General features: G+C 39.1%; 7 protein-coding genes and 1 pseudogene across 7 annotated transcripts; 7 read left to right on the forward strand and 1 right to left on the reverse strand.

Annotated features, from left to right (window-relative positions):
• Window positions 1–873: 873 nt before the first annotated feature.
• On the reverse strand, window positions 874–4,845 carry LOC113165168 (extracellular calcium-sensing receptor-like). The gene is given in 9 exon segments (XM_033326292.1): window positions 874–1,793; window positions 1,876–1,999; window positions 2,087–2,308; window positions 2,438–2,483; window positions 2,485–2,644; window positions 3,214–3,509; window positions 3,788–4,077; window positions 4,176–4,470; window positions 4,802–4,845. Coding segments are annotated over 9 exon segments (2,382 nt in total). The 5' UTR covers window positions 4,831–4,845.
• Window positions 4,846–5,179: 334 nt separating this feature from the next.
• On the forward strand, window positions 5,180–13,343 carry LOC113165180 (extracellular calcium-sensing receptor-like). Its single transcript, XM_026364537.1, has 11 exons — window positions 5,180–5,187; window positions 5,403–5,430; window positions 8,554–8,732; window positions 8,960–9,254; window positions 9,416–9,502; window positions 9,711–9,980; window positions 10,382–10,585; window positions 10,678–10,953; window positions 11,704–11,928; window positions 12,018–12,141; window positions 12,430–13,343. Exons 1-11 carry the CDS (start codon window positions 5,180–5,182, stop codon window positions 13,341–13,343), a joined length of 2,610 nt encoding a protein of 869 aa, XP_026220322.1.
• A 1,293-nt stretch (window positions 13,344–14,636) lies between these two features.
• Window positions 14,637–19,036, forward strand: LOC113165189 (extracellular calcium-sensing receptor-like). The gene is made up of 10 exons (XM_026364549.1): window positions 14,637–14,664; window positions 14,879–15,044; window positions 15,143–15,437; window positions 15,632–15,718; window positions 15,976–16,245; window positions 16,476–16,682; window positions 16,766–17,041; window positions 17,377–17,604; window positions 17,765–17,888; window positions 18,150–19,036. Exons 1-10 carry the CDS (start codon window positions 14,637–14,639, stop codon window positions 19,034–19,036), a joined length of 2,568 nt encoding a protein of 855 aa, XP_026220334.1.
• A 1,276-nt stretch (window positions 19,037–20,312) lies between these two features.
• On the forward strand, window positions 20,313–26,390 carry LOC113172222 (extracellular calcium-sensing receptor-like). The gene is made up of 9 exons (XM_026375094.1): window positions 20,313–20,449; window positions 20,522–20,816; window positions 20,914–21,000; window positions 21,171–21,440; window positions 21,728–21,937; window positions 22,026–22,304; window positions 24,809–25,036; window positions 25,132–25,255; window positions 25,477–26,390. The coding sequence occupies exons 1-9, from the start codon at window positions 20,340–20,342 to the stop codon at window positions 26,388–26,390; spliced, it is 2,517 nt and encodes an 838-aa protein (XP_026230879.1). The 5' UTR covers window positions 20,313–20,339.
• A 3,884-nt stretch (window positions 26,391–30,274) lies between these two features.
• LOC113165198 (extracellular calcium-sensing receptor-like) lies at window positions 30,275–34,111 on the forward strand. Its single transcript, XM_026364561.1, has 9 exons — window positions 30,275–30,399; window positions 30,631–30,925; window positions 31,066–31,152; window positions 31,334–31,603; window positions 31,770–31,973; window positions 32,062–32,331; window positions 32,672–32,899; window positions 32,988–33,111; window positions 33,201–34,111. The coding sequence occupies exons 1-9, from the start codon at window positions 30,290–30,292 to the stop codon at window positions 34,109–34,111; spliced, it is 2,499 nt and encodes an 832-aa protein (XP_026220346.1). The 5' UTR covers window positions 30,275–30,289.
• A 5,429-nt stretch (window positions 34,112–39,540) lies between these two features.
• On the forward strand, window positions 39,541–42,895 carry LOC113174534 (annotated as a pseudogene).
• A 904-nt stretch (window positions 42,896–43,799) lies between these two features.
• LOC113165207 (extracellular calcium-sensing receptor-like) lies at window positions 43,800–47,672 on the forward strand. The gene is made up of 9 exons (XM_026364573.1): window positions 43,800–43,924; window positions 44,166–44,460; window positions 44,619–44,705; window positions 44,897–45,166; window positions 45,333–45,536; window positions 45,625–45,894; window positions 46,235–46,462; window positions 46,550–46,673; window positions 46,762–47,672. Exons 1-9 carry the CDS (start codon window positions 43,815–43,817, stop codon window positions 47,670–47,672), a joined length of 2,499 nt encoding a protein of 832 aa, XP_026220358.1. The 5' UTR covers window positions 43,800–43,814.
• Window positions 47,673–48,028: 356 nt separating this feature from the next.
• On the forward strand, window positions 48,029–55,106 carry LOC113165216 (extracellular calcium-sensing receptor-like). The gene is made up of 11 exons (XM_026364584.1): window positions 48,029–48,204; window positions 48,336–48,547; window positions 50,060–50,225; window positions 50,512–50,806; window positions 50,956–51,042; window positions 51,340–51,609; window positions 52,144–52,344; window positions 52,445–52,714; window positions 52,948–53,175; window positions 53,286–53,409; window positions 54,193–55,106. The coding sequence occupies exons 1-11, from the start codon at window positions 48,029–48,031 to the stop codon at window positions 55,104–55,106; spliced, it is 2,943 nt and encodes a 980-aa protein (XP_026220369.1).
• The last annotated feature ends 1,535 nt before the right edge of the window (window positions 55,107–56,641 follow it).

Genomic DNA, 56,641 nt, shown 5'->3' on the forward strand with positions numbered 1-56,641 from the left:
GGACAAAATGCTCCTAATTTTAGCAATATTCCTCAGGTGGAAAAAGGCAGTTCTAGATACTCCGATATTTCCTTGTGCAGGGATTGCAGATCAAGGGATCAAAGCCCTAGATCCTAGCAGGGGCTTTAAGCCTCCTGGTGTTTCATATACGTATATAAAAAAAAAAAAAAATTCCCCACTCACTCCTTCCATGGAGCGATCTTAAGCCTGGGAGGCTTGAGGGTCCTGTGCAGTATCTTAGCTGTTCCAAGGACTGGGGACTGGTGTCCATCTTAGCCATGATCTTCAATCTTAGGTCAGCTGCTCTTGCATTAAGCTCTATTATGAGGGCTTGGAACCCAATCTCTGATTGTGGGGAGGATGATTGTAATAGCTTCCCGCTGCTGGAGAGTGGCTCGAGCAGATCCCAGGAACAACATCTGAGATCCCTGTCGAAGAAGAGTGCAGAAGAGTGCATGTAACTATGCATGGTACACGTCAGTAAATGCTACACTGTAGTACTGTTTTTTTAATATGTTTTACTAATACTTAATCTTTACTATTGCTTTACTTTATTTGTTATTTTGACAGTATAGTTGATAGAAATGTTCTTTCTTATATATAATAATATATGATATACTGTTACTCCCAAAACAAAAGAACTCGTATTCAGATAACACTTTAATTTACATGAAAAGAATCCACACTTTTTGTTATGAATTTATTTACTCTTATTTTTAGCACACAAAATTCTTGTAAATTAAGACAATAACATTTTTAAAAGGGCATTTACAAAATCATATAAAAATCAAATGTTAAATTTTAGGAAAAATAATGCTGCCTACTAAATGAGTACAATATAATCTCTAACATAATGCATTGTTACCACCTTAACTATATACATTGATCCTTGGATTGCATTTTATTTAGCAAGTGTTTCTTAGTGTTCTTTTCTGGCTTAAACAATATGATAAAACACTTTGGAGAAAATATACACAGCATTAGCCCAAAACTAGAGGCTAGAATGGCAAATATTTCCACAGCCACAGTAAATTTCCCAGGAGAGCTGACATAAGCTGGAATAAAAGTGATCCAGACTGCACAGAAGATCAACATGCTGAAGGTGATGAATTTGGCTTCATTAAAATTATCAGGTAGTTTCCGAGCTAGGACAGCTAACACAAAGCAGAACACAGCTAACAGGCCTATGTACCCAAGAACAGTCCAGAAAGCAATAGCTGAGCCTAATGCACACTCCAGGATGATTTTCTCTTTGTATGTTGTTAGGTTTTTCATTGGAAAAGGAGGACTAAGAACCAACCAAACAGTACATATTAAAACTTGTATGAATGTAAAAGACACTACAGTCATTCTCTGCTGTGGAGGACCAAACCATTTCATGACATTACTACCTGGAAGTGTAGCTTTGAAGGCCATTAACACCACTATAGTTTTCCCAAGAACACAAGAGATACAGAGGACAAAGGTGATCCCAAACGCTGTGTGACGCAGCATACAGGACCACTCAGAGGGTGCTCCAATGAACGTTAATGAACATAAGAAACACAGAGTCAAAGAGAAGAGCAGCAGGAAGCTCAGCTCAGAGTTGTTGGCCCTGACAATCGGGGATGTTCTGTGCCGGAAGAATACAGTCGCTGTTATAACAGCCAGACAGGCACCACCAATGGAGAATGCAGCCAGGATGATTCCTAGGACCTCACTGAAGGAAAGAAACTCTACAGGCTTTGGGAAACAGGTGTCTCTCTCTGTGTTAGGCCAGAACTCTTTGGGGCAGGGGAAACAGTCAGTGGAATCTGAAAGAATTAAATGGAAAAAAACATTTAGCAGTCATGTATTACCTATGGTAGATTTCAATGAGGAATATTCTTATTTTACCTGTAGCATTACTGATCTCTCCCTCAGGACATGGTATACAGTCATAACAGCAGATGGGTTTTCCTTTCTGCAGCACTTTATGAGTTCCTGGAGGACAGCTGTCAGAGCACACTGATACAGGCACCTGCCACATACAGCATATACAGGCAAAGCCACACAGATATGACCTTTTGCTATACAACTGTTATGATCTTAAATTGTTGGTCCTCACTTTTGTCCTGCCCTCCATCCAGGTTAAGTTCCTGTAGATATGGAACTCTTGGCCCACTGGCAGTGATGCATCATAGTACCCTACTGTCACCAACTCAATGCTGCTACTGCTACTTTTCTGCCAGTTAACCAGCTCATACATGGCCACAGGATCCCCGTTAGCATCAAATGACACATGATAACCATTTTGGGAAAAGTTTACTTTCTTCAGCTGAGTGAGAATCTGTCAAAATTAAGTAAAGTGGTTAATTAGGGAGAGACAGGAAATAAATAATGTAAAATATGTAGTTATTGAAGTTGAATGAATATAATACAAATAAAAAGAAATGTTTATCAATTAGTTTTAGATAACCTGTTTGGAGTCTATTTTGGTGAGTTTGTCACACTGAGTTGTAGAATTTGTCTTCCTGACACACAGCATTGTGAATGGCATGAGCTATTGCATAAACAGCTTTGTACACCATGTTAGTGATGCGGAGCTGAGATGTGTCAGTGTACGGGCTTTCCAGAGTTTTTATGTCTTCACTTCCATCACACACACTCTTGTCTGTGGTAGCATCTAAAAACATGAAAAATAGACATAGCATAAGATTTACATTATAACTAATTGTTATTGGTAATAATATTATTGTTACTATAATTTTAATTGTTGTTATTGCTGTTCTTCTCTTACATAATGTATTATTGGCTTAGTAAATCAGCAATTTGGTGATATATTCTTATTGTCTTCCTTCATTTGTAATACATTACTTATTTACCTTGAGTCTGATTTGCTTTTTTTAGAGCATATTTCAAGTACTGTTACAATGACTTAACGTAACTTTTCTTTAATATTCCATGATGACAACATCAATTTAATATGTTTATATTAAATAAAGAATGTGAAATAATTAATCTAATAATATATTTACTGCACATGTTACAACTCAAACATCATAGTAAGATTTTTTAATGTTGGTGCCCTATACTTTCTATATATTGTGCCTGTGTTCAGGACTTCATTGCTCAAAATAGAAATAATAGTAAATAAATCCTTGCTTTGATCTTGACATCGCTGTTGACATTTTTACATGGGAAGTTTCACTCAGTAAACAAAATAGCATAACTAAACAAAATAAACTTTCTTACTTTTTTTCAAACTGCAGTTGAATGCATCCTCCCAAAACTCAGTAAGTACTTGGGAGGCTGCCACTTTAGTGGGAGAGAGATCCAGCAGAAAGTCTCTCAGACCTGGGATGACAGATTGTGGAATACCAAATCCCATGGCTCCGACACAGAAGGTGAACTTCAGCATGTCTGGGTCAGTTACCCATGCCTCACTGCCTATCCACTGACGAGGTGGAGAAGGCTCACGAGACAACTCCTCCAGCAAAATCTTCAAATCACCAGAGGCTGCAAATGCCACAACTACCATAGCTGTTGACCTGAAGAAACATCAAATTACAAATCATTTTGATGCAATAACATTGCAGTATATTACAACGAAACTCAAAAGGGACTTCACACTGGTTCACAGTTTTAAAAGTTTGAAGTGACATTTTTAATAAATGTGTGCGCAATAAATACAATGGGAAAAAAATCACTTCTCAGTTTGCCAACAAGATAATGAAATGGGCATTGTTCTAATCTCCTCTCTGACTAAATACTTTTACTTTTTTGTGCAAAAATTTGTGTCACCAGCAATATTGAGTGATTTAGAAACCTGCGGACAACATCAGCCACTCTCTTTATCCTGCTGCGTGGGTGGGTACGATAAAATGATTCAGAGTATTCAACACAGATCCCTTCTTTGTGTGCTGCATCCAGGAAAGCTGCCATGCCATTATTTCCATAGTCTGAATCTGAGCGGACAGCACCTATCCACGTCCAGCCAAATTGTTTTACCAGTTTTGCAAGCGCGTCAGCCTGAAAGTGGTCACTGGGAATTGTTCTGAAGAAACTGGGATACTGCTGCTTATTGGACAAGCATGCACAAGTAGCAAAGTGGCTCACCTAAAGGGAAACGACACAATATATTTCTTTAATGGCACGGTTAAAGACCAGCATTAGCATATTAAAAATAACTTTTTCCAAAAATTAAAGATATGTACTTGAGGAATGTTAAAGGACCCAATGACACGAGACATGCTGATGGATGGCGTGGACCCAGACTCGCCAACAATAGCCATGACCATACCAGACTGTGAGCAATTGTTGCCTGTGTAAAACACTGGATCCAGGCCATTTGAAAGCTGGAATGCCACTTCAACTGCGATGGGAACTGAGGCACATGAGTCATGGATCTGATAACCGAGTCTAATGCCTGGAAGCAGCTTTGTAGTGTTGTTAATTTCTTCAATTGCAAAGATCATTGCACGTGAGATGGACAGTTCACGGCTGTCAATTCTGTGCACAAACACTTAGTGTTGAATTGTGTACATGATTAATACTGTACACAATTTTGAAAGTAAGCACACATTAAAGAAGAATTGCAATTTATAGTAATAACAATAGCTGCAATAGCTGCACTGCATTTGTCAGACAAATATATACCTATAATATTTTGTACATACCTGTATGTAAACATAACCACATATGCAACAGCTGGACAATATGTTTGGAAGCAGAAAAAAAAATGCACAATGCCCCTTTTATGACAGCAAAGTGTGAGCACAATACATTATACTAACTTAAACAAATCTATCCACACAATAAAACATTTCTTATTTTTACTAACCTCCCGGTGCACATTAGAGGCTCAGGCATGATAGTGTAGTTATGATTCACTATGTGCACGTAGTGGTGTATGGAAAAAACACCCCCAATTATGTAGTCACCGTCCACTGAGAATGTAGGAAGACGAGCAGCACCCTGCAGTTTACATTTTATAGTTGAAGCCCCAGTTCCATCTGCCCTGGCCTCTGTGTAGCCAGCACTTAGTTTCATAGTATTTCTTGAATCATTCAAGACAAGAGCTGAGTTCATCTCAAACAAACTCAGAGCTAGTCTCAGACAAATAAAGAGGTATGGGAGGTCCATCATTCAGGTGTATGTATGTGTGCTTAAGTGATTTTCTACTGGTTTAAGTAGCTTTGAGAAAAAACCATACACCTGCATGGTACAGTATGTACGTCATCTTACAATACATGAGAGAGAGGGGGCCTTCAACCAATGATCTTTTTTTATAACTTTTAGTTCCTTTTTAGTTCTTTAGGCTACATGTACTGTATAACTTCCTTGTTTGTTTATGCTTTTGCATTACTTTGTAATTTTATTTTGTCCTACCCGGTTTTTGTTTGGTTTTATTCACATTAAAGTTAAGCCTACCGGTACACTAGATGTATTTATTTCACTATGATAACTTTAATATGTTATCTAGGAAAAACCTGTTATACTGTTATGATAACACTGTCCTTTGTTTCCCAACTGGTGTTTTATAAATTGATCATACCCTCTACAGACATCCATTACAGCAGACAGCTACGACATTACTGTGGAAGCTAACAAGGTAACGTGGCTGCCAAAGTACCGCTGAAGTATCAGTCATTGTTTGTTGTAGCTGCCCATTTGTATGTGTTAAGTCAATAACAATGTTTTTCCCAAGTAAAAAGGCAAGAACACTGATCTTCCAGCATTTGGCCACTGGCCAATGGCAAAGAAGATGCTGATATTTTGCTGATAACAAATTGTAACACTTTTGTATAGGTGTACCGACACTCTTGCATAGTATAATTGTAACTTTACTCTACTCTTTTTAAAAATCTTTTCATATGTATGTGGCTGCATCATAGCTGCAGACCACTCAGAATGACCATGCTAGACACTGAGTGGTGGTATTGAAGTATGGTATTGAAGTAGTAACAGTAAAGTAAAAAGTAAAAAGAGTCAGATACCTGGTTTTGGTACTACTGATTGGCATCAGTAAATCCCTAATCAGAGCAATCCAACATATGTTATGACAATATCAGTCATTCGTCCATTTTCTGCTGTAGGTCAGGTCAACATGGTAGTAGACTTCCCAAGGCCTTCCCAGTATATCCTTTTCTCAAGCAATGCTTTCCAGGTCCTCTTGAAGCTTTTCCTAAACGTATAGAAAATCCTTCTCCATAAATACATTCATAGCATTCGTCTCAGTGATTTTAAGTGGTCCTCTGGTTCTTCATGAACACAGCAGCGCACAGTTGGGAGCTTATGTAGTTTCTTCACACCTATGGCAGGCCATTTTAACATTTGAGAGTTAATATCCATATCCTTAATATCCATGATCACATTTTATGTCTCTAACATGGCATTTTGAATGAAAATATAATGCGAATAGGCAAAATTTATAATTTAAGATATCTGCAATTGCATTCTGAACAGTAAGAATGACCTTTTAAAATATCTACACTCCCATTTTTACTAGCCAAAATTCCTGTGCAGAGATCAGACATGACGTCATCAATGCCATTGAGCCGATCAATGAGCAATTTTTGGGCCGAAAGAGTTCACATTACAATTGAAATTGTGACTAGTCAAAATCCAGTCAAACTAGCCAAGCTAGTCAAAGTCTGCTCTGGGGGTGGAGCTGGACCCTCTATATGTTGTAGCTGAGAGGAAGATGCTGTCTAAACTCCTCTCAATCTTGGACAATCCCTCCCACCCGCTGCACAGTGTGTTGGCTGGACAGAGGAGCACGTTCAACCAAAGACTTATTAACATTAAATGCTCCACAGAGCGCCACAGGAGATCCTTTCTAACTGTGGCCATCAATCTGTACAATTCCTCCCCCCTCTTTAAGTGGTGCAGGAAGTGATAGTCGTGTCATATACTTGCTGTCAATCCACATAGGCTATAAATGTCGATCCAATTTCATTAATCTATTTCACATATTTTACATATTCTGTATATATATTGAGTTTTTCTGTATTGTATGTTATTGGTTATGTGTATTTATGTTGGTGTTGGATCTTTTCTGGTTGTGGTTTCTTTTCTATCTGCGTTGAGAACAACTGTATTGAGGCAAAACAATTTCCCTCAGGGATTAATAAAGTTTTTTGAATCTTGAATCTTGAAAATGTCATTATTGAACTCTGTAATTGGAATTTTGACTAGTCAAAATGTAATAAAAGATATTCGGGATTTACTTTACAAATAGGCAAAACTGAATTGTCGATATCTTTAATTAGTTTTCCCATTCAAGTCAATGAGCCATTCTGATTAATCCAAATGTAATTACAGATATCTTTAATTTGAATTGTAACTAGTCAAAATGTAGTTGCTGATATACATACAATTAGATCCAATTGCAGTTTTGACTAGTCAGAAATACATTACAGATATATGTAATGTGAATCCTCTTTACCTTGTATATGTTAAATCCGCTTGCCATACACACCTGCATTGGTGACCTTGTCCTAGCCTGTGAAGCCAGGCATTAGCACACCTAGGTTCCAGACCTATGCCATAGCACGAAACTTCAGATCCCTGGTTCCACAGGGTTGGCTGCTCAATGCAGCTCTTTTGGGCTGTAGTCAAAGGCCCCATGGCCTGGCTACTAGATATTCACCAGCAAGGCCCACTTGAATAAGGTCCAGTTATTATGCAGAGTAGTGTGTTCACACAGGCAGTTGTGTGCTGTGTAAGTGAATGTATGACTATGTATGTATATAAACCTAGTTTCATTAATGAGAGAAGCGCAACACAACAGCAGATAGCATGGGTTATGTTTCATTTCTGGTGTTGCGCTGAGCAGATTGAATGAAGGGTAAAGACCAGGTTATCTCCAAGCTGACCTTGACAGCTGATTCTGACATTTGTGTCCTTACTTGCAGCCCACCTGGGTAAATGTTAGAGATGTTATATATGTGGATAGTTATGGTTGGTGGTTAGTTGTCTAATTAACCCAAGTTGAGAAGACATTGAGTGCCCATTTACCAAAACTTTGGAATAGTTTGCTTTCGCCATTAGATGGTATTAGTATGGTATTAAGTAAAAATAAAAACTCAATTATATTTAGTCAAATGTTATTGTATTATCTTGTTTCTGTCTTTTTTATTTATTTCCCCTCCATTATTAGTGAGAAATGCAGCAAACATCCCATTAACCAAACAGATTATAATTGGTAATAATATTTATTGGGTTAAGTTACTTTCAAAACATTTACAAAACAAGTTATACAGTACATCTTTCTAGAACATTTATTAAAGTTGTGTACACATTTTATATTCAAATATTATTACAGTATTAAATATTGGCACTCTCAAACTGACATTGCACAATCTGAACTATGTCCTGCCCACGGTACTGGCTATCCCCTGATGGGTGGTGTGACAAGATGTGAAAAACAATGATACCTAGGACACAAAGACTAGGATACAACCTATATATTAAATTGTGTTAGCTTGCATCAAGTTCATTACCAGGATTAAAGTGATGAGGGCAGTTATGGGGGATTATTTTTACATATGCTTTTGTGTCTACCTAATGTTGTTTTTGTTCTCATCATACTTTTTCTTTTCCATATCTTCCTCTGTTTCCTCATCTTGTAAATTATGGAAACAGTTTCATCTCAATGGGTTGCACAAGGCTGGGGATGTGAATCTGGGTGGGTTGTTTGAGGTCCACTATACATCTGTCTTCCCTGAGTGGAAATTCACTTCAGAGCCACGTCAGCCCACTTGCACTGGGTGAGTCTCACATACATACAGCAAACAGCATACATCTTTGCAGGTTATGTTTGTCTGCATTTATGATATTTTAAAAGTTACATTAAATATGATGTTGCTGTTCTGTATGCTATATTGTATTGTATTGCATGTACCCATTGTATAATGGATATCAGGTCATGAAAATGTGAATAAGGTGGTTGTATATTTGTCTTTGTTGTGGTTAATAGTGGCATTTTGTGTTTCAGCTTTGACACTCAAGGGTTCAGACATGCTATGTCAATGGTCTTTGCAGTTGATGAGATCAACAAAAACTCCAATCTACTACCTAATGTGACTTTGGGATACAGTCTTTATGATAATTGTGGTGCACTTGTTATTGGATTTCGTGCTGCTTTGGTACTGGCCAGTGGTCAAGAGGAGCAGTTTCTGCTTCAGGAGAACTGTTTCGGTACCACTCCAGTCCTTGGGATTGTGGGTGATTCCTACTCAACATTTTCTATTGCCTCCTCTAATGTGTTAGGTTTATTCAGGTTACCTATGGTGAGCTTAAATATCTGTGTATTTATTACCCTGTTTATGGATGTATTATATTTTAAATAAGATTCATGATTTAAATGGGATAAATATATAAAATGAGCCTTGAGTCAACTTGCATAACATATTTTACACGTCCTGTTTGCATACTGTATGTCTCTTTTCAGGTGAGTCATTTTGCCACATGTTCCTGCTTAAGTAATCGGCAACGATTTCCATCCTTCTTTAGAACAATCCCAAGCGATGCTTTCCAGGTGAAACCGAATTACAGTATGTTTTAAAGGAGCTATAGCAAACATAAAAAACAAGTCTCCTCAATTAAACACAATCCACAAATGTGACATGAGAAAAAATGTTTTTTGTGCATAATTACTAAAATATAATCTAAACTATAGACTGAGGTCTTAAATGATCTCTGATTCTACTTAAAACAATTGTGTGAAACTGTCTCTATCATATTAGGTGCGTGCTATGATTCAGATCCTTAAACACTTTGGCTGGACTTGGGTAGGACTATTGGTCAGTGATGATGACTATGGCCTAAATGTTGCACGCTCCTTCCAGTCAGACCTAGCTAAGTCTGGTGCTGGTTGTCTGGCCTACACAGAGATTTTGCCTTGGGGCAATGACACAGCTGAACGTAGCAGAATTGTAAATGTGATGAAGAAATCCACAGCTCGTGTGGTCATGGTGTTTGCACATGAAATCCACATTTATCGACTAATGGAGGAGGTTAGGCCCAGAATACAATATTATTTATTGAACCTATGTTAACACAATTTTGTTTATTTTTAATTTAGGAAAAGACAATATCACACCACTCAATAACAATTTATTTCCTGTGATAGAATATGCATTACTGGCATGAAACATTAAGAAACATTTACATATTCCTATAGGTCAAGTAAAATGTAAAAAAAAAAAATGAATTGCATAGATTCAATATGCAATTATTATTACTATTTGTTACTATGTTGTATAGTAATATATGCCATATGTGTACTATACTATATTAAATTAGTACAGCATAATTATACAGTGTAAAGAGTTCAGTGCATAACCATGCAGTAAATTACATTTGTGTAATTGTTGGGTGTAATGATTGAAAAATATTTTTATTTTACAATACACAGGTAGTTACACAGAAAGTGACAGGTTTGCAGTGGATGGCCAGTGAAGCTTGGACATCAGTTGATGTCCTCCAGACACCAGAATTCATGCCATACCTTGCTGGCACATTGGGCATAGCGATCCGTCGAGGAGAAATGACGGGGTTCAAGGATTTTCTCTTAAGAATACAACCTGACCAATATCATAACTACTATGGAAATAGTATTGTGAGTGCTTAGTTTTACAATCTGACCTGTAATTGTAGTAATAATATTTTTTTTATATTTACTTAACATTGTTATTTTTATTTGCATTTCAGGTAAGTCAGTTTTGGGAAGATGTATTTCAGTGTAGATTTGCTCCACCTCCAGTAGGTTGGGTGGAAACTGGTGGAGCACTGTGCAGTGGACAAGAGGATCTAAATAAAGTGGATAGTGAGTTGTTTGATGTTTCAAACCTAAGGCCGGAATACAACGTTTACAAGGCTGTGTATGCCCTAGCACATGCCCTTGATGACATGCTGCAGTGTGTGCCAGGGAGAGGTCCTTTCAGCGGGCATAGCTGTGCCAGTCTGCAAAGTCTGGAACCGTGGCAGGTGTGATATCAGTTTATGTTCCACTTGTAGTTTGTCTTACAGGACATGTGTTATTTTTTAATTCTTGTTTATTTTATATAATTCTCATAACAAAAAAGTATGTCTGCAGCTTCCCATGTTTTCAGATTGGGATAATAGCACAGTGATATAATCAAGAGATCACACCAACCATTCTGAAATTCAAAATTCAAAATCTTTTTGTACATCTTAGTACAATGTTAGTGTTAGTACAAGCAATGCTGTCAGGGTCAAGGAGTGTACAGAGTGCATGGGAGGAACCAAGTGTTGCTTTCTCCTTTCACCTCACCTAAAACTCTAACCCCACGATTCCATGGGGATCGTTTCTGTCAGATTCCAGCTGTGACAGATTTGTTCTGTCCTCTGCACAACTTCATACCCGACAGGAGCATTTCATAAGCAGTTTCTATGTTGTTAAATGTTTTTAAATAATTTTAAATGCTTTCTTTTTTAGAAAGTAAAAGTAAAATAGTTTTTAGGCACTTCCTACTTTGTTGTAGAGTTTTAGCCTGCACACATAGTCTACAGTTAAGTTATTATAAATTATTTGCATGAATGATTTGTGGCTTTGTTTTTTTATATTTTTTATTAATTCATTCATCCACATACAGAACACAGGGTTTGCTTTCCACAGGCAAACCTAAAATTGAAAAACACTTTCTTAATATTGCAGCTAAAAAAAATGTGACTGCTAGATATTTGAATGAATGTTTTTCCTTTCTATCTGTGAAGCTGGTATATTATTTGGATAGAGTAGACTTCACCACACCATTTGGGGATCAAGTGTTATTTGATGAGAATGGTGATGCCTTACCAATATATGATGTCATGAACTGGCTGTGGCTCCCAGATGGCACAACAAAGATTCAGAATGTGGGTGAGGTTAAAGAGTCAGTCAAAGGCGAAGAACTCACACTTTATGAAGACAACATTTTCTGGAACTCTGACTCTAAACAGGTTACTTCCACTCATTGATTTTGTAGATTTTTGCCTTGTGGTAACTTAGATATGGTCTGCAAGAATAACTCTTACAATAATTCTTACAGCCACCCCAGTCAATTTGCAGTGAGAGCTGCCCACCAGGTACTCGTGTGGCTAGAAAAAAGGGGCAGCCTGTCTGCTGTTTTGACTGCGTACCTTGTTCTGAGGGAAAAATCAGCAATAGTACAGGTTAGTATTAATGATAAAACAATAAAATATTTTACCTTGTAGTTAATGTACAGCATTTCAATGGGATCAGGCTCATGCTCATATTTCAGTAATTACGACTGCTAAAGCCTTCTTCTCTTTGGTACACAATATGCAACTATCTCCATGTTTGTTACAGAGGGCTGTTTATATGCTTCCTTAAGCAGTATGTTTTTAAAGTAACTGAGGTGCTATTTCTTAAAAAATATATTATAAATATACACATATATAATGTATATATTTATCAGAAATCCCCCCCTTTTTTGTCAGACTCCATGGACTGCACTAGTTGTCCTGAGGATTTCTGGTCTAATTCCCAACGTGACCAATGTGTTCCCAAGAAAACAGAGTTCCTGTCATATCATGAACCTCTTGGTATTTGCCTGACAACTGCATCATTGCTTGGCACGTCTATCTGCACTATTGTTGTAGGTATCTTCACCTATCATCGCAGCACACCAATGGTACGGGCCAATAACTCAGAACTTAGTTTTTTGCTCCTGGTGTCACTAAAGTTATGTTTCCTGTGTTCACTGCTGTTCATCGGGCAACCCAAGCTGTGGACCTGCCAGCTGAGACATGCAGTATTTGGGATCAGCTTTGTACTCTGTGTCTCATGTATCTTAGTGAAAACCATGGTAGTTCTAGCTGTGTTCAAGGCCTCCAAGCCAGGAGGTGGAGCCAGTCTGAAATGGTTTGGTGCTGTGCAGCAGAGAGGGACTGTTATGGTTCTTACTTCTGTTCAGGGAGCAATATGCACGTCCTGGATTGTCTCTGCTTCACCAGCTCCTCATAAAAATACTCAATACTACAATGACAGAATAGTTTATGAGTGTGTAGTTGGGTCAACAATTGGTTTTGCTGTCTTGCTGGGCTATATTAGTATACTGGCTATCATCAGTTTCCTGTTAGCATTTCTAGCAAGAAATCTTCCAGACAACTTCAATGAGGCCAAACTCATCACCTTCAGCATGTTGATCTTCTGTGCTGTGTGGGTGGCATTTGTTCCTGCTTATGTCAACTCCCCAGGTAAATATGCAGATGCAGTGGAAGTGTTTGCAATCCTGGCCTCTAGTTTTGGTCTATTGGTGGCACTGTTTGGACCCAAATGTTACATAATCTTGCTGAGACCAGAGAGAAACACAAAGAAGGCTATCATGGGTCGGGCCACATCCAAGACATAAAGACACACCCATGTATTTATGATTTATCTTTCTTTAGACTCTGCTTTTGCATGCAGCATGGTACTGCAGGTGTTAAATGACCAGAGCCTGCTAAGTAATTATAGTCAGCAATAAGCCATCTTATAAAAGGGAATGGCAAAATGAAATGAGAAAGAATAAAGCTGTGAAAGAACTCCTGTCCTGTCATTGTCCTTTTTGCCTGATCTTTTGCTTTTTCCTGATCACACACTGGTAATAGCCACTTTTGGTTATATTACATTATTTAAAATGGGTGGGTGATGCTTTTATGCTTGATTAACCAGAGATGCTACCTATAACGTGATATATATCTGTGAGGATTTTCATCCCGTCATCCAGGACATGCTTATCTAAAAGGTGCTGTTCAGAGGCAACTGGACTTGCTTGATATTCTTTAAGCTGTTTCGCGCTCATCTGCAGTCACTGACCGGCTTGATAATTTCTGTGAAGTCATTGTGTTATTTATGCTTTGATAGTCACCTGTGGGTTGTTATTTTATTTGTATGTATTGTCAAAGTCACCCTAATAATACCCATGAAGAGTCAAAGTATGAACAATGTTTGGGAATAAAAAGATTTAAAACACTTTAAAATATATTTTATATCTGTGGTTCCAGATTAAGGTAGAGAAACTCTTTTACTCCTGTGTCACACCATCTATTGTATCTTCTGTAATCATAGTCTATCCAGAATGCGGACACCACTGTTTTCAAAGCAGTGGTCCTTTAGTATACAAATGTCTGAATTCCTCCCTGCACTGGACTGCATATACTAAATAGATTTAATTTAGTTATTAGAAGTTTGTTCCTTGTATAAAGTAGAAACACTGTTACACTGTTCGTTAAGCTGTTCAATATAAATTAGTCCTGTAATGTTATCTGGCAGGGTTAAGGTAATTTATACTACAGCATATTTAGTTCAATTTTTGACATTTTGGTCCTACTGTATACTGTATCTGCAGTGCGGTTTTATATGGCAAACTCAAATTCACTAAAGACTGCATTCATCTGTAAAAAAAAAAAAACAAGTATATTTAAAACTAATATGAAATCGTCACAATTGCTTATACTTTTACAAAATGTACTCATACTGTTATGTTTGCTGTATTGCTTATTTATCTGTCACCTCCTCTGGCATTTCATATTTTTCCTGTTCATGGATATTTAACTCAAGAAACTCAAAATAGGCTCTGGCTTTACACTAAAGTGAATAACTCCTACATTAAACAGAATATATAGCAAATAAATCCAGTTTGTCTGAAGACGTAATTTAGATTATGTATGTCCTGCCCCCACACTGCCCAGGTCCTGATAGGTGGTGTGAAACTATGATGAAAATCACCAGAGGAGATGACATTACCCTGCATATAAAATTAAGTGCTACGTAAGATTATAGAATACTAGATAGGAAACATTGGTGTAGGGATGAGGGCAGTTATGGAGGCATTTCTAGACACATTATTCTTCTTGTATGTCTACCTAATGTTGCTTTTTTTCTCTACCTCATTTCTCATCTCAGAGTCTTCCTCTCTTTTCCCATCTTGTAGATTATGGAGGCACTTTGAGCTTAATGGGATGCACAAGCCTGGTGATGTGATTCTGGGTGGGTTGTTTGAGGTCCACTACACCTCTGTCTTCCCTGAGTTTACATTCACTTCCGAACCAAATCAGCTCAACTGCCAAGGGTAAGTCTTACACACATGAACCAGACAGCATACATCTGTCCCAATTATTATACAGACTATGTTACTTTTTAGTGATTAATTGTGATTTTATGTGCTAGCTTTGATCCTCCAGGGTTCAGACATGCTATGACCATGGCCTATGCTATTGATGAGATCAACAAAAACTCTAACTTGCTGCCCAATGTGACAATAGGATACAGTCTCTATGACAATTGTGCCACACTTGTAATTGGTTTCAGTGCTGCATTGTCATTGGCAAGCGGTCGAGAGGAGCAGTTTCTGGCTCAGGAGACATGTTTGGGAAGCCCTCCAGTCCTGGGGATTGTGGGTGATTCATTCTCAACATTTTCTATCGCCACATCTAATGTGATAGGTTTATTCAAATTGCCCATCGTAAGTTTCTCATCCTGTCTCTTCTTGTCTTAGCTAAGCTCTTTGATGATCTGCATTTGCATGTCAGCCTGAGCTTCTCCAATTTAGAAATTTAAAAATTCTGACTTAGTATTGTTTATCTAAATATTTGTGTAGTAAAATACTTTTACTTACTTGCTTGAGGCGCAAAACCTGTCTGCATATTGTATTGATAGGTGAGTTATTTTGCCACATGTTCCTGCCTAAGTGATCGCCGAAGGTTTCCATCTTTCTTTAGAACAATCCCGAGTGATGCTTTCCAGGTGAAATACTATTAACAACATTAAGAAATAAAAAAATATGTTCAATAAATAAAAAATACAAATTTGTTTTAGTTCAACTTTAAAAAAATAAATAATCCAACTTTTGTCTAAGACATAAATATAACATATTAGCACGTCATTGATTGAACTACATGAATTTAATAGTATAGACATGTTTTTATTGTTAAATGTGAATAGTCATGTTTCCAGTATAATTGCAATGTGTACACTAATCCCTCCACCCTGTACTCACTTAGGTGCGTGCTATGATTCAGATCCTAAAACGCTTTAGCTGGACTTGGGTAGGATTGCTGGTCAGTGATGATGACTATGGACTCCATGTTACCCAGTCCTTGCAAGCTGACATGGCTCAGTCTGGTGCAGGTTGCCTGGCCTACACAGAGATTTTGCCTTGGGGTGAAAACCCAGCTGAACTAAAGAGAATTGTGGAAGTGATAAAGAAATCCACAGCTCGGGTGGTCATTGTGTTTGCACATCAGATCCACATGATTCAACTAACGAAAGAGGTATCTGATTATGTACATAGCAATATACTAATGTTCATGTATTGCATCATTACAAATTGAACTATAATGACCTGGAAAAAATAATGTAAATTGCACTGTGTATAAAACAGCAATCCTTAATGACTCAACTTATTGTGTTATATTTTGTAGTATTTCAGTGCTTCAAATTAGACCATAATTGTTTCATATATGTCTGAAAAAGAAAATATATAATCATTTGCAATGAACAGGTGGTAAGGCAGAATGTGACAGGGCTGCAGTGGATTGCCAGTGAAGCCTGGACATCAGCTGCTGTGCTCCAGATCCCCCAACTCATGCCATACCTGGGTGGCACACTGGGCATTGCCATCCGTCGAGGAGAAATACCGGGGCTGAGAGACTTCCTGTTGCAAGTATGTCCTGACCTGCACCATAACAGCAGTTATGGAAATAGCCTGGTGAGAGCTTAATTCTTGGAAGGCAATCTGGCATTTTGCATGAATAATACATCTGCTAAAACTTTGTTTTATCTGCATTTCAGGTCAGGCAATTTTGGGAACACACCTTTCACTGCAGATTTGCTCCACCTCCAGCAGGTTGGTTGGAAGCTGGAGGACCACTGTGCACTGGACAGGAAGATCTAGAGAATGTGGAGACTGAGTTTCTGGATGTTTCTAACCTCAGGCCTGAATATAATATTTACAAGGCTGTGTATGCTCTGGCATATGCTCTTGATGACATGCTTCACTGTGTACCAGGGAGAGGTCCTTTTAGTGAACACAGCTGTGCTACTTTAGATAGCCTAGAACCATGGCAGGTGTGATATCAGTTTACTCTCTATTTAGCTCTTCAAACTGCTGCTACACCAGTGAAAGAGATTTTGGAAAAAGGAAACATTATTAAAAACAGCTCTTTAGGTTGTTGTTTCAATCTTGTGATTTTGTTCAAGTAGACAAATATTTGAAAATGTAGACAAAACAATAAAATTCCTTTTATTTATTGTAACAAATATAATTAAATGCCACTAGTTCCCTATATTTAAACCTTAGCATACCAAAAAGTAGCTATCACACAGAACATCTGAAAACAATCTGTTGAGAAAAGTCTGTCAAAATATTTATCCATTGTTTAACTTATCTTACCCCACTGTAGCTGATGTATTACTTGGAAAAGGTCAACTTCACCACATCATTCGGTGATCAAGTATCATTTGATGAGAATGGTGATGCTTTACCAATTTATGATATCATGAACTGGCTGTGGCTCCCTGATGGAAGAACTAAAGTTCAGAATGTGGGGCTTGTTAAGAAATCGCCTTTCAAAGGTGAAGAACTCATACTTGATGAAGACAAAATCTTCTGGAATTTTGATTCCAAACAGGTTACTTTTATTTATTGTTTGTTATTTCTTAAGAATAGGAGTCAGAATATGTTTTATAGGCCAAATATGTATGCAAGCGAGTAACATCTAGTATTGCATGTTGTTTAATTACTGCATCAAATAGCAGTGATTACAGTTATAACTTTTATAATCCCTACAGCCACCGCAGTCAGTGTGCAGTGAGAACTGTCCTCCTGGAACCCGTATGGCCAGAAAAAAGGGGCAGCCTGTCTGCTGTTTTGACTGTGTCCTTTGTTCCGAGGGAAAGATCAGCAATAAGACTGGTTGGTATCATATACTTGTTATATATCACTGTGAGTACATTTTTCACTTAGCAACTGGCTATGTGGAGGGGATTTGCAGGCACTGCATGAAACTCTTTGAGTTATGCCTGTCTGCACTCCTCCCAGGTTGATTGTACAATTTAGTGACAAGAGAAACAGAAAACTGAAATTTCGCAATGTTAAAGTCTAATAACAAAACTTCTGTAAAAATGCAGCCTTCCCTTTTTTTGTCAGACTCCACAGAGTGCATCAGTTGTCCAGAGGATTACTGGTCCAGCCCTCAACGTGACCACTGTGTTCCTAAAGAAACAGAGTTTCTCTCCTACCATGAGCCTCTGGGTATCTGCTTGACAACCACTTCATTGTTAGGCACATTTTTTTGTGCTGTTGTCTTGGGCATCTTCACTTATCATCGCAACACACCCGTGGTCCGCGCCAACAATTCAGAACTCAGTTTTCTGATATTGTTGTCACTTAAACTGTGCTTCCTCTGCTCACTCTTGTTTATTGGACGACCCAGAATGTGGACGTGCCAGTTGCGACATGCAGCATTTGGGATCAGCTTTGTTCTTTGTGTCTCATGTATTTTGGTAAAAACCATGGTGGTTGTAGCTGTGTTCAAGGCCTCCAAGCCAGGAGGTGGAGCCAGTCTCAAGTGGTTTGGTGCTGTGCAGCAGAGAGGGACAGTTGTGGCTCTTACAGCGATCCAAGCAGCAATTTGTACTGCTTGGATTGTCTCTGCCTCACCAGCTCCTCATAAAAACACTCAATACCACAATGACAAAATAGTTTACGAGTGCGTAGTTGGATCCACAATTGGCTTTGCAGTATTACTTGGTTACATTGGCTTACTGGCTATCCTAAGTTTCCTGTTAGCATTTCTGGCAAGAAATCTTCCAGACAACTTCAATGAGGCCAAACTCATCACTTTCAGCATGTTGATCTTCTGTGCTGTGTGGGTGGCTTTTGTTCCTGCTTATGTCAACTCCCCAGGTAAATATGCAGATGCAGTGGAAGTATTTGCAATCCTGGCCTCTAGTTTTGGTCTCTTGGTTGCACTGTTTGGACCCAAATGTTATATAATCTTGCTAAGACCAGAGAGAAACACAAAGAAAGCCGTTATGGGCCGAGGCACCACCAAAACATGAAAATATACACTAGTAATGACAAAGGAATTTTATTCAGTCTGTATTTTACATTTGTCATCTGCTGATGAAATGATACAGATAATGTTTGACTCTTGTAGTTGCTCAAACAGAAAATTACAAAGGGCGCAGTGGAACAATCTGGAAACACAATAGCCTCGACATATATTCAAACAAGCTTAAACATCCATTTATTTTTCTGACCACATGATGCAGTCCATCTTTAGTTTTATTAGTTTCCATAACTACTTCTTTGAAAATGCTTAAGAGATTGCTTAAGTATTGATTTAAAGAAAATGTCTTTAATTCGATCTAATTTAATTGATCTTTACAAAATTCACGTTTCATTTTCATTTTTCTCCCTTAAAATTAATTTAAATAGTTCAACTTAGGGTTTTTAAAGTTTGGACAGTTACATTTTATAATTTGACTAAACAGTAACATAAACATCAAGAAGTTTAGGTCAACATAAGTAAATATATGATAATATAATATAAAATATTCATTTTGCTAAGGTATGGTTTGTTTTTCAATTTGAGAAGATTTTTTTTACACTTGACTTTCAGACAGAAAGAGAGTCAAAACGCAAATGAGTCTTTTAGGCAGTTTTTTTTTTTTTTCACAATAAAGAGTTTTATTCTAAGTATTCACAGTCAGGTAAAGTCTATTTAAAATATGAACTGGCAAGCTAGGGTAACATTGATGAATACCATTTATAATTCCCTAGTGTGGTAAATGCCTTTAGGTGAGTTCCACAGTGGCATGATTGCTGTAATAAAATATATGAAACGTGTAAAAACCTGGATGTCACTATGTGTAATAAGATGTGTGGTGAAACAACAGTAAGACTTGTTTTCTTCTCTTGAATTTCATTGTTCAGGTATTAAATTCCACGTGGGTCAGTTTAGATTTGAGAATTATTATTGCTGCAAAAATATTACCCCCTTTAGTAACAAGAATAAATATTCTGAAGAACATATAACGTATACACTATGATATAGATCCGTGGAGACTGTGATATAAAGTATATAGCTATTTTAAATTGTGGTATTATGCCCGTCCCCCTCAGCTGATCAAGCCATAATGGTTGGTGAGAATTATTCAGCGATGACAAAAAAGATGACATAGGCCTGCATATAAATTAGGAAATAGGTGCATGTTGATTAGATGAAGGTGTGAGGAAGGGAGGGCTGTCATGAGGGCCTTGCGTGTCTATCTGAGTTTGATTTCTTCCTCGTTTTTCTTCACTGAATCTTTCTGCCTTCCTCCACTGTGCAAACTTTGGAGAAAGTTTCATCTTAATGGGATGTACAAGACTGGTGATGTAGTCCTGGGTGGACTATTTGAAGTCCATTATAGCTCTGTCTTACCAGAGTTGACGTTTATCTCTGAGCCACATCAGCAAAGCTGCCACGGGTAAGCCTCAAACGCGTATTAGTTTGTAAACAATACTATATTACTGTTTAGTAGTAATATTTTGTGTATTAGCTTTGACCCTCTAGGGTTCAGACATGCTATGACCATGGCCTTTGCTATTGATGAGATCAACAACAACTCCAGCCTACTACCTAATGTGACTCTGGGATACAGTCTTTATGACAACTGTGCTACACTTGGTATTGGGTTCAGTGCTGCATTGTCATTGGCCAATAGTCAAGAGGAGCAGTCTCTGCTTCAGCAGAACTGTTTAGGGACTCCTCCAGTCCTGGGGATTGTGGGTGATCCTTTCTCAACATTTTCTATTGCCACCTCCAATGTTCTAGGCTTGTTCAAACTGCCTATTGTAAGTTTCCTGTCCTAAATTGTCCTTAGCATTCTGTATTTCACTTAATCATCAATTAGACTTTCAGTGTCTTTACAAACAGTGTGTTTCATGGTAGGTGAGCTATTTTGCCACATGTTCCTGCCTGAGTGACCGGCAAAGGTTTCCATCTTTCTTCAGAACAATCCCAAGTGATGCTTTCCAGGTAAAACACTATCAGTAGCATGAGAAATATTTGTGTATAAACTATATGTAAAGTTTAGCACACAAGGAAACTGTATGTATTCATGTAAGAGAAGCTTCATGGGATTAATCAAGTGTAATTCCATCATCATTTTTGCAAGTAGACTAATCCTTCACTCTGTATTCACTTAGGTGCGTGCTATGATTCAGATTCTGAAACACTTTGGTTGGACTTGGGTAGGTCTGCTCGTCAGTGATGATGATTATGGACTGCATGTTTCTCGATCTTTCCAGTCTGACTTGACTCAGTCTGGTGGAGGATGCTTGGCTTACTCAGAGATTTTGCCTTGGGGCAATGATCCAAACGAATACAAGAGGATTGTGGATGTGATGTCAAAATCTACAGCACGTGTAGTCATTGTGTTTGCACATCAAGCGCACATGATTCAACTCATGGAAGAGGTCAGGGCATAAAAATACATTGATATTTATGATTCCATTGGATCAGAAATAGTTTAATTACATATCCTACTATGTATTGGGATGTGTTGTATGTTATGTATATGCTCTATATGCTTTCTATATATTATTATTATATCTCACATATATTATTTTAGCTAATAATTAATAATAATAATTTTAGAACTGAGTATCTACAGAATTTTGATTTAATTTAGAATGTACAAAAGCTTGATAGCAATTGTTTCACAGATGTTTGCTAATGATAATTGGTGCTATGTGATGCCCAGGTGGTAAGGAAGAATGTGACAGACCTGCAGTGGATTGCCAGTGAAGCCTGGACATTAGTTGATGGACTACATACTCTTGCCTTCATGCCGTATTTAAGTGGCACACTGGGTATCGCTATCCGTCGTGGAAAGATACCAGGACTCAGGGACTTCCTGTTAAAAATGAATCCTAAACAACATAATAATGACTACAAATATAGCATGGTGAGAGTTAAACCATATATTTTGACAACAAATTACTCAAATACCATGTGGTTACTATGTCTATTAATCATGTTTTTTATTTTCTTATTTTCAGATTAATCAGTTTTGGGAATACATATTTGACTGTAGATTTGCTCCACCTCCACTAGGTTGGGTGGAAAATGGGAGAGCACTATGCACTGGAGATGAAAATCTAGAGAATATAGACACTGTGGAATTTTTGGATGTCTCAGAACTCAGACCTGAGTACAATATTTACAAGGCTGTGTATGCTCTGGCATATGCCCTTGATGACATGCTGGAGTGTGTACCAGGGAGAGGTCCCTTCAGTGGACAAAGCTGTGCAACTCTACAAACACTGGAGCCATGGCAGGTGTGATGTCAGATTTTACTCAACCTTGTATATTTAAAAGCAACTAATACACCTTGGGATAATTACTACGTGCAATTTTGTGAAGATAGAATATTGTGGAACCAAAACCTGTAACCGTAATCAGTGCACATCTACTAAACAGTTTTCATTTAATAGTATATCATATAAACTGTGTTTAAAAACTCAGAAAAAGCTAGAAAAAATGAACTGAATGCTAATCTTTGTTTTGACAGTAAGATTGCAACAAAAAAAATTTTCTATTGGGCCGTTAGTTTAATAATCATTTTTGGATTGCTCTTTTAATTTCGACCTAATGTTTATTTTTGAAAGGCTGATGTGTATAAATAACCTCCTAACATGTGCTCTAGTGAGTCTTCCGTCTTGAGTTCTTGTTTGAAACACAACAGATAAGAATGGTTACAGCATTTTTGTTGCTCTGCATACGATAATATTTTTGCTCTTTCAGTTTTACAAAGCACAGAGCACAATTTTATTAGGTCTCTATTTGAAGAATCCCACTCGTTTGATGATCCTGTTCATAGCTTTGACACATTCCATGAAAGTCTACATATTTACGTAATCAATTACATTAGCACATTGTTTTGGCCCTATTTGACTAATAATTTATCTCTGGCAGTAAATCAAATGATAAAAATGTATGCTTCATCAGTCCTATAGATTTATTCTTCTTCTTGGACTTGTCATGTCTGATATGACCCATAACTGCCTTGCTTGAATTACATAAATCATTAACACTACAGGCATCTTTCCCACCTCATTTAACCACGCCCAGATCACCCCACTTCTTAAAAAACAACTCTTGACCCCTCCCTTCTGGAGAATTACAGACTTGTTTCTCTTCTCCCACTCCTTTTCAAGACCCTTGAATAAGCAGTCTTCAATCAACTGACTGACTTTCTTTCAAGGAGTGACCTCTTTGATATCAACCAGTCTGGCTTCACTAGACTTCCACAGAAACTGCAATCGTGAAGGTTGTGGAATCCCTGCGGGCTGCAAAAGCTGCAGCTCAATCTTCTACTAGATTTATCTGCAGCCTTTGACACAGTCAACCACCAGATCCTCCTTTATACACTTTCTGATTTGGGCATCACTCGGACAGCTCTGGCCTAGCTTAAGTCCTACTTGTCTTCAAGGTATCTTGTCAGGTGCTCACTGCCTCTCCACGTGCTGCAGGGCTCAGTTTTTGGTCCTCTACTCTTTTTCATCTAAACTACATCCCTAGGTTCCATCATCTATTCACAGGGTTTTTCCTATCATTGCTATGCTGACGACACACAATTCCTCTTGTGGTTTTCACTAGATCCACTGTCTCACTACTCATCTCTGCATGCCTCACCAACATTGCTGCCTGGATGATAGAGGCATCTTCAGCTCAACTTCTCCAAGAAAAAAGTTCTTGTCTTCCCAGGCAGACCTTCAGTAAAACGCGACATCAGCATCAACATAGGGTCCACAGTGATTGTTCCAAATAAGTCTGCCAGAAACCTAAGCTTTACCACATGTCCTCTGTCATAAGGTCGTGGAGATTTGCCCTTTTCAACATCAGAAAGATTAGACCCTACCTTTTGGACAATACGATGCTCTGGTCACATCTCAGCTTGATTACTGCAGTGTCCTAATGCCCGGGAACCAGCATGCACTATCAAACCCCTCCAGCTGATCCAAAATGCAGCAGCATGTCTCATTTTTGATCAGCCAAAAAGGACACACGTTACACCACTCTCTGCACTGGCTTTCTGTAGCTGTCCACATCAGGTCCAAAGCCCTAAATCTTTCTCCTTACTTAAACAAACAAAAAGATTCTTGCAATTATACAACATGAAATTGAAACAGCTCTTTCTAGATTTTTATTTTAGTTTGTCTCCTTTGCTTAGATATTTGCTTGCTTATTATCTCACTTGTAAGTCACTTTGGATAATAGCTTCTGCCAAAATAACTACTGGTAAAGGTAAATGTATATAAAATATTGCCTACCCATGTAGATCTGTAATTATTAACTAATACTAACTAACTAAAACACTGCTGCAACTTTACTGTAGACTTTGTAGGTAACAGCTCAACAAAGTAGAAAGTAACAAATGTAAACACAAAACAGACAAAACTAAAGTTCCACAACTACATTAGAAACACAGACAAATTTACAACACAAATTTTTTTTTGTGTGTTTTTGTGTGGTATGAACCATCATGTGCACAGTGTGAACAGAAAGATTAATTCAAATACAAGTTTTTCTGTTTCATGATGTTTATATGAAAAGTGTGCCCGAGAGCTGGGCAAAGAGGGCTAGAGCCAATTACTAAGCTGGGTGCAGTTCTACAATGCTGCAAGATTTAAACCCATTCTAAATAAAAAATAGATTAAAAAATCTATATCTGGCAGTGATTGTTAACATCGTGGCATCCACAAAGAAATTTAGGCACAAGAAAACATTTGAACGATCTACAAAATAAACCATCTGCTAAATATATCTCTCCTATTTGTAGCTTATGTATTACTTGGAAAAGGTCAACTTCACCACATCATTCGGTGATCAAGTCTCATTTGATGAGAATGGTGATGCCTTACCGATCTATGATATCATGAACTGGTGGTGGCTCCCTGATGGAAGAACTAAAGTTCAGAATGTGGGGCTTGTTAAGAAGTCAGCCTCGAAAGGTGAAGACCTCATACTTGATGAAGATAAAATCTTCTGGAACTTTGAATTCAAAGAGGTTACTTGTCCTTATTCTTGTGTTTTCTTTCATTACTACATAAAAATAATAGCATCACAGTTGAAAATATGACAATCATTTTCCTATTATTACAGCCACCCAAATCAACGTGCAGTGAGAGCTGCCCCCCAGGTACCCGCATTGCAAGGAAAAGGGGACAGCCTGTCTGCTGTTTTGACTGCATCCCTTGTTCTGAAGGAAAGATCAGTAATGAAACTGGTTTGTACTCCTTCCAAAATGTTATGAATGTTATGAGTACTATTTTTTACTCAGCACTGTGTCCCACTGAGAATTTTTTAGAAAAGCACAAGCCTTCTTTGGCAAAAACCCAGGTTGTGTCTTTGTGCAAAATAACAATATTCACATGTGGAAGGAGTTATGACAGCAATGATTCCTAATTAAAAAGTAACAAAATTTAGAATTTCATCCTTTTTTGACAGACTCGTCAGAGTGCACCAATTGTCCGGAGGATTACTGGTCAAACCCCCAACGTGATCTATGTGTTCCTAAAGAAACAGAGTTCCTCTCCTACCATGAACCTCTGGGTATCTGTTTGACATCTGCTTCATTGTTGGGCACATTTATCTGTGCTGTTGTTCTGGGGATCTTCATCTATTATCGCAGCACACCGGTGGTCCGTGCTAATAATTCAGAACTAAGTTTCCTGATCTTGGTGTCACTTAAACTATGCTTCCTCTGCTCACTCTTGTTTATCGGACGACCCAGACTGTGGACGTGCCAGCTGAGACATGCAGCATTTGGGATCAGCTTTGTTCTTTGTGTCTCATGCATCCTAGTGAAAACCATCGTAGTTCTAGCTGTGTTCAAGGCCTCAAAGCCAGGAGGTGGAGCCAGTCTGAAGTGGTTTGGCGGTGTTCAGCAGAGAGGGACAGTTGTGGCTCTTACTTCTATTCAGGCAGCAATATGTTCATCTTGGATTCTTTCTGCGTCACCAGCACCTCATAAAAACACTCAATATCACAATGACAAAATTGTTTATGAGTGTGTAGTTGGATCCACAATTGGCTTTGCAGCTTTACTGGGTTACATTGGTTTACTGGCTATTCTCAGCTTCCTGTTAGCATTTCTTGCAAGAAATCTTCCAGACACCTTCAACGAGGCCAAACTCATCACCTTCAGCATGTTGATATTCTGTGCTGTGTGGGTGGCTTTTGTTCCTGCTTATGTCAACTCACCTGGTAAATATGCAGATGCTGTGGAGGTATTTGCCATCCTGGCCTCTAGTTTTGGTCTCTTGATTGCACTCTTTGGACCCAAATGTTACATAATTCTGCTGAGACCAGAGAGAAACACTAAAAAAGCAGTCATGAACAGAGGCATCACTAAGACCTAAAAGCGGCAGTTACAGTAAAATTATTAATTTGATTAAAACAATATGTATTTTGTTTTATTTCAGTAGATGTGTGACCGTAAACTTGTCTGGTTACATTTTACCCCAGGGGTAAAATTTAAAGAGGTCGGGTTACACAATATTTTTGGAAGCCAAGGTCCAGAAGATTATAATGTCTGACTTTTTACTGCAATATATTATTAGGTAGCCTGCATGTAATCAATACTTGACTGTCAAATCAAATTCAATACAATTTGATTTGAATACAGTACAAATTCAGTATAATTCAAAAACCTTTTGACAGATTTATTATTATGTAACATCAAACTGAGGATGTGGCTCAAGATCCTGGTGGACTGGTCATACTGGGCTCTGAGACTAGCAACTTTCTGTGATTGCACTTCAGATTTGAGTGGGTATTTGTGTTTAAAACCGTTCTGTTTTGTCTCATAATGCCGTTTGACATTGGCTCTTTTAATAAGAGCCACAGTTTCTGAACATATCAGACACACTGGTTTAGTGCTCCTAGTGGGTAATATGAACAGAAAGGAGTCTGTCCATTCTGGATTAAAAACTCTATTTTCGCTGTCCCCTCTTCTCTTTTTGGACATTTTTATATTTACATCTTCCTCTTTAAGTCTCAAAGCCCTTTTATCAACTCAAGTCAAGAAGCTTTTCTTGTCATTCCAACCACATATAGCTGAAGCAGTACATAGTAAAATGAGACGTTTCTCCAGAACCATGGTGCTACATAAGACAGTAACAAGACAGAACATGGAGCTGAGGATTACTAAGTTGTCCAAGTCACATAAGTGCATCTTACCTGATGCAGCTGCTCAGGATGCTTTCAATGGTCCCCCTTTAAAATGTAGTCAGGATGGGGGGCAGCAGATGGGCTTTCCTCAGCCTCCTCAGGAAGTAGAGACGCTGCTGGGCCTTTTTGCTGATGGAGCGGGTGTTGAGTGACCAGGTGAGGTTCTCCTCCAGATAAACACCAAGAAATTTGGTGCTCTTGACGATCTCCACTGACGCTCCATCGATGATCAGTGGAGAGTGGCCACTCTTTGCTCTTCTAAAGTCAACAAACATCTCTTTAGTTTTCCCTTTCAGAGACAGGTTGTTGGCCTTGCACCAGGCTGAGAGCTGATGTACCTCCTTTCTGTAGGCTGACTCGTCGTTCTTGCAGATGAGACCCACCACAGTCATGTCATCAGTGAACTTGACGATCTGATTCGAGCTGTACATCGCTACACAGTTGTGAGTCAGCAGAGTGAAGAGCAGTGGACTAAGCACACAGCCCTGAGGGGCCCTGGTGTTCAGTGTGGTGGTGCTGGAGACGCTGTTCCCGATCTGTACTGACTGGGGTCTCCCAGTCAGGAAGTCCAGGATCGAGTTGCAGAGGGAGGTGTTCAGACCCAGTCGGCTCAGCTTCCCAATCAGCTGCTGGGGAATGATGGTGTTGAATGCTGAGCTGAAGTCTATGAACAGCATTCGAACATATGTGTCTTTGTTGTCCAGATTGGTGAGGGCCAGTTGGAGAGTAGTGGTGATGGCATCATCCGTGAAAAGTTTTGGATGATAGCAAACTGCAGAGGGTCCAGTGAGGGTGGAAGCTGGGACTTGATGTGCCTCATGACCAGCCTCTCGAAGCACTTCATGATGATGCATGCCCTGCCACATGCGCCGGCTGTCTCTGCTGTCCTGAAAGTGGCCGTGGATCCTGTGTGTGCTTCACCTCTCTAATGGCTCGGGACAGTTAAGGCCGTCTTGTCTCCTGCTCTCGAGGCGGAGTCCCTCGACTTTAGTGGCGCATACACCTTAGCAGTCATCCATGGTTTCTGGTTGGAGCGTGTAGTGATGGTCTTGGAGATGGTCACATCATCGACACACTTGCTGATGTAGCTGGTCACTGATGATGTGTACTCCTCCAATTTGACATGTCCCAGTCGGTGCACTCAAAGCAGTCCTGAAGAGCAGAGATGGCTCCTGCTGGCCAGGTCATGTCTGTCGTCTGTATCTCTCCCTCTCTCCTCTCTGTCGTCTGTATCTCTCCCTCTCTGTCGTCTGTGTCTCTCCCTCTCTCCTCTCTGTCGTCTGTCTCTCTCCTCTCTGTCGTCTGTGTCTCTCCTCTCTGTCGTCTGTGTCTCTCCTCTCTGTCGTCTGTATCTCTCCCTCTCTGTCGTCTGTATCTCTCCTCTCTGTCGTCTGTATCTCTCTCCTCTCTGTCGTCTGTATCTCTCCTCTCTGTCGTCTGTCTCTCTCTCCTCTCTGTCGTCTGTCTCTCTCTCCTCTCTGTCGTCTGTATCTCTCCTCTCTGTCGTCTGTATCTCTCCTCTCTGTCGTCTGTATCTCTCCTCTCTGTCGTCTGTATCTCTCCTCTCTGTCGTCTGTATCTCTCCTCTCTGTCGTCTGTGTCTCTCCTCTCTGTCGTCTGTCTCTCTCTCCTCTCTGTCGTCTGTCTCTCTCTCCTCTCTGTCGTCTGTATCTCTCTCCTCTCTGTCGTCTGTCCCTCTCCTCTCTGTCGTCTGTATCTCTCCTCTCTGTCGTCTGTATCTCTCCTCTCTGTCGTCTGTGTCTCTCCTCTCTGTCGTCTGTCTCTCTCTCCTCTCTGTCGTCTGTCTCTCTCTCCTCTCTGTCGTCTGTATCTCTCCTCTCTGTCGTCTGTATCTCTCCTCTCTGTCGTCTGTGTCTCTCCTCTCTGTCGTCTGTGTCTCTCCTCTCTGTCGTCTGTATCTCTCCTCTCTGTCCTCTGTATCTCTCTCCTCACCATCTTTCTTTATTAATTATTTCCAACCTTGAACTTTCTCTCATCTACTGTTGAGTCGCTAATTTTACCTCCTGTGATCCACAGAATCGATTGGCTAAGTGAAGTCACGTGGGATGGCTTAGCTCGCATTCAATTGGCCAATGTGTTCTAGCGTCCACTAAATAAATACCGTAATAAGTAAAATAGCCGCGCCGATTAAAATTAAGGTGTCCCGCAAGATTTGGAATCAAAACGTTCGGTTTGGTCTGTAGCTCCGGGTCCGTATGGAACTGCTTCTGGGTCTGGATCTGGACCGCGGTCCGCCTTGTTAGTGACCCCTGTTTTACCCGATTTAAGAGACTCCACCTGATTGTGAGAAATATCCTAAATAAAACTTGAAAAAACTAAAATATTAAACCACTTTTCTTGTAGTATTTTTAAACAAGGAGTTTTCAAACAATTTCTAAGTCAACCAAAACTATACAGGAAGAAGTGGGAATCATCACATTCCAAGTGAATATTTATTAACGCATTGTCTCTGAACATTTGAGTTCCATTATTTGCAACTTGTCAAATATGTTAATTGATGCTTTCTTATTAAATTAATAGATAATGTTATCAATTTACTATAATCCTTCCTTCATAATATATTTTCTGTTAAAGGATACCATAGAAAGACATATGTCATTTGATATTATATATCAACATTACATTAATAAATAAATATCACTAACAACAACTACAATAAAAATAATAATAATAATCAACTGTGACAGTAGTTCTTGGCTTTTATTTGCTGAAATGCTAGCATGGCATTACATTTAAATCATGCTTTATCCTGGGGAGTATAACAATATAATTAGGGTGATATGTTATGTCCTGCCTCACAGCTGATCCTCTGATAGGTGGTAAGAAAGATTAGACAGTGGTGGAAACCATGCAAAGGGCGTGACAGGGATGCATATAAAACCATAAGCCTTGTCTGAAGAGCACAAAGGTGTGAAGGAAACAGGAAAGTATGGGGGATTTTTTAGACACGTATGTGATCTTCTTTGTCTGCCTTATCTTCCTCTTTTGCACTTCTCCACTGTTATGCTCAGTGCTTTCCTCTCTTTCCTCATTTTGTGAGTTACGGAAAAGGTTTAATCTTAACTCAATGCATAAGTCTGGTGATGTGGTTCTAGGTGGGCTGTTTGCTGTCCACCCTACATCTGTCTTCCCTGACTGGACGTATACATCAGAGCCACGACAGCCCAGCTGCAAAGGGTGGGTTGCTCACGTATCAATGGGACTGCAAGAAATTTGTTTTCATGGTGCCACTGTGTTAAAATGTTATGGCAGTCATGTCAGTTTTAACAACTTTTTTTAAAAACTGCAATACAGAAGTAAAATATATTATAATGTATGTTGCATTGTTATCATGGGTTTTGTATTTATCTACTGACATTTTGATTACATCATTTTCTAATGGTTAAAAAAGATATTTTTTTGTGTTAGCTTTGACACTTTAGGCTTCAGGGATGCTATGACCATGGCCTTTGCCATTGATGAGATCAACAAGAACTCCACCCTGCTACCTAATGTGACTCTTGGATACAGTCTTTATGACACCTGTGGTGCACTTATTATTGGACTCAGTGCTGCATTGTCACTGGCCAGTGGTCAAGAAGAACAGTTGATGCTTCAGCAGAACTGTTTAGGGTCACCTCCACTCTTGGGGATAGTGGGTGACTCATACTCAAGTAATTCTATTGCCATCTCCCACGTACTAGGTCTATACAAAATGCCTATTGTGAGTTTTGGTTTTCTATATTGTGTATCGCTGTTATATAGGTTTATATATACACTTGAATTAATGTCATCTTAACATTGTTGACATATGGAAATATTTCGAGTGGGTCTGACTTGCATTAAATTAGTAGTTTTTCATAGGTGAGTTACTTCGCAACTTGTTCCTGTCTCACTGATCGACGACGGTTTCCATCCTTCTTTAGAACGATCCCTAGTGATGCTTTCCAGGTGAGACACAATTACCAGATAGTAAAATAAAAAGCATTTGTGTTGCAGATAGTATATGTGATTTTTATTTATGAGAAACATTGTTTGCATTGTATGAGGTTGAATATTTTGTGGGTATATGAGCATGTATTAATTGTACGAGCGTATTCATTAATCCTTTCACACCAATTTATCCATACAGGTGCATGCTATGATTCAGATTCTAAAACACTTCGGCTGGACTTGGGTTGGACTGATTGTCACTAATGATGATTATGGACTCAATGTTGCCCGGTCCTTTCAATCTGCCTTGGATCAGTCTGGTGGGGGATGTTTGGCTTACCTAGAGGTGTTGCCCTGGAACAATGACCCAAGTGAACTGAAGAGAACTGTACATGTGATAAAGACTTCAAAAGCTCGTGTGGTCATGGTGTTTGTACACAAGATCCACATTATTGAACTAATGGAAGAGGTTGGAATTAAAACAAACTATGATTTATAAATCTTAATGTAATGTGTTCAATTACAAATTATCTTCAGTTTCAATCAAATGAATTCAGTTTTACTTGTATTTCTAACAGACCAGAATGTCTGATGGTAAATAATTAAAAATGTGTTTTATATGATGCAATGCACAGGTGGTGCGGCAGAATGTAACAGGTCGGCAGTGGATTGCAAGTGAAGCCTGGACATCAGCTGCTGTGGTCCAGACACCTCGCTTAATGCCGTACCTGGGCGGCACTCTGGGCATTGCCATCCGCCGAGGTGAAATACCAGGGCTCAGGAGTTTTATGTTACAAATACGTCCTGACCAAAATGACTACAAATATGAAAATAATATTGTAAGGATACAATATTGCAATAATCATAAGTACAGTATTGTGTTCATAATTACTATAATTATAATTACAACCCTCTAATACATTTCAGGTAAAACAATTTTGGGAATACTCATTTAAGTGTACATTTGATCCAGCAGTTTGGGTAAAAACTGGGGCAGCATTATGCACTGGGCAGGAGGATATTGAAACTCTAGACACTGGGTTGTTGGCTCTTTCTAACCTCAGGCCTGAGTACAATGTTTACAAAGCTGTATATTCTCTGGCGTATGCCCTTGATGACATGCTGCGGTGTGAGCCAGGGAAAGGACCTTTCAATGGGAACAGCTGTGCCAGTTCACAAAGCCTGGAGCCATGGCAGGTGTGATATCACTTCAACTGTTAATATTTTGAATACACATGCTGCACCATAAAGGGCTCTATATTGTTTTATCAGTATAAAATGATAAAATAAACATATAGTGGCTGTTATTTTATTTCAGAAGTAAAGAGTTTTACAGAAGTAGCAGTGGTAAAACTAATTTGTATTTTGTTTTTGACAACTGACAAAACAGCAAAAACAATAATCTACATTTCCGCTTCTCTCAGTACAGTGATAAAAATTTCATGACTTAGTTGCAAATAATGCCAAAAGTTAGATACATTTCTGTTTGGATGGAGTCTTATTACATTTTCCATGTATTTTTATCATTTATTTGTAGCTTGTACATTATTTGCAAAAGGTCAACTTCACCACATCATTTGGTGATCAAGTATCATTTGATGAGAATGGTGATGTCTTACCAATCTATGATATCATGAACTGGCTTTGGCTCCCTGATGGAAGTACTCAAGTTCAGAAGGTGGGCGAAGTTAAAAGGTCGGCTTTCAAAGGTGAAGAACTGACACTTGATGAAGACAAAATCTTCTGGAACTTCGAACAAAGAAAGGTTTTTTCTGATTTATATAGAAACCTGTGATTCTGTGGAATGTAAGAAAAAAAAGCATGAAATTAAAAGTTTACTTTTCTCCCAACAGCCCCCACAGTCAGTGTGCAGTGAGAGCTGTCCTCCTGGAACCCGTATGGCCAGAAAAAAGGGGCAGCCTGTCTGCTGTTTTGACTGCATTCTTTGTTCTGAGGGAAAGATCAGCAATATGAGTGGTTGGGTTCAGTGTTTTGATATTTACATTTTTTTTCTTTAAGGATATAACTCTAAACAGTGTAAATATTTATCCCAACTTTTTTTTCAGATTCTATGGAGTGTGCCAGTTGTCCAGAGGATTTCTGGTCCAGCCCCCAGCGTGACCGGTGTATTCCTAAAAATACAGAGTTCCTCTCTTACCATGAACCTCTGGGTATCTGCCTGACAACCACCTCATTGTTGGGCACATTTATCTGTGCTGTTGTTTTAGGGATCTTCATCTATCATCGCAGCACGCCAATGGTACGTGCTAACAATTCAGAACTGAGTTTCCTAATCTTAGTGTCACTTAAACTATGTTTCCTGTGTTCCCTGCTCTTTATTGGTCACCCTGTGCAATGGACTTGCCAGCTGAGACATGTAGCATTTGGGATCAGCTTTGTGCTCTGTGTCTCATGTATTTTGGTAAAAACCATGGTGGTTCTGGCTGTGTTCAAGGCCTCCAAGCCAGGAGGTGGAGCCACTCTCAAATGGTTTGGTGCAGTGCAGCAGAGAGGGACAGTGTTGGTTCTTACTTGCATTCAGGCAGCAATCTGCACTGCCTGGATTGTCTCTGCCTCACCAGCACCACATAAAAATACACAGTACTACAATGACAAAATTATTTATGAGTGTGTAGTTGGATCTACAGTTGGTTTTGCAGTGTTATTGGGTTACATTGGCTTACTGGCCATTGTCAGTTTCATGTTAGCTTTTCTGGCAAGAAATCTTCCAGACAACTTCAATGAGGCCAAACTCATCACCTTCAGCATGTTGATCTTCTGTGCTGTGTGGGTGGCATTTGTTCCTGCTTATGTCAACTCCCCAGGAAAATATGCAGATGCTGTAGAGGTATTTGCCATTCTAGCATCAAGCTTTGGCCTTTTGATGGCATTGTTTGGACCCAAATGTTACATCATCCTACTGAGACCAGAGAGGAACACAAAAAGGGCAGTCATGGGTCGAGGAACCACCAATTAATAAAAGTAGCAATTGCAGTAAGGTCATAGTTTTGTCTGAAGCAAAGTGTATGTTGAACTCAGTAGTGATCTTTTGAATTGGCCAATTATAGGAGTTATAACTGACATTGTAACTTTAGAAATCGTGGTTAGTGTAAAATAAATGTATAAATAAATGGTGGATCAGATTCTTCATTATTTAGTTTTACCTGGTCACAGTTTTCAATATCTTTGAAAAGTGATCATATCGAGACTCTATCTCCACTCTGTTACATATTACCAATGTATGTGGGAATCACCTCCTGTGGTCAGGTGTGTTGTTACTTTTAAGACACGCAGATTTTTTTTTTCTTATTCTTCACTTAATTTTAAATACGATGCGCCGAGGCCATAGCCAGGACACCCACCGTAGGCTAGCCCCCTACAGAGATTCAAAGGTCAAGCGCTCAAGGGCCCCAAGCACCAAGTCCAAGTTCCACGGAGGCACAGGGCGCAGTGCTGAGCCTAGTGATGCGGCCAGCTGGTGTCCATCTCAAGGGAACAGGCTGATGCTGTGGGCTTCACCATGGCTAGGTTCTAGGTTGCCAGGCGCCATTTGTGGCTGGTTTAGTCTGCCGCAGACTGACCATGATTCCTTCATCAGGTTGCCTGTGGATCCATCTGCCATGTTTGGTCTGGATATGTTATGACTCCTTTAGCAAGATCAGACAAACAGGCATTGTTACCTGGAGGTCTAAGGCAGCTTTTATCATCATGCCAGACCGCCACCTGCTGTCCTTGAGGCCTGTGACAGATTCTGGGGCCAGATGGGCTTGGGCAACAGGTGGCCTCCTTTCAACAACGCCCATTACAGGCACCGGGATGGGAAGCAACAGTCGTCCCAGTTGGCAGGAACCCACCAATATCCAGAAGGGGGTATGCTGGGTCTGGTGCAATACCACTAGCTAGTGTTAGATGTGTCCCTGACCAGCTGGGGCAACAGTTGCAGCCTCCCCCCACTGAACCCACATTATTATTAAAAAAATGTCTTGGCCAGTTCTACCTTTTCTTTCTACTTTGTTTGTGGAACAGGCTACTAGATGTCCATTGTCATTCTGACATACAGTCATTTTCTTATTGACTTTTATAATTAAGATTTTAGTTTAGTTTTCATCTCAGGTCGGTTATATGATTGTTACCTGCTCAATGTAGAAGTCTTTTGAAGTCATTGTATTTACAGTACCTTACATGTAAAGTATTGATAATAACTTAAAAAATTCTTTAAAACTAACATGGTTTGATGAGGCTGATATTTATTTATAGAAACATACATTTTCCAATCGAAAGACAGAAGATGAATACGTATGTCATGACATTTACCCCTTGCCTAGTACCGTATTTTCCGCACTATAAGGCGCACTGCATTATAAGGCGCACCTTCAATGAATGAGCTTTTTTCATATATAAGGCGCACCTCATTATAAGGCGCATAGAATAGACGCTACAGTAGAGGCTGGGGTTACGTTATGCAACCATTAGATGGAGCTACGCTGAAGGGAATGTCAACAAAACAGTCAGATAGGTCGGTCAAACTTTATTAGTAGATTACAAACCAGCGTTCTGACAACTCTGTTCACTCCCAAAATGAATAAACAGCTTTTTTATTATTTTCCCCCGAGGTGAAGTCAGTGATGTAGAATTTTCATGAGGCAGCTAAGAAGTATTATAGCATTGTTCTTAAAATTTGTCAGAGTGAGAGTTATGTATTTTAGTTGATTTTTGTTAAGATAATTGCTGCTGAGTGTGATTTATACCTTTGTGCCTTGGAAAGCATTTGTCTTTGTAAGTATTAACATGTTTATTGTCATTAGAAGTATGTTAGTTGTTACCTGTTACATGTGATAAATTACGTGTGCTTGTTAGTGTAATTAGCGTCATTCAAGTCAAGCTAGCGTGTGCGAGTGTAACGTACCAAATGTGTAACGATCCTTTCTGTTTCTTTTAGTTACATAAAGAAAAGATAGGATAAAATGTAGTTGAGAGCAATGTACTCCTCAGTCCACAGCTCCAGTAAAGACAAGAAACCGCACCATTGATTCGTTCATGTTAAATTCTCTCGCTGCTGGTCTGTTCCCGTGTTCTACTAAGTGACTGATCGCCTTGAGTTTAAACTCAAGCGTCATAAGCGTGTCTCTTATTAGGAGCCATTTTGGGGTCTTTGCACAAACACAAATGGAAATCAAACGGCACGCTTCGCGCAGTCATATATCCCAGCATGCACCGCGCGCTACTTCTTCTATGAGGGCAAATGGAGTCAGCGGCTGTTTACCTTAGTTGCGAGACCTGTTGCGGCTCAATATTGATCCATATATAAGGCGATCCGGATGATGTCAGCTTTTGAGAAAATTGAAGGCTCTTAGGTGCGCCTTATAGTGCGGAAAATACGGTAATCTTTCTCTCCTAACTTGCCATGATAGGCAGTGAGACAGAAAGCTTGCAAAGGGACAACATAGCATTGCATATAAATTCAAGAAACCTCGTTCAAAGGAGATATGAGAAGGAAGAAGGACAGCTATGGGTGCTTTCTTTGACACCAATGTGCTCTTCTTTGTCTACTTTATCTTCTTTTTTTGTACTTTCTCCTCTTTATGCTCAGTGCTGTCCTCTCTTCCCTCATCTTGTAAACTACGCAAAAAGTTTCTTAATGAAATCCATAAGCCTGGTGATGTGGTTCTGGGTGGCCTGTTCGCGGTCCACCCGACATCTGTCTTACTCTGTCTCTTTTGAGTTTTCATGATCATGGAAGAAGATACCAGTGAAAAAAAATGACATACTGTATGAGTGCTAACTGAAAATTAATGATATATTTTAAAAAGTCTAAGAATATATTATGTATTGTAGTGACCCAGAGGTGAACCACCTTATTATTTTGGTTTTTGATGCTGCTGTTCCAGTTGCTGCTGTTATGTGTTGCGTGGTTCTCTTGATTGGTTCTTTTATTTTGTAGTGTACATAGTTGAGTCACGTTAGCTTGTACTTCCCGGGGAGAGGGGATAGGGGACCCGGGAGAAACAGGCGGGAGATTCAGTGATTCCGGGGTGACTGTTTGACTGAAGCCCTACCTCGTTCAGGTCCAGCTCGCTGCGCTGCACAGTGGGTGGAGCGGCAAAGACACCACGACACAGCTGGCCCTGGCTCTGGAGGGTCGCGCTCTGCAGGTGCTAATTGATGTCGGATCGGAGCAATGACAGGAGCTACCGGCTACCCCTCATTTCCTGCCGCCGCCTGGGAGGAGCTGAGTTTACACGCCTTCCTGGGGGGGCTCACGTCGGAGCAGCTCCGCCAGCACGTCCGCCTCGCCATGCCTGGCTCTCTGGAGGAGGCGCTCCGTGAAGTGGGCCGAGGAGGTACTGAACCTGAGACTATCACAGCAGAGGCTCCTGGACCAGCTATTGTTGGCACGGGCAGCCGAGTGCAGCAGTGAGACGGAAACACCAGAGGAGAACGTCAGCCGAGCTCAACCAGCTGCCATTTCAGTGCACCAGCGTCACCGGCAAGACAGCGGCTGTTTCTGCTGTGGTGAACTGGGACATTTTTCCCGTGATTGCCCCGCCCCCGTGCCGGAAGCTAACGCTGGGTCACGGCCCGGAGTGAGGCGGTGAGGGGACACTTACTCCGACCATGCACACCCCTCCCCGGGAACTTTCATACAGTGGGTCGCTGTGGATTTATTAAAGGACTATATGTGGACTATGTTATAGAGAACCACCAATGTCAGGCCCTGGTGGATACAGGGTCTACCATCTGCTTGCTGCGACGGGGGTTTCTCCCGGGGACAAACGGTCCACTCCCAGAGGGGTGGACCCCCACTGCAACAGAATTAATGACTGTTACTGGGGAAAAGACAGGGAAACGGGTGCTGCATGTCGCTGTGGGGGAGCAAAAGGTGAGCCATGAGTTTTGGCTTGCTGACATCCACGACGAGTGCATCATTGGCCTGGACCTGCTCACCCGCTGGGGTGCGCGTGTTGACATGCTCCGATACACGCTCCGACAGCCCAAAGGCGACATAAGGATGATGGCTAAGGGCATGTCCTGTTTGCTACGTGGATAATTTAATTTTGATATATTTGAAAGAGACCTTGTTTTTTTTTTTTCTTTTTTCAATTTCATTTTTTCAAAATGTTCAAAATGTGTTTACTACATAAATGAAAATATTTTCTCTGTAGCACTAAAATAAATGTCATAAGAAACATACTAAAGTTGTTTATACAAAGCGTAAAGGCAAAAGAAAAACAAAAACAAAATTATCTTCATTTTAGATGTCAAAAAGTATTTGCGGCTCCCAGTGTTTTGTTTTCCGTGGAAACTGGGTCCAAATGGCTCTTTGGGTGTTAAAGGTTGCTGACCCCTGATCTAGGGGCTACACAGTGTTGAGTACTATGTACAAAATTAAATTCAAATAATAAAACATAGTAAAATCCTAACAGAATAATTTTAAAGCATGTCACATATTAAGGTCAAACCTTACAGATTATATATAGAGAGAAACCCCAAAAAATGTGTTGGAGACCAACATAGGAGGTTTTCAGATAATGTTTCTATTTTCTGTAATGAATATTTTGTGAAACGTCTGCAACAACACAACTTATATAAAAATAGATACTGCACAATACTGTTACAGTTCCTCCCTCTGGCCTGGTCTTTTGGTTTGGTTTTGTTTTGTTCAGTCTCACTCTCCTGCCACACCCCTGTATGGACTGCCTCCACTCTCCACTCCACACACCGGACTAATTACAGACTCAGTTCACCTGTGCATCCCTCTGTTTTAAAAGCACCCCTCAGTCCTCAGTTCGGTGCTGGTTTGTCACTTCTGCTTATTCATTCATGCTGCACACTACTCCTCCACATCTCTGGTCGGTCTGTTTGTTCGTTCGTTTGTCCGTAAGGCACCTGTCTGTTTTTGGTTTGTAGGTTTTGATTTGTTGGTTCTGCGTTTATGCAGCATTTTTAGTTGATACTTTGTCCTGTTAGTTTTTGTATGTTTGTTCCTGTTTGCCTGCCTTGCGCAGTGATTTTGGTTTGTCACTTTGTACATTTAGTTGGTTAGTTTCATGTCCGCATTAGTGCGTGGTTTTTTGTTGGCACTTTGTATGTTGTCGGTAGAGTTTTAGTTTGCGTTTCTGCCTGTGTTCCCACAGCGTTTTCTGTTGTCACTTTGTATGTTTGGCTAGGGTTTTGTTTGTACTTTGTAGCACCGTGTGTTCGGGTCTCTTTCTTTTGGTACTTTGTTAGTGTTTGTTAGTTCCCTGTGTCCCCTGCCCTTTTTGTTAATAAATATATATTTTTGTTCTTACCTGTATGGTCCCTGTCAGTTAGTACGATTGTAACACAATACAACAACAGATAACTGTGTATTTAATTAGTGTCGATTATTCCCTTTACATAAATTTATCCATACAGGTGCATGCTATGATTCAGATTCTAAAACACTTCGGCTGGACTTGGGTTGGACTGATTGTCACTAATGATGATTATGGACTCAATGTTGCCCGGTCCTTTCAATCTGCCTTGGATCAGTCTGGTGGGGGTTGTTTGGCTTACCTAGAGGTGTTACCCTGGGACAATGATTCAAGTGAACTCAGGAGAATTGTACATGTGATAAAAACATCAACAGCTCGTGTGGTCATGGTGTTTGTACAAAGGACCCAAATTACTGAATTAATGGAAGAGGTTGGAATTCAAGTACAGTGTGATTTAAAAGTCAATGATCCCAATAAATGTAACATTGTGAATTATATTGTACATTTGTCTAAACCAAAGTTCAGTGACAAAAGTCTTGTTAATTGTCCCCAGTTTAAAATGAAATCTTCTAAAATACCAAATGTCAGTCACAGTTAAATCAGACCATCAGACATTTAGACCAGTAAAATCTTCAGCTGAACAAAGCATAGTTTAAAATGGTTGGAAAGAACCCAGAATACAACAAGTAAAGAAATAATTAAATAATTGTAATACTTGGGTGAAACCTTTCATATTATAAAGGTGGGCATAGAACAAACCAGCTTTAGAAATTAACAGTAAAACAAATAAACAGCATTAGTTCAGGTCTCAGGGATTTTCTATTTCAAACGCATCCTGCACAAAATAACAAATATGAAAATAACATCGTAAGGATTAAATATTACACAGTAACTTACATAAATATTAAATCATAAGTAATCTGGGGTGGCCTTGTATTGCATTTTCTGTTAATGACAACATTTTAACATTTCAGGTGAAACTATTTTGTAAATACACATTTAAGTGTAGCTTTGATCCGGCAGTTGGAGTAGAAACTGGGAAAACATTGTGCACTGGGCAGGAAGATACTGAAAATGTGGAGACAGAGTTTTTGGATGTTTCTAACCTTAGATCTGAGTACAATGTTTACAAGGCTGTGTATTCTCTGGCGTATGCCCTTCATGACATGCTTCAGTGTGAGCCACGGAGGGGACCTTTCAGTGGGAACAGCTGTGCCACTTTGCAAAGCCTGGAGCCATGGCAGGTGTGATATCAATTTACATTCAACATGTTTGAAAAAAAAAAAATCTTGTTGTATTCTGTTTCATCACCATCGTAGAGTAAAATACACTTAATTTAAAAATGGCATTTGTATACTGGTTATTTGTTTTAATCTTTCCTTTGAAAAATAGGATAATTAATATATGTAGTAGCATAAAACACATGGATGGGGTCTTGTCACTCTCCTCTGTTTTTCATCTTTATCATGCATTTGTAGCTTGTACATTATTTGCAAAAGGTGAACTTCACCACATCGATTGGTGATCAAGTATCATTTGATGAGAATGGTGATGTCTAGGGCGATGTTAAAAGGTCGGCTTTCAAAGGTGAAGCACTCACAATTTATGAAGAAAAAATCTTCTGGAACTTTGAATCAAGAAAGGTAATTTCTAAGCTTATCACAGCTGTTGTTACATTTTTGTAAGTATAACTATAAAATAACATGGTTATCTCTCTCCCAAAAGCCCCCACGGTCAGTGTGCAGGGAGAGCTGTCCTCCAGGTACTCGTATGGCCAGAAAAAAGGGGCAGCCTGTCTGCTGTTTTGACTGCATCCCTTGTTCTGAGGGAAAGATCAGCAAAAAGACTGGTTGGTTTCCATGCATTCATATTTGCAGTTTCAATGAATTACATGTAATTAAACTAGTAGTTTAACTACATTTTGAAGTAACTTGTTTTATTATGTTACCAAACTTCTCTGAGATGTAAGTTGAAGACTGTCTGATTAGTTAACATTGTTAATGCTTTGTATGCCAGTGAGTCAAGACTGTTGAGCTTATGAAAAATCCTGACTATTTTGTTGAATCAAGGTTTTGGTCTCAGGGGTATTCTAAGAAGCTGGATTTCAGTTGACTTGTGAAAAATATTTGGTTATATTTCATGTTTTCAGTCTAAATTTCAATTTGTAAAACTAAACACTAATATATTATGTGTCAATTAGTATGGATTATTGCTATTTATTAGCAATACTTGGATAACTGAGCAATCTCGTGTGGTGTCTGGTGCAATATACCCACTTGGACTGATAAGCTAAATGGGCAGACCTTTCACTTCTATGCTGATGTGTGCATGATCTGTAAACCTGACCTCAATTTTACCTGGAAAGCGACATTGATATTGTATCAGACATACCTTATGAATTAGATTTTTTAATTTTTACAAAGTAGTCTGATTTAGGCAAAATACAGTTCTCCCTACGTTGGCTTTTCTACAATTCAAATCTGTTTAATGTGACGTCAATGGTAGGTGGCCAAGCTGTGCTTTGAAAGTAGCATCTGAATAGTGTCATTTTACTTTGATTATGTTACTATGGGTACTGTAAAATCCATAACTATCGTACCCTTTTGGCAGACTCCATGGAGTGCATCAGTTGTCCAGAGGATTTCTGGTCCAACCCTCAGCGTGATCTATGTATTCCTAAAGAAACAGAGTTTCTGTCCTACCATGAACCTCTGGGTATCTGCTTGACAACCACCTCACTGGTGGGCACATTTGTCTGTACTGTTGTCCTGGGGATCTTCATCTATCATCGCAGCACACCAATGGTACGTGCCAACAATTCAGAACTGAGTTTCCTGATCTTGGTGTCACTTAAACTGTGTTTCTTATGTTCTCTGCTCTTTATTGGTCGCCCTATGCTATGGATATGCCAGCTGAGACATGTAGCATTTGGGATCAGCTTTGTGCTCTGTGTCTCATGTATCCTGGTAAAAACCATGGTAGTTCTAGCTGTTTTCAAGGCCTCAAAGCCAGGAGGTGAGGCCACTCTCAAGTGGTTTGGTGCTGTGCAGCAGAGAGGCACAGTGCTGGTTCTTACTTCTGTTCAAGCTGCAGTATGCACATCTTGGCTTGTCTCTGCCTCACCAGCTCCTCATAAAAACACACAGTACCACAATAATAAAATAGTTTATGAATGTGTAGTTGGCTCCACAGTTGGTTTTGCAGTGTTATTGGGTTACATTGGCTTATTGGCCATTGTCAGTTTCATGTTAGCTTTTCTAGCAAGAAATCTTCCAGACAACTTCAATGAGGCCAAACTCATCACCTTCAGCATGTTGATCTTCTGTGCTGTGTGGGTGGCTTTTGTTCCTGCTTATGTCAACTCACCTGGTAAATATGCAGATGCTGTGGAGGTATTTGCAATCCTGGCCTCTAGTTTTGGTCTCTTGATTGCACTCTTTGGACCCAAATGTTACATAATCCTGCTGAGACAAGAGAGAAACACCAATAAAGCAGTCATGAACAGAGGCATCACTAAGACCTAAAAGCAGCAGTTACAGTAAAATGATTATTTTTTAGTGAAATAATCTGTATTATTTGTTATTTCAGTAGATATCTGACCTTGAAGTGACCTTTTTTTGTCTGGTTACATTTTACCCGATTTAAGAGATTCCGCCTGATGTGTGAAATATCCTAAATAAAACTTGAAAAAGCTAAAATATTAAACCACTTTTCTTGTAGTTTTTTAAACAAGGAGTTTTCAAACAATTTCTAAGTCAACCAAAACTATACAGGAAGAAGTGGGAATCATCACATTCCAAGTGAATATTTATTAACGCATTGTCTCTGAACATTTGAGTTTCATTATTTGCAACTTGTCAAATATGTTAATTGCCGCTTTATTATTAAATTAATAGATAATGTTATCAATTTACTATAATCCTTCCTTCATAATATATTTTCTGTTAAAGGATACCATAGAAAGACATATGTCATTTGATATTATATATCAACATTACATTAATAAATAAATATCACTAACAACAACTACAATAAAAATAATAATAATAATCAACTGTGACAGTAGTTCTTGGCTTTTATTTGCTGGAATGCTAGCATGGCATTACATTTAAATCATGCTTTATCCTGGGGAGTATAACAATATAATTAGGTTGATATGTTATGTCCTGCCTCACAGCTGATCCTCTGATAGGTGGTAAGAAAGATTAGACAGTGGTGGAAACCATGCAAAGGGCGTGACAGGGATGCATATAAAACCACAAGCCTTGTCTGAAGAGCACAAAGGTATGAAGGAAACAGGAAAGTATGGGGGATTTTTTAGACACGTATGTGATCTTCTTTGTCTGCCTTATCTTCCTCTTTTGCACTTCTCCACTGTTATGCTCAGTGCTTTCCTCTCTTTCCTCATTTTGTGAGTTACGGAAAAGGTTTAATCTTAACTCAATGCATAAGTCTGGTGATGTGGTTCTAGGTGGGCTGTTTGCTGTCCACCCTACATCTGTCTTCCCTGACTGGACGTATACATCAGAGCCACGACAGCCCAGCTGCAAAGGGTGGGTTGCTCACGTATCAATGGGACTGCAAGAAATTTGTTTTCATAGTTCACATAGAAAATGACACTGTGTTAAAATGTTATGGCAGTCATGTCAGTTTTAACATTTTTTTAAAATCTGCAATACAGAATTAAAATATATTATAATGTATGTTGCATTGTTATCATGGGTTTTGTATTTATCTACTGACTTTTTGATGACATAATTTTCTAATGGTTAAAAAAGATATTTTTTGTGTTAGCTTTGACATTCTAGGCTTTAAGGAAGCTATGACCATGGCCTTTGCCATTGATGAGATCAACAAGAATTCCACCCTGCTACCTAATGTGACTCTTGGATACAGTCTTTATGACACCTGTGGTGCACTTATTATTGGACTCAGTGCTGCATTGTCACTGGCCAGTGGTCAAGAAGAACAGTTGATGTTTCAGCAGAACTGTTTAGGGTCACCTCCACTCTTGGGAATAGTGGGTGACTCATACTCAAGTAATTCTATTGCCATCTCCCACGTACTAGGTCTATACAAAATGCCTATTGTGAGTTTTGGTTTTCTATATTGTGTATCGCTGTTATATAGGTTTATATATACACTTGAATTAATGTCATCTTAACATTGTTGACATATGGAAATATTTCGAGTGGGTCTGACTTGCATTAAATTAGTAGTTTGAGTTGATTTCGTGTTTCTTCATAGGTGAGTTACTTCGCAACTTGTTCCTGTCTCACTGATCGACGACGGTTTCCATCCTTCTTTAGAACGATCCCTAGTGATGCTTTCCAGGTGAGACACAATTACCAGATAGTAAAATAAAAAAAAAAAAGCATTTGTGTTGCAGATAGTATATGTGATTTTTATTTATGAGAAACATTGTTTGCATTGTATGAGGTTGAATATTTTGTGGGTTGTATATGAGCATGTATTAATTGTACGAGCGTATTCATTAATCCTTTCACACCAATTTATCCATACAGGTGCATGCTATGATTCAGATTCTAAAACACTTCGGCTGGACTTGGGTTGGACTGATTGTCACTAATGATGATTATGGACTCAATGTTGCCCGGTCCTTTCAATCTGCCTTGGATCAGTCTGGTGGGGGATGTTTAGCTTATCTAGAGGTGTTGCCCTGGAACAATGACCCAAGTGAACTGAAGAGGATTGTACATGTGATAAAGACTTCAACAGCCCGTGTGGTCATGGTGTTTGTACACAAGATCCACATTATTGAACTAATGGAAGAGGTTGGAATTAAAACAAACTATGATTTATAAATCTTAATGTAATGTGTTCAATTACAAATTATCTTCAGTTTCAATCAAATGAATTCAGTTTTACTTGTATTTCTAACAGACCAGAATGTCTGATGGTAAATAATTAAAAATATGTTTTATATGATGCAATGCACAGGTGGTGCGGCAGAATGTAACAGGTCGGCAGTGGATTGCAAGTGAAGCCTGGACATCAGCTGCTGTGGTCCAGACACCTCGCTTAATGCCGTACCTGGGCGGCACTCTGGGCATTGCCATCCGCCGAGGTGAAATACCAGGGCTCAGGAGTTTTATGTTACAAATACGTCCTGACCAAAATGACTACAAATATGAAAATAATATTGTAAGGATACAATATTGCAATAATCATAAGTACAGTATTGTGTTCATAATTACTATAATTATAATTACAACCCTCTAATACATTTCAGGTAAAACAATTTTGGGAATACTCATTTAAGTGTACATTTGATCCAGCAGTTTGGGTAAAAACTGGGGCAGCATTATGCACTGGGCAGGAGGATATTGAAACTCTAGACACTGGGTTGTTGGCTCTTTCTAACCTCAGGCCTGAGTACAATGTTTACAAAGCTGTATATTCTCTGGCGTATGCCCTTGATGACATGCTGCGGTGTGAGCCAGGGAAAGGACCTTTCAATGGGAACAGCTGTGCCAGTTCACAAAGCCTGGAGCCATGGCAGGTGTGATATCACTTCAACTGTTAATATTTTGAATACACATGCTGCACCATAAAAGACTCTATATTGTTTTATCAGTATAAAATGATAAAATAAACATATAGTGGCTGTTATTTTATTTCAGAAGTAAAGAATTTTACAGAAGTAGCAGTGGTAAAACTAATTTGTATTTTGTTTTTGACAACTGACAAAACAGCAAAAACAATAATCTACATTTCCGCTTCTCTCAGTACAGTGATAAAAATTTCACGACTTAGTTGCAAATAATGCCAAAATTTAGATACATTTCTGTTTGGATGGAGTCTTATTACATTTTCCATGTATTTTTATCATCCCTTTGTAGCTTGTACATTATTTGCAAAAGGTCAACTTCACCACATCATTTGGTGATCAAGTATCATTTGATGAGTACGGTGATGTCTTACCAATCTATGATATCATGAACTGGCTTTGGCTCCCTGATGGAAGAACTAAAGTTCAGAATGTGGGCGAAGTTAAAAGGTCGGCTTTCAAAGGTGAAGAACTCACAATTTATGAAGAAAAAATCTTCTGGAACTTCGAACAAAGAAAGGTATTTTCTGATTTATATAGAAACCTGTGATTCTGTGGAATGTAAGAAAAATAGCATGAAATTAAAAGTTTACTTTTCTCCCAACAGCCTCCACAGTCAGTGTGCAGTGAGAGCTGTCCTCCTGGAACCCGTATGGCCAGAAAAAAGGGGCAGCCTGTCTGCTGTTTTGACTGCATTCTTTGTTCTGAGGGAAAGATCAGCAATATGAGTGGTTGGGTTCAGTGTTTTGATATTTACATTTTTTTCTTTAAGGATATAACTCTAAACAGTGTAAATATTTATCTCAACATTTTTTTCAGACTCTATGGAGTGTGCCAGTTGTCCAGAGGATTTCTGGTCCAGCCCCCAGCGTGACCGGTGTATTCCTAAAAATACGGAGTTCCTCTCTTACCATGAGCTTCTGGGTATCTGCCTGACAACCACCTCATTGTTGGGCACATTTATCTGTGCTGTTGTTTTAGGGATCTTCATCTATCATCGCAGCACACCAATGGTACGTGCTAGCAATTCAGAACTAAGTTTCCTGATCTTAGTGTCACTTAAACTATGTTTCCTGTGTTCCCTGCTCTTTATTGGTCGCCCTATGCGATGGACGTGCCAGCTGAGACATGTAGCATTTGGGATCAGCTTTGTGCTCTGTGTCTCATGTATTTTGGTAAAAACCATGGTGGTTCTGGCTGTGTTCAAGGCCTCCAAGCCAGGAGGTGGAGCCACTCTCAAATGGTTTGGTGCTGTGCAGCAGAGAGGGACAGTGTTGGTTCTTACTTGCATTCAGGCAGCAATCTGCACTGCTTGGATTATCTCTGCCTCACCAGCACCACATAAAAATACACAGTACTACAATGACAAAATTATTTATGAGTGTGTAGTTGGATCTACAGTTGGTTTTGCAGTGTTACTGGGTTACATTGGCTTGTTGGCTATTCTTAGCTTTCTGTTAGCATTTCTAGCAAGAAATCTTCCAGACAACTTCAATGAGGCCAAACTCATCACTTTCAGCATGTTGATCTTCTGTGCTGTGTGGGTGGCATTTGTTCCTGCTTATGTCAACTCCCCAGGAAAATATGCAGATGCTGTGGAGGTATTTGCCATTCTAGCATCAAGCTTTGGCCTTTTGGTGGCATTGTTTGGACCCAAATGTTACATAATACTGCTGAGACCAGAGAGGAACACAAAAAGGGCAGTCATGGGTCGAGGAACCACCAATTAATAAAAGTAGCAATTGCAGTAAGGTGATAGTTTTGTCTGAAGCAAAGTGTATGTTGAACTCAGTAGTGATCTTTTGAATTGGCCAATTATAGGAGTTATAACTGACATTGTAACTTTAGAAATCGTGGTTAGTGTAAAATAAATGTATAAATAAATGGTGGATCAGATTCTTCATTATTTAGTTTTACCTGGTCACAGTTTTCAATATCTTTGAAAAGTGATCATATCGAGACTCTATCTCCACTCTGTTACATATTCCATATATATGTGGGAATCACCTCCTGAGGTCAGGTGTGTCGTTACTTTTTAAGACACGCAGATTTTTTTTTCTTATTCTTCGCTTTAATTTTAATTGCGATGTGCCGAGGCCATAGCCAGGACACCCACCGTAGGCTAGCCCCCTACAGAGATTCAAAGGTCAAGCGCTCAAGGGCCCCAAGCACCAAGTCCAAGTTCCACGGAGGCACAGGGCGCAGTGCTGAGCCTAGTGATGCGGCCAGTTGGTGTCCATCTCAAGGGAACAGGCTGATGCTGTGGGCTTCACCATGGCTAGGTTCTAGGTTGTGGCTGGTTTAGTCTGCCGCAGACTGACCATGATTCCTTCATCAGGTTGCCTGTGGATCCATCTGCCATGTTTGGTCTGGATATGTTATGACTCCTTTAGCAAGATCAGACAAACAGGCATTGTTCCCTGGAGGTCTAAGGCAGCTTTTATCATCATGCCAGACCTGCTGTCCCTGAGGCCTGTGACAGATTCTGGGGCCAGGTGGGCTTGGGAAACAGGTGGCCTCCTTTCAACAATGCCCATTACAGGCACCGGGATGGGAAGCAACAGTCGTCCCAGCTGGCAGGAACCCACCAATATCCAGAAGGGGGGTATGCTTCGTCCGGTGCAATACCACTAGCTAGTGTTAGATGTGTCCCTGACCAACTTGGGCAACAGTTGCAGCCTCCCCCCACTGGACCCACATTACGAAGTTCTCTGCGATACCGCACCTCCTGGCCAGCCCTCCATGCAAACTGTCCCAGGTGGGGGACACACTGTTCTATCTGTTCCCAGCGGGACTTTACCTGGTGACCTTGCCCCAGAGAGGGCAGGCCTTCTTGCTAGCTATGGCCTCGGCGCATCGCAGTTGAAATTAAAGTGAAGAATAAAAAGAAAAGAAATAAAGCAAGAAATCTTTTAAAATTGTGAGTAACAAAGCAAAAACAAAAAAAAAATACAAAAAAAAAATATTAGGATGACCAAATTAATAGTTCCTGGATTACATTTGCACGGGACATGACAGTACATTCTGTTTTAAATATTAACATAATCAAGTTAATATATTAATTTTTTTCTGCTTCCAAAACCCCAAGCCTGATGTTGAAATGTTTAGATAGAGTATAATGACAAAAAAATAAATTTTGCCAAAGAGATGATGTACTGTATAAAATCAAAAAACCTTTACTTAAAAAATGTCTTGGCCAGTTCTACCTTTTCTTTCTACTTCATTTTAGTTTTTTATTTTTCCATTACTTATGGAATAGCTACTAGATGTCCATTGTCATTCTGACATAATTTTTTTATTGATTTTAATACATAATATAATACCTCAAAAAATTCTTTAAAACTAACATGGTTTGATGAGGCTGATATAGGTAGGTATTTATACCAAGGTACATTTGGTTCATGATGACCTCATCTGGATATACTGAGAATTACAGGATTTACATATCACATTACAAGGCAAACCAAAGCACACCAATTTTAAATTCACTTTGTGAGGATGAGTTAGCTACATCTTTATTTCAAATGTTCTAAATTATCGTCAGCCATCTAGTGTGACTTTTGCTTTAGTTGGGAATGCTGTTATAGCTTCTGAACTTAACATTTACATGAATTACTACAGTGACAGAAGAACATAATTTAATTGAGTGCAGTATGATGCGTGCCTTCAAGCTTTTTTTAAAGGCCTTGTCCAGCTACCATGGAAACATGGTATTAAGGAAAGTTGAATGACACAACAATGGAAAAAATGTAAAAAAAAACAAAAGTTATAAAAGAGGTACTAGGCCAATAATGACTACGGGTATTTTTGTACCTTTTGAAAAAGTGTATTTATAGAAACATACATTTTCCAATCGAAAGACAGAAGATGAATACGTATGTCATAACATTTACCCCTTGCCTAGCAATCTTTCTCTCCTAACTTGCCCTGATAGGTGGTGAGACAGAAAGCTTGCAAGGGGATGACATAGCCTTGCATATAAATTCAAGAAACCTTGTTCAAAGGACAGAGATATGAGAAGGAAGAAGGACAGCTATGGGTGCTTTCTTTGACACCAATGTGCTCTTCTTTGTCTACTTTATCTTCTTTTTTTGTACTTTCCCCTCTTTATGCTCAGTGCTGTCCTCTCTTCCCTCATCTTGTAAACTACGCAAAAAGTTTCTTCTTAATGAAATCCATAAGCCTGGTGATGTGGTTCTGGGTGGCCTGTTCGCGGTCCACCCGACATCTGTCTTTCCTGACTGGACATTTACATCAGAGCCACAACAGCCCAGCTGCAAAGGGTGAGTTTCTCACACATGCAGCTGACTTCAAGAAACTGTTACTCTGTCTCTTTTGAGTTTTCATGATCATCAAAGAAGATACCAGTACAAAGAAATTACATACTGTATGAGTGCTAACTGAAAATGAATGACTGTTTTAGCAATATTAAGGCTAAGAATATGTTATGTATTATACTGTATAAGGTGTTATTGACATACATTGACATACAGTTTTTAACATATATCTAAGGATGTCTTAATGGAATATTCCTTTTTTTGTGGAAAAAAAATATATTTTGTGTGTTAGCTTTGACATTCTAGGCTTCAGGGATGCTATGACTATGGTCTTTACTATTGACGAGATCAACAAGAACTCCAACCTGCTACCTAATGTGACTCTTGGATACAGTCTTTATGACACCTGTGGTGCACTTATTATTGGACTCAGTGCTGCACTGTCACTGGCCAGTGGTCAAGAAGAACAGTTGATGTTTCAGCAGAACTGTTTAGGATCACCTCCAGTCCTGGGGATAGTGGGTGACTCATACTCAACTATTTCTATTGCCATTTCCCACATGTTAGGTTTATACAAAATGCCTATTGTGAGTATGCAGTATTCTATATTTTGATTTGCTGTCATACAGATGAATAATATCTTGAAAAGGGAACATTGTTGACATATGGAAATATTTTGAGTGGCTCTGACTTGCGTGAAATTAGTAATTTGACTACAAGTTGTGTTTCTTCATAGGTGAGTTATTTTGCAACATGTTCCTGTTTGACTAATCGACAACGGTTTCCATCCTTCTTTAGAACGATCCCAAGTGATGCTTTCCAGGTGAGACACAATTACCAGGTGGAAAAATACAATGTTGTGTACTATGAACAAAGTTAAAGTTATGTCACATATTAAGGTCAAACCTTACAGATTATATATAGAGAGAAACCCCAAAACAATGTGTTTGAGCCCATTATAGGAGGTTTTCAGAAAATGTTTCTATTGTCTGTAATGAATTTTGGGAAATGTCTGCAACAACACAACTTATATTAAAATTGATACTGCACAGTACAACAACAGATAACTGTGTATTCAATTTGTGTCGATTAATCCCTTTACATACATTTATCCATACAGGTGCATGCTATGATTCAGATTCTAAAACACTTCGGCTGGACTTGGGTTGGACTGATTGTCACTAATGATGATTATGGACTCAATGTTGCCCGGTCCTTTCAATCTGCCTTGGTTCAGTCTAATGAGGGTTGTTTGGCTTACCTAGAGGTGTTACCCCGGGACAATGATTCAAGTGAACTCAGGAGAATTGTACATGTGATAAAAACATCAACAGCTCGTGTGGTCATGGTGTTTGTACAAAGGACCCAAATTACTGAATTAATGGAAGAGGTTGGAATTCAAGTACAGTGTGATTTAAAAGTCAATGATCCCAATAAATGTAACATTGTGAATTATATTAAACATTTGTCTAAACCAAAGTTCAGTGACAAAAGTCTTGTTAATTGTCCCCAGTTTAAAATGAAATCTTCTAAAATACCAAATGTCAGTCACAGTTAAATCAGAGCATCAGACATTTAGACCAGTTAAATCTTCAGCTGAACAAAACATAGTTTAAAATAGTTGGAAAGAACCCAGAATACAACAAGTAAAGAAATAATTAAATAATTGTAATACTTTGGTGAAACCTTTCATATTATAAAAGGTGGGCATAGAACAAACCAGCTTTAGAAATTAGCAGTAAAACAAAAAACAGCATTAGTTAGATAAGTTTGGAATTTACAGAAAGTAGCTCATGTTAAAGTATATTTCACATTCTGATTTGTGTGTTTCTAATGTCATATGAGTTGTTGTAGACACATCAGTTTATCAATAAATATATAATGATATGCATAATACATATATTTCATATGGTGCAATGTACAGGTGGTGCGACAGGATGTTACAGGCCTGCAGTGGATTGCCAGTGAAGCTTGGACAGCAGCTGCTGTGCTTCAGACGCCCCGTCTCATGCCGTACCTGGGTGGCACACTGGGCATTGCCATCCGTCGAGGTGAAATATCAGGTCTCGGGGATTTTCTGTTGAAAACACATCCTGACCAAAATAACAAATATGAAAATAACATCGTAAGTATTAAATATTACACAGTACTTTACATAAATATTAAATCATAATAAGTAATAACACATTGTAATTTCTGTTCATGACAACCTTTTAACATTTCAGGTGAAACAATTTTGGGAATACACATTTAAGTGTAGCTTTGATCCAGCAGTTGGAGTAGAAACTGGGAAAACATTGTGCACTGGGCAGGAAGAGACTGAAAATGTGGAGACAGAGTTTTTGGATGTTTCTAACCTTAGATCTGAGTACAATGTTTACAAGGCTGTGTATTCTCTGGCGTATGCCCTTCATGACATGCTTCAGTGTGAGCCACGGAGGGGACCTTTCAGTGGGAACAGCTGTGCCACTTTGCAAAGCCTGGAGCCATGGCAGGTGTGATATCAATTTACATTCAACATGTTTGAAAAAAAAAAATCTTGTTGTATTCCGTTTCATCACCATAGTAGAGTAAAATACACTTAATTTAAAAATGGCATTTGTATACTGGTTATTTGTTTTAATCTTTCCTTTGAAAAATAGGATAATTAATATATGTAGCAGCATAAAACACGTGGATGGGGTCTTGTCACTCTCCTCTGTTTTTCATCTTTATCATGCATTTGTAGCTTGTACATTATTTGCAAAAGGTGAACTTCACCACATCGATTGGTGATCAAGTATCATTTGATGAGAATGGTGATGTCTTACCAATCTATGATATCATGAACTGGCTGTGGCTCCCTGATGGGAGTACTAAAGTTCAGAATGTGGGAGATGTTAAGAGGTCGGCTTTCAAAGGTGAAGAACTCACAATTTATGAAGAAAAAATCTTCTGGAACTTTGAATCAAGAAAGGTAATTTCTAAGTTTTCAGACTTTTTCATGTTTTATTACAGCTGTTTGTTCATACTTAATATTTTCAGAAGTATAACTATAAAATAACATGGTTATCTCTCTCCCAAAAGCCCCCACGGTCAGTGTGCAGTGAGAGCTGTCCTCCAGGGACCCGTATGGCCAGAAAAAAGGGGCAGCCTGTCTGCTGTTTTGACTGCATCCCTTGTTCTGAGGGAAAGATCAGCAATAAGACTGGTTGGTTTCCATGCTTTCATATTTGCAGTTTCAGTAAATAACATGTAATTAAACTAATTGTTTAATTACATTTTGAAGTAACTCTTTTTTTATGTTACCAAGCTTCTCTGAGATGTACGTTGAAGACTGTCTTATTACTTAACATTGTGAATGCTTTGTATGCCAGTGAGTCAAGACTGTTGTGGTTATGAAAAATCACGACAAGGTATAATAATAAATCAAGGTTTTGGTCTCAGGGGTATTCTAGGAAGCTGGATTTCAGTTGACTTGTGAAAAATATTTGGTTAAAATATTTCATGTTTTCAGTCTGAATTTGAATTTGAAATTGTAAACAAAAACACTAATATATTATGTGTCCATTAGTATGGATTATTGCTATTTATTAGCAATACTTGGATAACTAGCAATCTCGTCTGGTGCAATATACCCACTTGGACTGATAGGCAGTGCATACGAAGGCTAAATGGGCAGACCTTGCACTTCTATGCTGATGTGTGCATGATCTGTAAACCTGACCTCAACAATTTTACCTGGAAAGCGACATTGATATTGTATCAGACATACCTTATGAATTAGATTTTTTAATTTTTACAAAGAAGTCTGATTTAAGCAAAATAGAGTTCTCCCTACGTTGGCTTTTCTACAATTCAAATCTGTTTAGTGTGACATAAATAGTAGGTGGCCAAACTGTGCTTTCAAAGTAGCATCTGAATAGTTTCATTTTACTTTGATTATGTTACTATGGGTACTTTAAAATCCATAACTATCGTACCCTTTTGGCAGACTCCATGGAGTGCATCAGTTGTCCAGAGGATTTCTGGTCCAACCCTCAGCGTGATCTATGTATTCCTAAAGAAACAGAGTTTCTGTCCTACCATGAACCTCTGGGTATCTGCTTGACAACCACCTCACTGGTGGGCACATTTGTCTGTACTGTTGTCCTGGGGATCTTCATCTATCATCGCAGCACACCAATGGTACGTGCCAACAATTCAGAACTGAGTTTCCTGATCTTGGTGTCACTTAAACTGTGTTTCTTATGTTCTCTGCTCTTTATTGGTCGCCCTATGCTATGGATATGCCAGCTGAGACATGTAGCATTTGGGATCAGCTTTGTTCTTTGTGTCTCATGTATTCTGGTAAAAACCATGGTAGTTCTAGCTGTTTTCAAGGCCTCAAAGCCAGGAGGTGAGGCCACTCTCAAGTGGTTTGGTGCTGTGCAGCAGAGAGGCACAGTGCTGGTTCTTACTTCTGTTCAAGCTGCAGTATGCACATCTTGGCTTGTCTCTGCCTCACCAGCTCCTCATAAAAACACACAGTACCACAATAATAAAATTGTATATGAATGTGTAGTTGGCTCCACAGTTGGTTTTGCAGTGTTATTGGGTTACATTGGCTTATTGGCCATTGTCAGTTTCATGTTAGCTTTTCTAGCAAGAAATCTTCCAGACAACTTCAATGAGGCCAAACTCATCACCTTCAGCATGTTGATCTTCTGTGCTGTGTGGGTAGCATTTGTTCCTGCTTATGTCAACTCCCCAGGAAAATACGCAGATGCTGTGGAGGTATTTGCCATTCTAGCATCAAGCTTTGGCCTTTTGGTGGCATTGTTTGGACCCAAATGTTACATAATTCTGCTGAGACCAGAGAGGAACACAAAAAGGGCAATCATGGGTCGAGGACCCATCAATTCATAAAAATAGCAGTCACCTTTTTTATGCCTACATTTATTAGTGACCTACCCTTAATCTGTTCAGTGTAGAAGTTTAGTAACATGCATTTAACTTCAAAAACCATTTTTATTGCAAAACAAATGTAAACAACAGTGTAAACTGTAAGCAATAAAGACATGTTTGTGTGGATTCTTTATTTTTGCATGGTCACATTCTTTCTTGAGATTTGCCTAAATCTTCACTCGACAACAATTCAAAGATGAAATCATGCCACCATTAACTGTTGTCTATTATCTATTGTAAATGTTTCAACAAGTTGCCTACAAAGAAGTTCCTTTTGAAAAAAGAGAATTGGTATCATGCAGCAACTGATGCAGCTTATGTTTTTTAAAATGATTCATATTTTAAAAAAATCACATGCAGTACTTTGAGGAAATTGTGTATTCCAATATGACTTAAATGGAAATGCAAGTGTATATTTCAAAAAGCTAAAACATTTATATCATCTAAATGTATCATCTGCATACAATGGAATTTTTGTGACCTTTACGTTCAGAGTCTGACATTATATGGCATTGTGAACTAGAGCTTCTGCAATTGTTCCATTTACATGATCTAACAGTAATGGAAAGATTAATTTCTTTTTCTTTTAGCTGGTCTGCTCAGCACAACACCAGAAGGTTTAAGTTAACAAGCTTTCTCCTGATTAATTGTGCTTCTCTCCTTGAGGAAACCACTTATATTTATGCAATTTGCTCTTCTGCTGTCCTGTAAACAAATACAATAGTTTTCCGCTGGGTAGTTTGTGACATGTTGTTTCTCCTGTACACTCTTCACAGTGGCCACCCCCTACTTGGGTTCCCCAAGTGGGAACGTATGTCACCTGGACTTTCTCCTGCTGTGTGCTGCATGTGTGAATGCACAACTCTGCACATGTTTGGACCCGATCCTTTGGAGATAGTCCAGAGTGCTATACTAGCAATACTAATATTACTAGCTATACTTTTACTTCACATAACTAAAATTGAAATCACCCCAACATCATAAACTATTGTCCCCTAAAACAGCCAAAATGGCTGGTGTACAGGATCCACAGCGGTAGTGCGAAGTAACAGTGCAAACAAGAACAGAGCTAGCACGAGTCACATTTGCAGTATGCAAAGAGGTAATTTACAGTTTTGGCTCTTTTTTTATTTTTTTGACAGTGACTAAACAGTACTTAAGTATGTTTAAGTCTAATATAAAATCCTTTTTTTGTATCTTATTCAGTCGGCAAGGATGAAGATTTGTTTTCCAGCATAACAATGACCCAAAGCATACAGCTAGAGGTACAGAGAAATGGTTGTGCGATGTCTAGATGTGCAAGCCTAATCGAGACCTGTCCACACAGACTTCATGCTGTGATTGCAACCAAAGGCGCATCTACTCAATACTGACCTGAAGGGGGTGAATATTAATGCATTTTTATTTTATATTAAGAGTAATATAAGAGTTTCACCTTTGTAATAACATAATGGGTGCTATTTGTGTCTACGACTACCTTTGGAGAAACATTGATA

Source organism: Anabas testudineus, chromosome 13 (assembly GCF_900324465.2).
Source record: "Anabas testudineus chromosome 13, fAnaTes1.2, whole genome shotgun sequence".
NCBI classification, from domain to species: domain Eukaryota; kingdom Metazoa; phylum Chordata; class Actinopteri; order Anabantiformes; family Anabantidae; genus Anabas; species Anabas testudineus.

Coding starts and splice junctions, on each gene's coding strand:
- LOC113165216 (XM_026364584.1), top strand. CDS start 48,029: ATGTGCCGAGGCCATAGCCAGGACACCCACCGTAGGCTAGCCCCCTAC. Junction 52,715..52,947: donor AAAGCCTGGAGCCATGGCAG/GTGTGATATCAA, acceptor ATGCATTTGTAG/CTTGTACATTATTTGCAAAA. Junction 53,176..53,285: donor GGAACTTTGAATCAAGAAAG/GTAATTTCTAAG, acceptor CTCTCCCAAAAG/CCCCCACGGTCAGTGTGCAG.
- LOC113165207 (XM_026364573.1), top strand. CDS start 43,815: ATGCATAAGTCTGGTGATGTGGTTCTAGGTGGGCTGTTTGCTGTCCAC. Junction 43,925..44,165: donor CGACAGCCCAGCTGCAAAGG/GTGGGTTGCTCA, acceptor TTTTTGTGTTAG/CTTTGACATTCTAGGCTTTA. Junction 45,895..46,234: donor AAAGCCTGGAGCCATGGCAG/GTGTGATATCAC, acceptor ATCCCTTTGTAG/CTTGTACATTATTTGCAAAA.
- LOC113165198 (XM_026364561.1), top strand. CDS start 30,290: ATGCATAAGTCTGGTGATGTGGTTCTAGGTGGGCTGTTTGCTGTCCAC. Junction 30,926..31,065: donor GTCTATACAAAATGCCTATT/GTGAGTTTTGGT, acceptor AGTTTTTCATAG/GTGAGTTACTTCGCAACTTG. Junction 32,332..32,671: donor AAAGCCTGGAGCCATGGCAG/GTGTGATATCAC, acceptor ATTTATTTGTAG/CTTGTACATTATTTGCAAAA.
- LOC113165180 (XM_026364537.1), top strand. Junction 5,431..8,553: donor ATTTCACTATGATAACTTTA/ATATGTTATCTA, acceptor TTCTCATCATAC/TTTTTCTTTTCCATATCTTC. Junction 11,929..12,017: donor GGAACTCTGACTCTAAACAG/GTTACTTCCACT, acceptor TAATTCTTACAG/CCACCCCAGTCAATTTGCAG.
- LOC113172222 (XM_026375094.1), top strand. CDS start 20,340: ATGTACAAGACTGGTGATGTAGTCCTGGGTGGACTATTTGAAGTCCAT. Junction 20,817..20,913: donor GCTTGTTCAAACTGCCTATT/GTAAGTTTCCTG, acceptor GTTTCATGGTAG/GTGAGCTATTTTGCCACATG. Junction 22,305..24,808: donor AAACACTGGAGCCATGGCAG/GTGTGATGTCAG, acceptor TCCTATTTGTAG/CTTATGTATTACTTGGAAAA.
- LOC113165189 (XM_026364549.1), top strand. CDS start 14,637: ATGTATGTCCTGCCCCCACACTGCCCAG. Junction 15,438..15,631: donor GTTTATTCAAATTGCCCATC/GTAAGTTTCTCA, acceptor TTGTATTGATAG/GTGAGTTATTTTGCCACATG. Junction 15,719..15,975: donor TCCCGAGTGATGCTTTCCAG/GTGAAATACTAT, acceptor GTACTCACTTAG/GTGCGTGCTATGATTCAGAT.